This window comes from Pristis pectinata, chromosome 6, assembly GCF_009764475.1.
Source record: "Pristis pectinata isolate sPriPec2 chromosome 6, sPriPec2.1.pri, whole genome shotgun sequence".
Classification (NCBI taxonomy): domain Eukaryota; kingdom Metazoa; phylum Chordata; class Chondrichthyes; order Rhinopristiformes; family Pristidae; genus Pristis; species Pristis pectinata.
Window position 1 is genome coordinate 655,693 of NC_067410.1, and position 66,350 is coordinate 722,042.

General features: G+C 45.8%; 1 protein-coding gene across 1 annotated transcript; it reads right to left on the bottom strand.

Moving 5' to 3' along the window:
- Nucleotides 1–4,689: 4,689 nt before the first annotated feature.
- On the bottom strand, nt 4,690–60,514 carry LOC127571752 (transcriptional regulator QRICH1-like). Its single transcript, XM_052018425.1, is given in 12 exon segments — nt 4,690–8,913; nt 11,690–11,780; nt 17,772–17,923; nt 20,843–20,951; nt 25,380–25,494; nt 29,722–29,876; nt 32,047–32,218; nt 34,076–35,050; nt 38,873–38,904; nt 38,907–38,970; nt 38,972–39,184; nt 60,337–60,514. Coding segments are annotated over 11 exon segments (2,247 nt in total). The 5' UTR covers nt 39,164–39,184; nt 60,337–60,514; the 3' UTR covers nt 4,690–8,723.
- Nucleotides 60,515–66,350: the final 5,836 nt, after the last annotated feature.

Sequence of the window (66,350 nt, forward strand, 5' to 3'; positions counted from 1 at the left end):
TAAGCTGATGGAGAAGATCCTGAGAGGCAGGATTTATGAACATTTGGAGAGGTATAATATGATTAGGAATAGTCAGCATGGCTTTGTCAAGGGCAGGTCCTGCCTTACGAGCCTGATTGAATTTTTTGAGGATGTGTGAGCACATCAATGAAGGGAGAGCAGTAGATGTAGTGTATATGGATTTCAGCAAGGCGTTTGATAAGGTACCACATGCGAGGCTTATGGAGAAGGTGAGGAGACATGGGATCCAAGGGGACATTGCAGTGTGGATCCAGAACTGGCTGGCCCACAGAAGGCAAAGAGTGGTTGTTGAAGGGTTGTATTCTGAGTGGAGGTCGGTGACCAATGGTGTACCTCAGGGATCTGTACTGGGACCCTTACTCTTTGTGATTTTTATAAACTACCTGGATGAGGAAGTGGAGGGGTGGGTTAGTAAGTTTGTGGATGACACGAAGGTTGGGGGGGTTGTGAATAGTTTGGAGGGCTGTCAGAGGTTACAGAGGGACATAGATAGGATACAAAACTGGGCTGAGAAGTGGCAGATGCAGTTCAACCCAGATAAGTGTGAAGTGGTTCATTTTGGTAGGTCAAATATGTTGGCAGAATATAGTCTTAATGGTAGGACTCTTGGCAGTGTGGAGGATCAGAGGGATCTTGGGGTCCGAGTCCATAGGACACTTAAAGCGGCTGTGCAGGTTGACTCTGTGGTTAAGAAGGCGTATGGTGTATTGTCCTTCATCAATCAGGGAATTGAATTTAGGAGCCGAGAGGTATTGTTGCAGCTATATAGGTCCCTGGTCAGACCCCACTTGGAGTACTGTGTTCAGTTCTGGTCGCCTCACTACAGGAAAGATGTGGAAGCCATAGAGAGGGTGCAGAGGAGATTTACAAGGATGCTGCCTGGAATGCGGAGCATGCCTTATGAAAGCAGGTTGAGGGAACTCGGCCTTTTCTCCTTGGAGAGACGGAGGATGAGGGGGGACCTGATAGAGGTGTATAAGATGATGAGAGGTATTGATTGTGTGGATAGTCGGAGGCTTTTCCCCAGGGCTGAATTGGTGGCCACAAGAGGACATAGGTTTAAGGTGCTGGGGAGTAGGTATAGAGGAGATGTCAGGGGTAAGTTTTTTACTCAGAGAGTGGTGAGTGGGTGGAATGCGCTGCCGGCAACGGTGGTGGAGGCTGATACGATAGGGTCTTTCAAGAGACTGTTAGATAGGTACATAGAGCTGAGTAAAATAGAGGGCTATGGGTAAGCCTAGTAATTTCTAGGGTAGGGACATGTTCGGCACAGCTTTGTGGGCCGAAGGGCCTGAATTGTGCTGTAGTTTTTCTGTGTTTCTACGATTCAGGAACAGCTTCTTCCCCTCCACCATCAGATTTCTGAACGATCCAAGAACACTATCTCATTGTTCCTTTTTTTTGCACTATTTATTTTGTAATTTATAGAATTTTATGTCTTGCACTGTACTGCTGCCACAAAACAACAGATTTCACCTCATACAAGACAGTGATAATAAACCTGATTCAGATGCTACAGGTGTGATAGAGGTGGGGAGTTGAGTTTTTGATTAGGGAGGACGTCATGGAGGACATTCCTGGGGGATCGTCCAGTGAGGTTACAGGAATGGAACTGAGAAATAAGAAGGGGCTGATCACTTTGATGGGATTGTATTATAGACCCCCCCCCCCCCTCCCCAATGGTCTGTGGGAATTAGAGGAAGTAGGGAGATGGCAGGAAGGTGTTGGAATAATAGGGTTACAAGGTAGATTGGGAGGGGCTGTTTGCAGGCAAAGGGACATCTGGCAGGCAGGGGGCTTTTACATGCAAGGTAGGGAGAGCTCAGGGACAGTGTGTTCGAGTGAGGGGCTGGGCTGGCAGGGTTTGAGATCAGGCAAATCCCTTGCATATCAGAGACGTATTGTGATTTTTATGAATGACCTGGATGATGGGGTGGAAGGCTGGGTTAGCAAGTTTGCAGACGACACTAAGATCGGTGGTGTTGTGGATAGTGTGGAGGGCTGTCGAAGCTTGCAGAGGGATATTGATAGGATGCAGAGCTGGGCTGACAAGTGGCAGATGGAGTTCAATCCGGAGAAGTGTGAGGTGGTACACTTTGGAAGGACAAACTCCAAGGCAGAGTACAAAGTTAATGGCAGGATTCTGGGCAGTGTAGAGGAGCAGAGGGATCTGGGGGTTCATATCCACAGATCACTGAATGTTGCCTCACAGGTGGATAGGGTAGTTAAGAAAGGGATTGAATTTAAGAGCCACGAGGTAATGATGCAACTCTACAAAACTCTAGTTAGGCCACACTTAGAGTACTGTGTCCAGTTCTGGTCGCCTCATTATAGGAAGGATGTAGAAGCGTTGGAAAGGGAGCAGAGGAGATTTACCAGGATGATGCCTGGATTAGAGAGTATGGATTATGAGGAGAGACTAAGGGAGCTGGGTCTTTACTCATTGGAGAGAAGGAGGATGAGGGGAGACATGATAGAGGTATACAAAATATTAAGAGGAATAGATAAGAGTGGACAGCCAGCGCCTCTTTCCCAGGGCACCAATGCTCAGTACAAGAGGGCGTGGCTTTAAAGTAATGGGTGGGATGTTCAAGGGAGATGTCAGAGGGAAGTTTTTCACCCAGAGAGTGGTTGGTGCATGGAATGCGCTGCCTGGGGTGGTGGTGGAGGCAGATACGTTGGTCAAGTTCAAGAGATTGTTAGATAAGCATATGGAGGAATTTATAATAGAGGGATATGTGGGAGGAAGGGGTTAGATAGTCTCAGGCGAGGTTTAAAGGTCGGCACAACATTGTGGGCCGAAGGGCCTGTATTGTGCTGTACTGTTCTATGTAGGGGTACACAAGAGAGAAATCGGGGGGGGGGGGGGGGCGGGGGGTCGAGGATACGAGTTGGGTCTGACAGGTAAGATAGAATCCCAAGAGATTCTACAAGGACAGCAAGAGCAAAGGGGTAACTAGGGAAAGTCCAGGTCCCCTTAAAGACTGATGTGGTCATCTATGTGTGGGGCCACAGGAGTTGTATGAGGTCTTAATATTTCTCATCTGTATTTACCGTGGAGAAGGTTGTGGAAGGGAAATGAATATGTTCCAATACATCACTATCGACATTACAAGAAGAGGTGCTGGGGGTCTTAAAGCACATTAATGTGGACAAATCCCCAGGGTCTAACCAAATGTACCCAGGACACTGTGGGAAGCTGGGGAAGAAATTGCAGGGGCCCTGGCAGAGATATTTGTATCATCTTTAGCCACAGGTGAGGTACGGATGACTGGAGGATGGATAATGTTGCGCCTCTATTTAAGGGCTGCAAGGACAAACCAAAGAACTACAGACTGGTGAGCCTAATATCAGTGGTGGGAAAGTTACTGGAGGGGATTCTGAGGGATAGGATCTACCTGCATTTGGAAAGGCAGGGACTGATTAGGGACAGTCAGCACAGCTTTGTGCATGGGAAATTGTCTCTCACAAATTTGATAGAGTATTTTTTTTGAAGAGGTGACGAAGAGGATTGTCGAGAGCAGGGTGGTAGATGTCGTCTACATGGACCTTAGTTTTTAATAAAGACATTAGCCTCTAACAGGGTCCCGCATGGGAGGCTGGTCTGGAAGCTCAGATCATGGGATCCAGGGTGAGCTGGCCAATTGGATCCCAAGTCTGCTTGGTGGAAGGGAGTCCAAGGGAGGTGGTGGAGGGTGTTCCTCACAGACTGGATGCCTGTGGCCAGTGGTGTGCCGCAGGGACTGGCGCTGGGTCCACTGTTGTTTGTCATCTATATTAACGATTAAGATGAGAATGTAATTGGGGTTGTTGGCAAGTTTGCAGATGACACAAAATTGTTGGAATAGTGGATAGTGAAGAGTGTTATCCAAGATTAAAACATGCTCTAGCTCAACTGGGTAAAAAAAATCCATCAAGCTTGCTGAATAGCAGTCCTTGTGGTGGGAGGGGTGGAGGTGAAGAGTTGGGGAGGCGCAGTTCACTATTGGCTTCAGCGTCAGCCCTGCCACCCTCAGTGCCACCCACACCCCCTTCTCCGTCAGCTGGCTGAGAGTTCCTTCAGTGCCAAACTCCTCCCAGGTTCAGTAACAAATCACTTCCAAATGAATGATTTATAAAGGCGAGGGAGTTTCCCAATTGATGCAGTGCACGGGTAATCTGTGGCCAGAAAGACACAAACCTCCATGAATGTACTGAAGAAACACCAACGCTGTCCCTCCATGGCCGCTGCCCGACCAGCTGAGCACTTCCAACAGCTCCCACTTATCTCAGGGTTACAGCAGCCTGGGCAGTTCCCCTTTGTAAACCAGCCACTGCAGGGGGGCAGGGAAAGGTAACATCAATGTCAAGCAGCAAGGTCACAACGACTGGCTTGAGGTGAAGAAAATGTTCAACATTTAAAGCTGATAAATTCTTGAGCTGCTGTAAAAGTTGGGGTGAGCTTCACCCTACCCACGTGGGACAAACATACTTACTCCCCAGATCTACAAAGCTCAGCGCAGGGCGAGGTCTGACTGAGCAGAATGTTGGATATTTATTCCGGTGACTGATGGAACAGAACAAGGAGGAAGTCCATTTCTCAATCATCATTTTGGGGAGAAACCCCAAAGTACATAAGTTCCTACAAATAGATTGTTTTTTAAAAAAACAATTTAATCTTATGTAACTTTTATTTAAAATATTTGAAACTGTATCACGAGTAAAATAAGCAAAAGAACATCGTACAAGTTTGAACTTTTCCCTTTTCATTTGGTTAAAAAATTAACTGTCGAACCCCAGCCCTTATTGCCACTCTCCCAGAATCGGCCAGTCCAGGATGCGAGATGGTGGGATGATTCCGGGGGAAGGGCACTGGAAGCGGAGCACTCAGGGAAGTCGTATATCATTCTGGGAAGATGCCAGGGTGCTCCATGTCCTGCTCATTTTGTTCTCTACTTGTCCCAATGCTGGGCAGGCAGGCTGACCTTTGGGAGACTGAAGAGATTCCTGCTGGGATAGAGACTTCCTGCTACACAATGGACCAGCAGGTAGGACAGGAGAGAGACCAGCCCTGTGGGATCAATCACAGCCTGGCCCCAGAGCTTGGAAGAAGCCCTGTGTGTAGCAGTGGCACACTTGTTGGCAGTCTCTGACCAGCCAAACATAATCCCACTGGCTAGGGTCAACAGGAATAACAAGTAGTCTACAGATAATTTACTTTATTGGCTTTAGGATTAAGTGAAAACTATGGTGATTGGGGCAGGTTTCAGAAACACACAACTGTGACCCAAGAGGCCAGTTGTAGAGAGGATGAAGTGGCTGATAACAGCAGCCTTCCTTGGGCAGTGTGTGACCCAGGGCAGACCAGGGTGTGGGGTTAAAGCACAAGTGCTACTTCCTATTCCTTGGCGTGAAAATATGTGGAAATTTGTTTAAAAATTGCTTCAGCGGTGTTCAAGGAGGGAGAGAAGTCAGATGGTAGCCGTGGAAGGCTCCAGCCAGACCACGTCAGAGCACTGCTGTCAGCTCCGACACTGGGTTTCAGGAAGGCCACACTGGGATCGGAATGAGAGTGTCACAATTCCCAGTACCCTGGGGTTTCAAGGGTGGCACAGGCTCCTACAGCCACACTCCAGGTTGAGGCAGGTAGGGGCAATAGTTGCAGAAACCATTTCCTTAAAATCAGGAGCTGCCTGTTCAGGAGGCACCTCCTCACATGGGGGAGGGAAATGTGAACTCTTTCCCCAAACACTGTTGAAGCCTTGGACAATGAGAACACTGAATGAAGGGTGTGTTGGTGGGGAGTAGGGAGCCACCACTGGGAAACGTGTCTAACGTACTGGCATCTCAGGGACCAGAAACAAGCACCTCCTGCTGTGCTCGTGGCAGGTGAACAGGAAGGTGATGTTCCTCTGGTCAGGAATGTTCAGAGTTGTACAGGACAGATCCAAGTAAAGGAATGTGGAAGGTTTTGCAGCCGTGTTAACAGCAGCATTTGCTAAAGTGAACATTTATAATTTATAGGGGTCTTGAATATATAAATCCCACAATCAAACTAAAATTGTCTTCGGAATGTTTGAATAAAACATGGGAAGTTCTAAATATTTAACACAACTGGTAGCTGTTGGTGGTTTTGAGGCAGTGTTCCCGGGAGAGAGGCTGAAGTCATGGATCAAAGACTGCAGATGAGCAGCAGCACAGTCAGTGCCGAAATCCTTGAGAAAACTGGCTCATTCTCACCGATTTTCAATTAGTAAAAGAACCAGTTAGTAAAAGAACAACTTTTAGAAGCTTAACATTGCCTGGATCCTGATTCTTTTAAGCAGGATTTTAACAACTACAGCCCCTACCCCACTGAGCAACAGAAGAGTGAAAGGGAGGGACGAGTCTGTGCGTGGGCTGCTCTCCAGCAGTGAGCAACAGGAATGTTAGTGTCAGCTCCTCCCGTGCATGTGGAAATGTACAGTGAACACTTGCACACTTTTCACTGCAACTTCATACAAGTTCCAAGGCCCAATGAACAAACTGCTCAGTGATATCAGCAGCTACCATCAGTCACAGGGACTGTGGATCGGAGACTGTCAGTGCCTGGTGTCCAAGTCCACCTTCACAACTAGCAGCAAGACTAAATACTAACTCAATCTCTGTATATAGTCACACAGCAGACTCACTGACTAGCCTTTCCACATACAGCTGAAGGAAATGTCCTGCATAGCAAAACACTTGTCCAGAAGTCAGATCTGAGCAGCCGGTTTCCTGCACATTGCTCAGGGAGTGTGTTAGCACAAGACCAGTGCCCTTATTATCAAACAACCTCAATTTGAAAATAGATTCAGGTTTGTCACCTTCCAGAACTAAAATGCAGAAGTCATAATTTTAAAAAAATCACAGCCCTGGGACCAGTTATTTGATTTAAAGGCAAAACTCAACATCACAAAAGTGAATGGGTTGTTCCGGGACACCAGGAATTACAGAGTTACAGGGCTGTTGTTCACAGCTCAGTAAACAGAACTCTCATCTCCTTACAGAGGCCCACTGACGGTGTAACATGGAGCCCCACTACACACACCACACTGGAGATACCGGAGGCCCACTGACGGTGTAACGTGGAGCCCCCACTACAGACACCACTCACTGGAGATCAGCCCCCCCACCGCCCAGTTGACATCCAATGGCACTGATTGCCAGACTGACTGTGAACCAGAAGGGATACTCAGCCTCCCACAGCCCACTTGATCTGCCCACATTCCCAAACCCAGCCACAGCTGGCGATGCCAAGCAGGTATCACTGCAGGTGGTAAAGGCAAACATTTAAATGAAAAAACTGCTCCCTTGAATGAAAGATAAACTAGAATCTCAGCATGCAGTCATACCAAGACCAAAATGCAACTAATAAACAGATTTCAGCCCTGTACCGAAGTATCCGGCCCCAAAGTGTATTTTTCTGAAGAAACTCAAGCACTGATCAGAGGGTTCTGCCTTCCAAACACTTACTGCCTACAGCTAGTTCAGCCAAGCCTGTTAATTCACACTGCGGTAGAACATTATGGAAGTGGCAATCCACAGCTCATCCTGGTGGGTACGGACCGTGACTCGACTTTGCACGCCTGGTTAGCACTAGGCAACGCTGCACACGTCGGACCACCTGACACTCCAAATATTGCAATATAATTACAAATATCTTCTTTCTAGCAAAAAAGTATAAAATCAGAAGTCCTCCAAAATAAAGTTACTGTATCTTTACATCGTGACTGTTGTGTATCACAATACAGTACCGTCTAATATATTGTCAAACTACTGTCATAATATTATAGCAACATGGGATATCGAGAGCGCCACAGCCTAACCATGACACTCGTGGAGAGATGTGGCCACGTGCGGCTGGAGTTGGTGATCAGAAATAAATTGAAATGATTGAACCTGGAGGGTGATTTTAACGATCAACAAACACAGCCCACCAGAGCAGGGGCTGCTGTTCACAGGGAGTGAGCCAGTACAAGATGGACGTCCCTCTGTCTAACGTGCACTTCATTTGACTACAATGAAAACTCCTCGCATTATTCTAGGCTGAGAATTGTTTGCTGAGTTGCACAGACTATCAGAACAGAATACAGAAAAACAAAGGTCTCTTTATAATGGTATACGAGTATATTACAATAATTTCTCTGCATCTTGCCTGGAGTTAAGGCCTCACACAAGGCCAGATGTGTGAAAAGTCTTCAGTTCTAGACAGTCTAAAAAAACATCATTTTTTAAGTATTGAAAAACTTTTAATTATATAAACCTTCATCAGCGTTCTATTCTCTCGTCCAGGTTCAATTCTCTTCAGTGGAGGCCAGGTTTAAGCCAGCAATTGGCAGAAAGATTACTAATACATCCGTCTCACACCAATCACATGATGAGTTCACCCTGAGGGTTTCAGCAGTCCTCATGCTGGAGTCTATGACAAGAGTTTCCAAAGGTCAGCAGGCCCTCCTGCTGCACAAAATGCTGCCACGCGTCAAAAAATAAAGTAGAAATCAAATCTGCCACTTGAGAAAGGCGATTGCCAGACTCCTGTATCTGGTGGGGAAACCCGATTATACTAAATTATCCAGAGATATACAGCTGATGATTCCTGAAGCCTCCTGGGACTGTTGGAGCTGCAATGAAACGCAGCCAAAAGGCCGTGGTGTCCCTTGTAGTGCCCAAAGTGCATTCGCTCCCGTCTTTCCAGCCAGGGTTTAGTGCAGGTTGGTAGCAGCTATGGCAAAAGCTTCCTGGATCTCTCGCACGGTCAGAATCCGAGTCAACATCTGCTCCATGTGCTCCTTGCTAATGGGCTGGGTGGAGTACCAGATTGGACTGTTGGGTGCCACGACTGGCTCGGGCGTCAGGTAAAAGGTGTCGTTCCTGCCCTTCACACTCTGGGGACTGAACAAGATGATAGCACAGGTTATTGGGAAAATTCAACATCTTCTCCTCATGGAGATTTCCAACAACGTTCAGCTTTAGTAGCTGTTCAATAATTGCACTCAATGTGACTGTCACACCAAGTGGTTCCCTTCCAATGGCATGAGTCACCTCAGTTTGCTGAGAGCAGACTCGCTACAACTGACAGCAGACAGGCGCCAGGTCCCCGGGAGTTTGACCGTGACCCTGGGTCACCACCAATAATACCAAGGGCTGTCCTTGGCAAATTATCACTTTGGTGCAAGCGAGAGATGGAGAGAAAGGAGGAGCCGATCTCCAAACCACAACATACACAAGGGTTTCAGCTGCACCACCTTCATCAACAAGTCTGCAGCATCACCGTAGGTCAACACCTCATGTCACATCCACCTCATCTGTGGAGAAATCAGTGATTAGTCCCTTCCAACACACAGACTGCTGGAGGAACAGTCGACATTGCAGGACTGCCAACTCCCAATCCAGATGAAGGGTCTCAAACAAAACATCAACTGTCCATTCCCCTCCACAGATGCTGCCTGACCCACTGAGTTCCTCCAGCAGCTTGTGTGTTGCTTCAGATTCCAGTACCTGTAGTCTCGTGTCTCCATTAATCCCTTTCAAGTGGGGCTGAACAAGGTGATTCTGAGGTGACAGCAGTTTTAATAAGTACTGATACAACAGTTCATCACAAGGTCGAGATGTAGCTTGTGGAAAGATCTCAGTCAACCAGTCACGAGCAAAGAAAGTGAGGTAATGAATTAGGGATGGGATAAGAATATAATGATAGGATGCACAGAAGGGTATCTCCGGTGATCTTTTAGCCCTACTTATTCACTTTCCGGATTTGGGTGTTGTTGACAAGGCCACCAACTGCCCTTGAGAAGGTGCAGGTGAGCTGCCTTCTTGAACAGCTACAGTCCTTCTGGTGAAAGTGTTCTCCTCTTTTCTGCTTCCTCTGCGACTGGTCCATTCATATCTCTCAACCCACCTCTACCTGGCCCCTGGCACTTTCCCCTGCAATGGCAGGAGGTGTAACACCTGTACCTATACCTCCTCCCTCACCACCATCCAGGGACATACACAGCCCTCCCGTGAGGCAGAGATTCACGTGCGCCTCCTCCAAGCTTGTCTATGGCATTCGGTGCTCCCAATGTGGCCTCGTCTACATCAGCGAGACCAAGCGCAGATAGACAACCATTCTGCTGAGCACCTGCACTGGCCATCCTGAGCTCCAGCTGCAAGTCATTTCAACTGCCCTCCCCACTCCCACACTGACCTGTCTGTCCACAGTGGTGCCAAACACTAACTAGAAGAACAGTACCGTCTGGGTAGTCTATACCCCACTGGTACAAAGACTGAATTTTCCAATTTCAGACAAACTGCACCCCTCTTGATCCCTTCCCACTCCTAACAGTCCACCCAGGGCCTCTCTCCCCTTGCACCTGGACATCACCCCTCCCTTACCCAGCTCCACCTCGTCTCACCTCTCCCATCACTTCTATATAGTGGCCTATCTTCCCCTCCACACTCAGTCCTGATGCAGGTGTCGGCCTGGAACGTCAACCATCCCTCTGCCTCCACAGATGCTGCCTGACCCACTGAGTTCTTCCAGCACTTTGTTTTTTTTGCTCCTGGCAGAAGTGGACTGGGTGCAGCTACTTGTGGGTATGTCTACATTGAACAAGTGGGAGTCATTCAGAAATGAAATGAAATGACGAGAGATCAAGGTTAACACTTTCCCACAAGGACAGCCAGTCATGGAATCCAGGATGTCAAGGGATATTGAGGGAAACAACAATCCATTAAAAGCAGCCTTATTCATCACTAAAGCAGACCGAGGGACTGGGGCAGGAAGGAACATTTCTCGATGTATCGGGTTCAGTACCGGTGAAGTCATCATAAAACGGAGAAGGCTGCAGGTTGCACCAACTACTCTGGACCACTTCAGGTCTCCATATTATTTTTTTAAAAAGTACACAGAAATCACGAGAGGAAGTGCAGAAAATGACAATTACATAAGATTGAACAAGTTGTGCCTTTTACTCTTTGGAACTCCTCCTCACCTCGAACTGCTCACCAGGGACCAACCTGAGTGCCTCCAGCAATTTGGTCTTTGCTCCTGATTCCAGCATCCAATGATGCCAATTTCCAGAACTTTTTTTTAGTTAAAAATAACTGACCACACAAATTGCCATTTACAGCTTCCTATCACCCACATGTACACAAAGTTTTGGGAAGGAACCCCTGTAAGTTTTCGACCATGACCCTAAGTCCCGTGCCCAATTTTTCCCCAGTTAGCACAATGGCAGCAGGGGCAGAGAGCCATTCAGGCCACAGAACAAATGAGAAACATCGTTAAGTTTTAGTTTGCTTTGGAATTAGCACAGAAGAACTGATGTTTCTGCACTGAGGACAAAGTATTTGTTTGAATGAGTAGGTAACATGAAATAAATCAGCCTGTTCATTCCTTACCTGAACCGGTTGGAATCTGCCCCAGAAAATCAAGGTGGTCACACAGGAGCAAACAATTCACTCCAATAAATACAAGTGCAAAGGATCTCTGTTCAGCCCCTGGATCTCAGATACCCAGACATATAGAGGATCACTCTGATTCACAAGGGCTACCAGATTGGTTGGTTTTGTTGAATAAGGACTATATCAGTGGTAAACCCAGAAACATAACAGGAGAATTAGTAAGTTTGAGGACGGAAGTATTGACTTGCAACAACTCATCCCTCATTTACAAAGATGTTCTCACCATTTAAAGAGGTAGAAGTCATAGAGTTTGATGGGACAGCGCAGTGGGTTCTCGGGGTTCTCCGACTGCTCTGCATACATGTCATCTGTAACTGAAATGGAGAGAGATCTCAGGCTACAAATCATCATTCCACCATCACACGAGCTCAGTTCATGACAACTGGGGACAGGCGGGACTGCTGCACAAGCCTGCTCCGCCGTTCTCAAAAACCATTGCTGATCCAGTTCCAACTCCTCACCAAATAATCTTTCCCACCGGCAGGTCTAGTGTTGAGTTCGAGGAGGTTTAAAGAGACGGCAAGCTCTAGTGCAAGCGGCCAGTTTGAGAAGGGCTGTTTCTGAAGTGTTGACCTTGGCGTCTAAGTGCTGAGGGTTTGAAGGAGGCGGCTGAGTGGTGACAAGGCAAGTCAAGGTAAGGAGAAAGGTGGAAGCAAAGGCAACTGCAGATGCTGGAATCTGGAGCAAAAACTAAATTGCTGGACAAACTCAGTGGGTCAAGCAACACCTGTGGAGGCAGAGGGATGGTCAACGTTTTGAATCGAGACCCTGGTTCAGGGCCTCGACCAGCAACCTCGACCTTTGCCTCCACAGATGCTGCCCATCCACTGAATTCACCAGCAGTTTATTTTTAGATCAAGGTAAGGCCTTTCCTTTTCTTTTAAGCTCAGTATTTACTGGAGAGCTGTGGAAGCTAAACCACTGAATACATTCAAAGCCCACATGACCAGACCTTTGATCTACGGGGGAATTAAGGGTTACGGGGAAACGGAGGCAGTATTCTACAAACCTTCCCACTGGCAGCAGAGACACTGAGGAACAGATCAGGGCAGAATTTGGAGAGGTGCAAAAATAACAGGGCTGTTGTCATGGGTGATTTCAACTTCCCTGATATTGATTGGCACCTCCTTAGTGTGAAGGGGATAGATGGGGCGGAGTTTGTTTGGTGTGTACAGGAAGGATTCCTGACACAGTATGTGGACAGGCTGACTAGAGGAGAGGCCATTCTGGACCTGGTACTAGGCAATGAGCCTCATCAGGTTTCAGATCTCTCGGTGGGAGAGCATTTTGGAGACAGTGACCATAACTCCTTGACCCTTATCATAGTCTTGGAGAGGGATAGGAGTAGATGACATGGGAAAGTATTGAATTGGGAGAGGGAGAATTATGATGCTATTCGGCAGGAACTTGGGAGTGTAAATTGGGAACAGATGTTCTTGGGAAAGTCCACAGCAGAAATGTGGAGGTTTTTTTTAAGGGAGTACTTGCATGGGGTTCTGGAGAGGTTTGTCCCATTGAGGCAGGGTAAGGATGGTAGAATGAAGGAACCGTGGTTGACAAGAGACGTAGAATATCTTGCCAATAGGAAGAAAGAAGCTTACCTGAGGTTTAGAAAGCATGGATCAGACAGGGCTCTGAAGAGTTACAAGGTAGCCAAGAGGAAGCTTAAGAATGGACTTAGGAGAGCTAGAAGGGAACATGAGAAGGCCTTGGCGAGTAGGATCAAGGAAAACCCCAAGGCGTTCTACACCTATGTGAAGAGTAAGAGGGTGACTTGCATGAGGGTAGGACCGATCAGGGATAAACGAGGAAACCTATGCCTGGAGTTGGAAGGGGTAGGGGAGGTCTTTAATGAACACTTTGCTTCAGTATTCACCAGTGAGAGAGATCCTGACGTTTGTGGGGATGATGTATGACAGGCTGACACAATAGCGCATGTCGATGTGAGGAAAAAGGATGTGCTGAAACTTTTGAAAATCTTTAGGATAGATATATCAGCGGGGCCAGATGGGATATATCCAAGGTTATTATGGGAAGCGAGGGAAGAGATTGTTGCGCCTTTGGTGATGATCTTTGTGTCCTCACTGGCCACAGGAGTGGTGCCAGATAATTGGAGGGTGGCAAATGTTGTTCCTTTGTTTAAGAAATGGACTTAGGAGAGCTGGAAGGGGACATGAGAAGGCCTTGGAAAATAGGATCATGGAAAACCCCAAGGCATTCTACATGTATGTGAAGAGTAAGAGGATGACTCGGGGATCAGGGATAAAAGAGGAAACCTGCCAATAACGCTGGGAATCACAGACCAGTGAGTCTTACTTCAGTGGTGGGCAAATTACTGGAGAAGATTCTTAGAGACAGGATTTATGGGCATTTGGAGAAGCATAAGCTGATTAGGGACAGTCAGCATGGCTTTGTGAGGGGCAGGTCAAGCCTCACGAGCCTGATTGAATTCTTTGAGGATGTGACAAAAGCACATTGATGAAGGTAGAGCAGTGGATGTGGTGTACATGGATTTTAGTAAGGCGTTTGATAAGGTTCCTCATGGAAGGCTCATTCAGAAAGCCAGGAAGCATGGGATCCAGGGAAAGTTGGCTGTGTGGATTCAGAATTGGCTCGCCCATAGAAGACAGAGGGTGGTTGTAGATGGAGCGTATTCTGACTAGAAGTCGGTGACCAGTGGTGTTCTGTAGGGATCTGTTCTGGGAACCCTGCTCTTTGTGATTTTTAACTTGGATGAGGATGTGGAAGGGTGTGTTAGTAAGTTTGCAGATGACATGAAGGTTGGTGGTGTTGTGGATAGTGTAGAAGGTTGCTGTAGGTTACAACAGGACATTGATAGGATGCAGAGCTGGGCTGAGAAGTGGCAGATGGAGTTCAACCCAGAAAAGTGTGAAGTGATACACTTTGGAAGATCGAATTTGAAGGCAGAATACAAGGTTAATGGCAGGACTCTCACCAGTGTGAACAGAAGGATCTTCGGGTCCACTTCCATAGATCCCTCAAGGTTGCCGCGCAGGTTGATAGGGTTGTTAAGAAGGTGTATGGTGCAATGGCCTTCATTAGTTGGGGTATTGATTTCAAGAGCCGCGAGGTAATGTTGCAGCTCTATAATGAGGCGACCAGAACCGAACACTATACTCCAAGTGTGGTCTGTGGTTAGACCATACTTGGAGTATTGTGTTCAGTTCTGGTCACCTCATTATAGGAAGGATGTGGAAGCTTTAGAGAGGGTGCAGAGGAGATTTACCAGGATACTGCCTGAATTGGAGAGCATGTCTTATGAGGATAGGTTGAGTGAGCTAGGGCTTTTCTCTTTTTGGAGAGAAGAGGAAGATGAGAGGTAACTTGACAGAGGTGTACAAGATGATAAGAGGCATAGATTAAGTGGATATTCAGAGACTTTGTCCCAGGGAAACAATAGCTAACACGAGGAGCATAATTTTAAGGTGATTGGAGGAAGGTACAAGGGGGATGTCAGAGGTAAGTTTTTTTTTTACACAGAGTGGTGGGTGCGTGGAACGCACTGCCGGCAGAGTTTGTGGGGACAGATACATTTGCGACATTTAAGAGACTCTTGGATAGACACATGAATGATAGAAAAATGGAGGGGTATGTGGAAGAGTGTGGTTAGATAGATACTAGAAGCAGGATAAAATGTTGGCACAACATTGTGGGCAGAAGGGCCTGTACTGTGCTGTAGTATTCTACAAAGTGGAACCAAGGCCATGATCCTCTTGTACAGTGGAGAGAGTTGATGGGTGTATGGGAACTCACGCTCCTAGTTATTCACTCCACACCTTCTCCCACTTACATCCCCTCTGGGGACCATTTTCTCACAGTTTACTTTCCCGCTCAGTATTGTTGCAAAATTGGATGCATTACACTCAGTTCCTTCATCTAACATAGGTGGCACATGGTAAGGATTCAGTCCCAATTCCCACCAGTAACCCCCGCCAACCTGAGAATGACTCGTTATTTCTGTCCTTTAACCAATTTTCTTCCAGTGCTAGTACCCCCAGCCCAGTGAGCCCTACTTTGAGAGCAGTGAGGTCCATATTAAAATGGGGGGGGGGGGGGGGGGAGGGGGGTGGTGGGAGGAAAAGAGGCACAGAGGTGGAGGTAGAGAATTCTGCAGCGTGAACACAAGGAGCAGTGACAGACCGATTGGTCCCTTGAGCTGCTTTGCCATTCAAGCAGATGACAGTGACAGCAGATGACATGAAATTAGGAGGCGTTATTGATAGTGAAGGTTATCGTAGATTACAGGTGGATCTTGATCAGTTAGGGAAGTGGGCCGAGGAGTGGCAAATGGATTTCAATACAGGTAAGTGTGAGGTGATGCATTTTGGAACGTCAAACCAGCGTAGGACTTGTACTGTGAATGGTAGGGCACTAGGGAGTGTGATGGAACAGAGAGACAGAGTATAACTGCATAGTTCATTGAAAGCGGCGTCACAGTTAGACAGGGTGGTGAAAAAAGCATTTAGCATGCTGGGCTTTCATCAGTCAGGGCATTGCGTATAGGAGTTGGGACATTATGTTGCTGTTATACAATATATTGATAAGTACTATGTACAGTTTTGGTCACCCTGTTATGGGAAAGACGTGGTTAAACTGGAAAGAGTGCAGAGAAGATTTACAAGGATGTTGCCGGGACTAGAGGGCCTGAGTTACAGGGAGAGGTTGGCCAGGCGAGGTCTTTATTCCTTGGAACATAGAAGAATGAGGGGTGACCTTATAGAAGTGTTTAAAATTATGAGGGGCACAGATAAGGTGGACGGTAACAGTCTTTTCCCCAGGGTAGGGGAGTCCAAAACTAGAGGCATAGATTTAGGGTGAGAGGGGAAAGATTTAAAAGGGACCCAAGGGGCAACTTTTTCATGCAGAGGGTGGTGAGTGTATGGAACTAGCTGCCAGAGGAAGTGGGTGAGGCAGGTACAGCAGGATCATTTTAAGAAGCACTTGGATAGGTACATGGAGGGGCGGGGCTTGGAAGGATATGGGCCGAATGCAGGGAATTGGGACTAGCTGGGTGGGCACCGTGGTCGGCATGGACTGGTTGGGCCTAAGGGCCTGTATCTGTGCTGTGTTGCTCTATGACTGACTCCAGATTAAAGGGTAAAATGGTAGATCAGCAGTGGCAGATATTTGAGGAGCTACTTCATTAATCTCAGCAGGCACAGTTATGAAATGCATGTAGCCAAAACTGGGTGAGGGCAGGTACCCGAGAAAGTTGGAAGGGACGAAACAACAGAAGGGTTTGCATTCTGCAAACACAGGGTAAAAGAGCACAGAAAGGGGCACCTACTAAGGGGTCATTTGGCCCATCACACCTGCACTGGGTCTTTGAAAGAGCAATCTACAGGACCTCTCCCGGTTATGAATGGCGACTTATGGATACCCTGTACATATGGATGAGTGTTTGGGAGACTGGTGGGGTGGATTGCCGGCTGCTGCAGGCGTCTGCTGCTGGGTGGCAACGGGGCATTTCCACAATCCCCACTGGGTTATAGTGTTTCTTCTCTGAGTGTGTGGATCTCTGGAATTCTCAGCTCCCGAGGGTGGTGGAGACCAGATTATTACATTTTTTTAAAAATGTTTTTCTTGTGAATGCTGCTTATCTTCTGCTATGTGCCTGTGATGCTGCTGCAAGTGAAGTTTTTTATTGCACTGGTGCACACATGGACTTGTGCAGATGTCAATAAACTCGACTTTGACTAGATATTTTTAAGGGTGAAGGGGAAGTTAAGCCAGGGCAGGACATACACAGGGGACCAATCACTGAAGCTCTGGAGAAAGTGCCTCCAGCTCTGAAGGGAGACATTTCCACAAGACCTACCCATCCTATTTCACCCAGAGAGTGGTTGGTGCGTGGAGTGCACTGCCCGGGGTGGTGGTGGTGGTGGAGGCAGATACATTGGGCAGGTTCAAGAGTTTGTTGGATAGGCATATGGAGGAATGTGAGATAGAGGGATATGCGGGAGGAAAGGGTTAGATAGTGTGAGGGTGGTTTGACGGACGGCACAACATGGTGGGCCGAAGGGCCTGTTTTGTGCTGTATGGTTGCATGGTTTTGATTCTATTAAGAAAGATCACTAGAATATAACTGGAGTAGACCTGAACTTAAAAAAGGTTAATACTGCCGGACTAGGTATGGTTCAACTGCCCATGTAGTGTTTAGCTTTTGCAGAGATTTAGGAACTAATTTTAGAAATCTAGCATCCAGCCTAGTTTTGTCAACAAAAATTCCAAGGAAGACCCCCTCCTCAATGAGTTACTAATGGTTTGAGACAGTAAGTGCTGACCTTTTTGCCCGGTTTGATGCAGACCCAATGCTTTCAGGTAACGAATACTTGTGCTTTTGTCCTTGGGATTCACCGGGTTCTTCTTTGTCTGACGAACTACTTTTGAGAACGCCAGTTTCATATGTTGCTCCACACTTTTCAACAGGAAGTACCTGAGTGAAGAGAACATGATCCAAGAGTTGTCAAAGAGATAAAATATTGACTCTACAAGACCTCCTGACCTGCACACCAAGGTTCTGAACGGATCCCCCACTGGGGAAAGCAAAATGCCTTATCTCTGTCTTAAATGGATGACCCCTTATTTTTAAACAGTGACCTCTCCATCTAGATCTTTCCACAAGAGGGAAAGATCAGGACACCTCAGGGATCTATACTTCAATCTCCTCTCATTCTTCTAAACCCCAACAGGTATAAGCCCAACCTCCCTAACCTTTACCAGACACCTACCCATTCCAGTAAACCTTCTCTGAACTGCTTCCAATGCACTTAGAGTACAAGAACAGGCCCTTCAAACCAACATGTTATGGAAGCTGGAGAATTCAGGGAAGAGAACAGCGATGTCCTGAGACATATTGTTATTACAAAAGAGGTGTGGTTGGTGGTCTTAAGGTGCACAAATGTGGAAGTTAGGCAAGAAATTGAAGGGGCCCTGACAGAGGTATTTACATCTTTAGACACAGGTGAGAATGCAGGGCTTTGACCTGCAGTGTCGACGATTCCTTTCCCACCCACAAATGCTGCGCAACCTGCCGAGTTCCTCCAGCAGATCGTTTGTAGCTCCATATGCCAGCAACTGCATTCTCCTGTGTCTGCATCACTGGCTCTCCTAATTACTTACTATACCTGCATAGTCCTTTGCGAATCAGGCACCAGGCCCCTCTGCACCTTAAAGTTCTGCAATCTCTCACCATTTAGATAAGCTTCTTTATTTTTGCTGCCACAGTGGACTATGTCACATTTTCAACAGTGTACATGATTTGCCAGATCTTTGCCCACTCACTTAACCTCTCTATTTCCTTTTGTAGCCTCCTTGTGCCCACTTCACAACTTACTTTCCTACTGATCTTTGTGACATCAGCGACTTTAGCCACAGCACCTTCAGTTCCTTCATCGACGTCATTTATATAAATTGTAAAAAAAAACGAGGCCCCACCACTGATCTGTGGCATGCCCCGCCTCACCTTCCGACAGAAAGACATTCATGCCTGATTGAAAACACGACGCTGGAGGAACTCAGCAGGCCAGGAAGCATCCGTGGAGAAAAGCAGGCGGTCAACGTTTCGGGTCAGGACCCTTCTTCAGGACTGAAGATAGGAAAAGGGGAAGCCCAATATATAGGAGGGAAAAGCAGAGCAGTGATAGGTGGACAAAAGGGGGGAGGCGGGGTGGGCACAAGGTGGTGACAGGTAAATGCAGGTAAGAGAGTGATAGGGAGGAGGGGAGAGCAGATCCACTGGGGGATGGGTCAAAGGTAAGAAAAAGAGAGAGAGAAAAAAGAGGCTAGGAAAGGGAAGGAGAGAAGCAGCGTGGTGTGGTGTGGTGGTTACCTAAAGTGGGAGGATTCAATGTTCATGCCGTTAGGCTGCAAGGTTCCAAGATGGAAAGCGCTGTTTCTCCAGTTTATGCTTGGCCTCCTCTACATTGGTGAGACCAAACGCAGACTAGGTGACCATTTCGCAGAACACCCGAGCTCCGTCTGCAACCATGATCTGCGTCTCCCCGTCACCAGTCACTTCAACTCCCCCTCCCACACTGTCACTGGTATGACAGTCCTCGATCGTGTCCTCCCCCGCACCTGCCTATCACCATCTCTTACCTGTACCCTGTGCCCACCCCGCCGCCCCTCTTCTGTCCACCTATCACTGCTCTGCTTTTCCCTCCTATATATTGGGCTTCCCCCTTTTCCTATCTTCAGTCCTGAAGAAGGGTCCTGACCTGAAACGTTGACCGCCTGCTTTTCTCCACAGATGCTGTCTGGCCTGCCGAGTTCCTCCAGCATGATTTTCATCTAAATTCCAGCATATGCAGTCCTTTGTTTCTCAAGACATTTGTGCCTACTCTTCAGTTCCTGTTAACCAGACAATCTTCTATCCCCACCAACATGGTACCAACTAGGCCGTGAATTTTCTTTTCCACAATAATCTTTGGCACAGCACCTTATCAAGTCACTTATGGAAATGCAAGTACAGTCCATCCACCAGTTCCTCTTTATCCAAAGCATGTCACTTCTTTAAAGAACGCCAATAAATTGGCTGGACATGGTTTCCCTTTCACAAAGCCACGGTGACTTTGCTGATTACCCTGAAGCCTGCAAGTGTCCTGCAATAACTTCTTGAATAATAATTTCTGAAATTTTTCCTATGACCGATGTTGAGCAGCAAATGGGCCCGAATATTCATGTGTTATGTTTTCTAAATTTAAAGTCCAATTCTGATGACAAAATGTTTATATTCATTTTTGCTTTCGTTCTCCCTCTCTTTTTGAATAAAGGAGTTACATTTGCTATTTTCTAATCTAATCGAGTCTTCCCCCTATCTAGAGAATGCTGTTGGAACAGGATTATGTTGACAAAGGTGAGAATTATTTTAGTTCACCACCCAAACCAACATCAAGGAGAAAAAAAACTGAAGAGATAGTGAGATGTATAAAAATTGCATTTTAAAAGAAATTAAGGGATCATTTGTGAGATTTCCAATAACTTCAGACGGCTAAAGATTGCATATCCATGCTCCTTCCAAATACCATTGTTTGAAAATTCTTCCAAAGGAAATAGAAAAAGCCAACAACAAATTTCAGACAGATAATCAGTGTAAACACAGGAACTAAGCTAAAGTTCACGAAGTAAGCTAGGGGACATCCCTTAGAAGTCCATCCCTGTGGAACCAGCTACATCTTTCCCAAATGCACACAGACTTACTGTGCTAGAAGCAATTATTTGCACAAGGATACCATTCATAACTCACAAGTTCTTTATGTATAAGGCCATGACAATGGTTTCAAAGTTGTAGATACAAAAGTAAGCAAATGCACAATAGAGGAATTTTGGGCTTAATAACTTTGGTGGCACTCACTTGGTGTTGAAGAACATGAGAGTTGTCAGGAGAGTGGAAGGTGAGTGAGCCCCGAGCTGCTTGCATTCCCACAGCATCTCCTCTGTGATGTGACTGGGGATTATGTAACCTATTAAACAATATATTGCTTTACTTACTTTTACATGACTTGATAGTAACCATTTAGTAAGCACTACTGTGCATCTAATTGAAGCTTCCAGCTAAGTTATCAACACCAATGTCAGCTTCGGTATCTGAGGTAAGATTTTCTGAGAAAATTCAGCCAGTTATCAGCAAGAAACTCAATTAACCTACACACCTCAGGAAAGCATCAGAATAAAATTAACGGTGTTCAATGGAAACAAAGCTTCTCGTGTAAGCTCTGCAGCTCTTTTGCCATCCAGCTCCAACATCTATCCAGTTTTCTAACACTTCAGAAAATACAAGCAACAGAAGGTACAATGCACATCAAACAAATACTAGTTTTTTTTAAATAAGGAAGGAATTCATAACAAGGTAGGTGAATTGATGGCACAAACAGAAGTGAATGGTACAATTCAATGGTCATTGCAGGGATGTGGTTGCAAAGTGGCCTAGGTCAAGAATGTTCCAGGATGCTTAACTTTAGAAGAGAGGCAAAATGGAAGACAGGGTGGGCTAATTGAGGATCTGGCAGTTAAGGGGTATTAACGGAAGAGTAAAGAAATATGACACAATTTCATACAAAGACTGGAGATGATTTGGTTTAATCTGAAACCAAACTGTGGAGATGTGAATTGGCTATAGCAGACAGAGCTAACACTAAAAGCTATGATGGTGAGCCAGCAATGGCTAATGTTCAAAGAATTAATACCAAGTAATATATACAAATAATCTAAGGCAAACAAAATCATGAAACGACTAGCAAGAGAAGTTAAAGATGGTATTAGATCAAGGAGGATTAAAATGCTGCCAATAAAGCAGTAAGCTTAAGTTTTGGGAAAATATCAGAATTCAGGAAAGGAGAACTAAAGCCTTAATCAGGAAAGTGAAAGCAGAATGTGAGGGTAGGATAGTGAGAAACAAGAAAGCAACCAAGTTCCATGGACATGAGTAAAAAGGGAAAGTAATGAGCATCCCTTTCAGACTGAGAAAGAAGACAGAATAATAAGGAAAGGGTACAGTAGTTAAGATAAATATTTTGTACGTCTTCATGGAGGTCACAAAGGAAACCCTGGAAATGATGGCAATATTAAGAGGACTGAGAGCCGATAAATCTCCAGGACCCAACACATGGATCCTAGAAGGTGAATACACGGGTTATCATCTTCCAAAATCCATAGTTTCCTGAATCGTTCCCACTGTCTGGAAATTAGCAAATATCATACCACTATTTAAGGAAAAAAAAGAGATTGACAAAACAGGGAACAATGAATCAGTTCGCCTGTCATCAGGAACAGGGAAAGTACTGGTATCTATTAAGGAAGTGCAAGGCAGTTAGAAAGTAGCAACAGAATTGGACAGTGTCAACATATATGTATACAAGGGAAACCATCTTGACAAATCAGTTGGAATTTTAAAGCTGTGACCAGCAGAATAAATGCGGCCAAGGCAGTGTTTGTGGCGTATTGATAAGGGACCACAGAAGGAAAGATTGAATAAAATTAGAGTGCAAGGCATTAGGGCAATACAAGGGTGTGAACTGAAGGTTAGTTCACAAACATACACGTTTTTTCAGAATAAATTCCCAGACGAGGAGGCTGTCCCCAGGGGGATTGATGCCACAGCCGTTCATAATCTCTATCAATGATTTGATGAGGGGAAGAGATGCAATACATTCATGTTTGCTGATACAAGGCTAGGTAAGTGAGGAGGATGCAGAGATGCTTTAGTGCAACATAGGGTAAGTGAACAGGCAAGGTTACGGGGGGGATCAGATATAATGTGGAAAAATGTGGGGTCAATCATTTTGATCAAAAAAGAGAAAGGCAGGAATTTTTTTTTTTAAAAAGATGTTGGTGCTCAGAGGGACCTGGGTATCCTTGTGCATGAACAACTGGAAGTTAATGTGCAGGTACAGCAAACAATTAGGAAGGCAAAAGGTATGTTAGCCTTTATTGCAAGAGAATTTGAGTACAGACTTGCTCCAATCCTATAGGGCCCTGGTGAGACCTCACCTGCAATGTCTTCTCTCCCTGAGAAAGCATGTGATAGAACAAGTGTAATGAAGGTTCACCAGATTGATTCCTGGAACAGTGAGTTCAGCATTCGAGGTATGTTTAAGTGGACTAAGCCTCTCCCTCACTAGAATTTAGAAGGATAAACCATGTTCTTATTGAAGTGTACAAAATTCTTATGGGGCTTAAATGTAGATGCAGAATGGATGTTCACCTTACTTAGATTATTTATATCTAAACTTGCCCTTAAGGCAACAATAACATTAAATTTCCAAGATATAAATTGTGATTTTGAGATCACGTGACCAAAAGTGGATTGAACAGAGCTCTAAATAGTGAAAAGGGCTAGACATTACACAGGTCCAAAAAGGCTAAGAGATTGTTATTTGAAGACTAGAAAACAGGGATTGAAGTTGTGCTACAGCTAGGTAAGACCCAAGTTAGACCACAGCTGGAATACCAAGAACAATTCTGGGCACCACACCTTTACACTGGCCCTGAAGGGTGTGCAATGCAGATTTACTAGAATGATAAGGGAGCAGCACAGTGACATAGCAGTTAGTACCACTGCCTTACAGTTCCAGAGACAACATGACCTTGGATGTTGTCTGTGTAGAGTTTGGAGTTCAACCCGGAAAAGTGTGAAGTGATGCACTTCGGGAGATCGGATTTGAAGGCAGAATATAACGTTAATGGTAGGACTCTTAGCAGCATGGAGGAACAGAGGGATCTTGGGGTCCACGTCCATAGATCCCTCAAGGCTGCCTTGCAGTTCAATAGGGTTATTAAGAAGGCACATGGCGTATTGGCCTTCATTAGTCGAGGTATTGAGTTCAAGAGCCGCGAGGTAATTTACCAGATTTACCAGGATGCTGCCTGGATTGATGTCTTACGAGGATAGGTTGAGTGAGCTAGGGCTATTCTCTTCGGAGAAAAAAAGGATAAGAGGTGACTTGATAGAGGTGTATAAGATGATAAGAGGCACAGAACAAGTGGACAGTCAGAGACTTTTTCCCAGAGTGAAAATGGCTAACACGAGGGGGCATAATTTTAAGGTGATTGGAGGAAGGTATAAGGGGGATGTCAGGGGTAAGTTGTTGTTTGTTTGTTAATTTTTTTTTGTTTACACAAAGTGGTGGGTGCATGGAACGCACTGCCGACAGTGGTTGTGGGGGCAGATACATTAGGGACATTTAAGAGACTCTTAGATAGCCACATGAATGATACAGAAATGGAGGGCTATGTGGGAGGGAAGGATTAGATAGATCTTAGAGCAGGATAAAATGTCAGCACAACATTGTGGGCCGAAGGGCCTGTACTGTGCTGTAGTGTTCTATGTTCTTCATGAACGTCTCTCCCCCTTGGGTGCCCTGGTTTCCTCTCAAATCCTAAAGGTGTGTAGATGGGTTGATTGGCAATTGTAAATTATCCTTTAGTGTAGGTTAATTACAAAAAGGGGAGTTGATGGACATGTGTGAGAAAGAATAAGTTGCAGGGAGAGGGAGGGAGGGAATGGGACTAATAGGATTGCTCCTGAGAGTGGGCATGGACCTGATGGGCCAAATGGCTTCCTGTGTCATTATAAGCATTCGACACGAGATAATTTCTCATGGAGACAATCTTCAGGAAAGATTCTAACAGGGGGCAGGGTTTCATGGAATTAGGTCACGGATCATTACCGATCTCCATGAATTATACAAAACTCAAGGGGCAAAGTGGCTTTCTCCTGTTCCTATCTAGGTGATAGCTCACAACCCAACCACATCCAGAGGCATAAAGCTTTTGGACAGTGTACCCCTGTGTTAGGGCAGTTCAGGTAATGGAAATTCGCCCTTATGGAATTCACAAATCACTACCAAAAATTTGTTGTATGGAATAAAAATTCACTTTTATGGAATTTGTGTGAAAAAAAATCCAAAACATATACAGAGAACAAAACTAGTTTACTGAGGAGAACGATTGCAGGATGCTGATTCACAGTAGGAGGCCACTTAAGGGATTTGCTTTGGCAACTGACAAGATTGACTCTTGTACAACAATACTTTATCAAACAATGTAACAGCCAATTCTAGTTAATTAAAACAACAACACTTTCTCTCTGCCTACAGTACAGTCAGAATTCCCTTGTATAGTCCGTGCATCCAGAGGCATTACTGTTGAAAGAAAAACTTCCCATAAGAACGCATCGTCACTTGTAACATGGGATTCAACGGGAGAAAAGGTTCGCGTTACAGAAAATTGCGAGAGGGTTTTCTAGGAATGCAACGCCTCCACAGCGCAGGGGTACATTGTATTCTTACTCCACAGCGCAGGGGTACACTGTATTCTTACTTCAACAGAGATCCTGTTTCTAAAAAAAAATGCAGCAGTAAACATGTCCATCTTTTAAAACATTCACTTACCCAGAGAGCTGACCTGAGGTTGCCAATCCTTTAATACTTCCTGCAGTTTTTCAGTGAACTTTGTATAGTAGATATCTGAAAATATATCATCTACTCTGCCATTTTCAAATAGATACTGCAAAAAAAAGTTGAAAATAAGAGAAATTTCCAGTTTAACTTTGATCTAGCATTGAATCTAAAATCAAATTACTGCAGATACTGAAATATGAAATAAAAACAGAAAACATTCAGCAAATTAGGGAGAGAAACTTAAGTTTTTAGGTCAATGACCTTTCATCAGAATCTGTCTCTGTCCACAGATGTTGACTGGTCTGTTTTTATCTCATATTTCACCGTGGGATTTTATTTTAGCTTTTAGGTAAAATCCTGTTATATTTCAGGTTCTGGAGGAGAGTAAATTAACAGCCCATGCCACTATGTAGCGTTTTTACACTAACCTTTCTGATTCTATTGTATTAGTCCCTTTCAAAAGTCTGTTATAAGTAGTTCCATGAAGACTATTGATGGGAAGTTATGACACTTTAGTATAAACCAATGGAGTTGCTGCCTGCAAGGAATGAAGAACAAGGACAATTGCGGAATGTTGCAGCATCAAAGGAGTCCATTTGGCCCATTGTGCTTGTGGTGGGAAGCCACATTAACACACGAGGGAAAGGGAATAGAAGAATATACTGAAGGGAAGATATGAATTAAATACTACAGGAAGAGCCTAAGTACAGCTGTATATGCTGGCTGGGCCGAAGGGCTTCATTCTGTGCTGCATGTTCTATGGAATGCCATCTAATTAATTTGTAAGCTGAAGCCCTGGCTGTTTAAAAACCATCTCAGCTGGCCAGACATCAGATAAAACAGAAAAATAGCACCTGCAGCTGGAGTAACACAGACATACTGCACAATCAGAAACTTTGAAGAGTCTTAGGCCTGTCAGAAAAGGCAAAGTAAAAGGCATCAGAGTAAAATCACCTTACTGGTATCAAAAGTGGTATGGTGTGTACAGTTTTGAAGAGCGCATTAGTGAACCCATTTCCTTTGCCTTCACAGGCATTGACTGACCTGCCAAACATATCTAACAATTTGCAGTTTTGTTTTTACAAAGGGAAAAGTGATTATGTGTAATAATATGAATGACAGAAAAATGGAGGGCTACGTGGGAGGGAAGGGTTAGATAGTACAGCAGGATAAAATGTCAGCACACATCGTGGGCCGAAGGGCCTGTACTGTGCTGTTATGTTCTACGTTCCAATACCGGAAACACTCAGCAGGTCAGGCAGATTCTGTGGAGAGAGTGCACGGGAGTGTTAGCATTTCAGGTTGAAGACCCTTCACGAGAACAGGAAAAGTGAGAAAACGAGTTGCAGAGGACAGGAGGGGAGAACAGAGGAAATATCTGTGATACGATGCAGACCACTGTTGCTCAGGTACATAGAACGGTACAGCAAAGAACAGGCCCTTCAGCCCATGATATTAAGTCTAACTAATTAAACCAATGGCTCCTAATTAATCTAATCCCTCTTCCCCATATCCCTCCCTCCTCTGCATATACGTGTGCCTATCTAAGAGTCTCAAATGTTCCTATGGTATCTGCCTCTACCACCACCCTAGAAGTGCATTCCACATAGCCACTTGCCCCGCACATCTCCTTTGTACTTCGCCCCTCTCACCTTAAATACATGCCCTCTAGTACTGGACATTTCAATCCTGGGAAAAAGATACCAACCTCCTATCTATAAACTTCTAACATTCTGCCACTCCAGAGAAAACAGCCCCAGCTTGTCCAACCTCCCCTCGTAGCACATGTCCTCCAAACCAGGCAGCATCCTGCACCTCTCCAAAGCCTCCACATCCTTCCTCTAATGGGGCGACCAGAATTGAATGCAATACTCTAAATGTGGCCCAACCAGAGTTTTATAAAGCTGTAACATAACTTCCTGGCTCTTGAACTCAATACCTCGACTGAGGAAGGCAAGCATGCCATATGCCTTCTTTACCACCCAATCAACCTGTGCGGCCACTTTTAGGGAGCCATGTACCTGGACCCCAAGATCCCTCTGTTCATCAATGCTGCTAAAGATCCTGCCATTAACTGTAAACTCTCTCTTCATGTTTGATCTCCCAAAGTGCAGCACCTGACACTTGCCTGGATTAAACACCATCTGCCCCTTCTCTGTCCATATCTGCAACTGATCTACATCCTGCTGTATCCGTTGGCAATCTTCTATGCAATCCACAACACCACCAACTTGTGTCGTCTGCAGACTTACCCACCCACCCTACCACATTGTCATATAAATAAATGATTTGGATGAAAAACAACAAAGGTCCCAGTACAGATACCTGCGGAACACCACCAGTCACAGCCCTCCATCCAGAATACGACCCATCCACCATACCCTGTCTTCTATGAGCAAGCCGATTTTCCATCTCAAACTATAACATGTTTAAACTTCGAAAAATTTAGGAGTGGTACTGTTGATCCTTCACTTAAATTTGAGGAAGTTTGGAGCGCATTTATTCGATATTTCCATACGATATGAACAGACCTTTTTCGAATCCCCTTCAATAACCTTTGAATATAGAGGAGCGGAGCTGACAACAAAAGAATGCGTCTTTTTTTTCTAAATAGAAGAAATATCAGTCCAGTTTTTTTCTTCTTCGAAGTTTTTGGTTTGCTTTTGTTTAATATTATATTTTGTTTGATTTGGGGGGGTTTCTCTTTATACAACTAAATTTCTTTTCAATTTTTTTCCCCATCATGTACACTTAGCAAGAGTGCGGGAGGTCTAGATTATATATTTTATCCCTTGTGAGTATAAATATTAACTGTCATTATTGTTACCCCGATCTCTCTGCATCATATGTATAATCATTAATGTTATGGACATCAATTTGAGTTAATTTGAAATTCAATAAAAAGATTGGATGGAAAATTGTTCTCTCTTTTTCAATCAGCCAAGTCACGATGAATCTCCTGCATCCTAATTTTCTGGATGAGCCTTCCACACGTGCCCTTGTCAAATGCCTTACTAATCCATGTAGACAACTCCACTGTTCTACCTACCTTCAATCAGCTTCATCAACTTCTCCAAAAATTCAATCAGATTAGTCAGACATGACCTGTCCCACACAAAGCCATGTGGACTATCCCTAATTAGACCATGTGTCTCCAAATGCTCATAAATCCTATCCCCGAGAATCCTCTCCATTGGTTTCCCTACCACTGATGTGAAACTCACTGGTCAAGAATTTCCAGGATTATCCCGATTTCCCTTCTTGAACAAAGGAACAACATTAGCTACCCACTGGTCCTCCAGCATCACACCTGCGGCTGGTGAAGATAGGCCCCAGCAATCTCATCCCTCACCTCTCTCAATAACCTGGGGTATATCCCATCAGGCCCTGGGGACTTATCCACCAAGAGACCCAACACCATCTCCTTCCTAGTCTCAAAATGCCCCAGCCTCTTAGCATGCTCCATCTGATCTCACTATCCTCGATGCAAAGGATACCGACACACAGTACTCATTTAGGATCTCGCCTACAGCTTCTGCCACTAAGTATGTTCCCTTCTTTATCCTTGAGCGGTCCTACCCTCTCCCTAGTTATCCTCTTGTTCTTGATGTACGTATAGAATACCTTGGGATTCTCTTTAATCCTACTTGCCAAGGACTTTTCATGACCCCTTCTAGCTTTCCTGAGTTCCATTCTGGCTCCTTTATATGCCTCAAGCGCCCTGTTCGAATCCAGCTTCCTAAGTCTTGCATATGCTTCCTCCTTTTTCTTGACTAAATTCACTACGTCTCTCTTTATCCAAGGTTCCCGTATCTTACCATCCTTGTCCCTCCCTCTTACTGGAACAAACCACTCCTGAACTCTGTGCAGCTGGTCTTTAAACAACCTCTACATGTCCGATGTGGATTTGCCTGAAAACAGCTCTTCCGAATTGACTCTCCCTAGCTCCTGTCTGATGCCCTCATCATTTGCCCTCCCCTAATTTAGTACATTCCTGCAAGGTCCACTCTTATCCTTATTCATAGCTATCTTAAAGCTTAAGGAGTTGTGATCACTGCTTCCCAAGTGTCCACCCACTGAAAGGTCAGTGTCTCTTCAACTTAAGACATCCTTGTTTTCTCAGTTTTCCAGTTCTGAAGGAAGGACTGTTTCTCTCGGCACACCTGCCGAGCGTTTCTGGCATCTTCTATTGTTTCAGATTCTCAGCATCTGCAGTATTTGTTTTACTTCAGTTGGTTTTGTGAAAACAGACAGCACACAGTGACGGGTCTGACTTGTTTGAAAACTTGACACTACTAGTTGGCCCATTTACTCAATCCCCAGCTGGCTGTACCTTTTGAATGCAGAGACAGATATAGTACAGCATGTCTGGATCGTAGGCTTCACCCTCCTGGTTGCGGGCTTCTTTTAGCATTAGGCACAGTCCGTAGTTCAGTTCTGCCACTGCTGATGATAGAAGGTTTTCCTGGAAACGCAGTGGCTGGCGACCTTGTTGGGAAAGAAGACATCATGATCACCAGTGCACCATGTAACTTTACCTTCTCCAAACTCATTGTACAAGTCTGTCAAAACTAACGTCCTAGGGATTGATCATCACAAGCAGAATGTGCTGGAAATGTTTAAACAAACTGTATAAAGAACATTACATTACTCCTCCCTTTGGAAATGAAAGATTTAAAGGGGACCTGAGGGGCAAGCTACTCCAACCAGAGGGTGGTGGGCGTGTGGAACGAGCTGCCAGAGGAAGTGGCAGATGCAGGTACAATTACAATGTTTAAAAGACAGTTGGACAGGTCCATGGATAGGAAAGGTTTAGAGGGATATGGGCCAAACGTGGGCAAATGGGACTAGCTCAGGTAGGTATGTGGTTGGCATGGATGAGTTGTGCCGAAGGGCCTGTTTCTGTGCTGTATGACTCTAAAATCACCAAACATTGGCGATGCCTTAAATAAAAGTAGAAGATATTGTGAACACAAATGTGTCACCACCTTAAATGGAAATTGAACAATAATGATTTGGCAGAAAATTTGCTTAATCTACAAGCAGCGTTTGTCTCGGGGCCTGTACTCAATGGACTTCAGAAGGATGAGGGGGGATCTCATTGAAACCTACCGGATACTGAAAGACCTGGATAGAGTGGACATGGAGAGGATGTTTCCATCAGTAGGAGAGTCTAGGATCTGAGGGCACAGCCTCAGAATAAAGAGACATCCCTTTAAAACTGAGATGAGGAGGTATTTCTTCAGCCAGAGGGCAGTGAATCTGTGGAATTCGTTGCCACAGAGGCCCGTGGAGGCCAAGTCATTGGGTGTATTTAAGACAAGAGATTGATCGGTTCTTGATTGGTCAGGGGGTTAGAGGTTACAGGAAGAAGGCAGGAGAATGGGGTCGAGAAAAAATATCAGCCATGATTGAACAGACTCGATGGGCCAAATGGCACCTTTACTTGAAATATTTTCTATTTAGTTTCTTTTAATCTTAATTGATTCTAATCATAATAACATAACAGTTGAAGAGACAATGGTATGCTTGAAAGCTACCACTGCATAGGTGGGGTTTGCATGCACGATACAGGAACCGAGCTGGAATTGTTAATTGGTATTGTGGCTCAGAACTGTGACTTGCATGCTCCCAAGCAAAATCCAATACTTCAGCTTCATGAAGCAGGTGAAATAGTGGGCAAGGGGTTCAATGGAAGCACCTGTCATGTTTTCACTACATTGAAAAAAGGTCAGATTAACCCAGGATTGGATGTAAGCCACAGCAAGTCTATTTGCTCACTGTACAGTCCATACTAATTTTGTTGAAAAGTTAACTTGTATTTTTTTATTCTTCCATTTGACTTTTCCCTCTTTTGAGGAAATGTCTTCAATACTTAACTCTGAATAACTACGCTGCCTACAGTTTTAGAAATACATGAGTGAATCAAATACCCATTACTACACCAAGCTCAATAACGTTGGCCCATGGACAAAGCCAACATACTATCAATCAGAGACATACAAAATTATGAGGGGCATGGATGAGGTAGACTTTACAAAACTAACCCCCAGAGCAGAGGTGCCTGAAGAAGAACTTTATCACCCAGACGTGTCTGGAATCTGGAACGCTTTCCCTGAGGGGGTGGTGCAGGCAGAGACTTTCACAACATTTAAGAAGAATCTAGACAAGGACTTGAATTGCCAAGACAGAGAAAGGTACAGACAAGCATTAGTAAATCGGATTAGTACAGATGGGTGGTGTGGATGTGATGAGCCAAAGGGCCTGCTGTATTATTCTATGACTCAATCTCAGAGCTAGGAAGAAAATTAACACTTTATTATTTCGTGCACAACTCAATCCCCAAATCTGATGACGTACTCTTGGCCACAGTGCTTTTCCATGGAAACAAGGATACCAGATTTCTGAACTGTGTTCTCATGCATCTCTACGCAACCACACAACTGATGGAGGTAGGCACGATCTTCATAGAGATCTATGACTGCACAGCTACCTTGAATGCACTGTGCAATTGCATCCCAGGTCAAATGATGCAAATGTTTCCCTTCCCCAAATTCTAGAATTCCAAAATGGAAGATAATCAAATTTCACGTTGCTGCATTTATCTATGGATCAACATTTTAAAAAAATAGATTATTTCAGCTGTAACAGTACTTACGACCGATGGGAGCTGGCCTGTTCTCAGAGTCCTTGTCAAATTCGGCATTCTTGGTCTCTGCCCAACTTTTCCAAACACCAAGGCCTTCCTCTGGTTTCAGAGTGTTTGGCAAAAGCATTTCTGAAGCTGCTGGAGGCTGAGGTTCCACTTCAGCCACCTGCACTGCTTGGCCCTAGTGCCCAACAAAACACAGGACATTTTTCAGGACAATTACAATGCTTTTGGCTCAGTGAACCACCACTGACAAAACACAAGGCCAAAACAGAGGCGAGCAATCAAACACATGTGCTGCATTTCATGTCGATTTATTCTAGAAACCTTAGAACAAATCAGGTCTTGTGGCCACATATCTTGGGTTCAGCTTGGTTTATATCTCCTTACAATTTGGCTTTTTAAAGAACACTTCTATTTCAAGTTTTCTATGAATAAAATCTTGATGTAAACTTGGTTTGCAGAGGTATGACATTTAGTAGTTAACAGGCAGCTTATTAACAGTTTATGCATTGAATTAGTTTCACGAAAGTCCTGCACTCTTCAGATTGGCAGACCTGATTAAACTGCACAGACAAAAAATTGAAAATATGGCACGATACCAAAATACATCAAGTAAGCGAGAAATGTTAATAATTCCATGCAAGGCCCATTTTTTTTTAATATAAATAAGCCATTGGATTTGCAGAAGGTCTCAAGTACTGACAAGGTTGAGCCAGAAATTGGTGCCTTTTTCTAAAACTCCCCTATAATCAATTTGTCTACTTATTTCCCTGAAGTTCTGGAATTTGATGCCAGTTTCAGCTCTAATTGCCCCCAATGATTGACTTGCAAGGCCAGTGCTGAGAGAGATGAGAAAGGTTGGTAAAGCATATAGTAGGTTAGACTACAAAAGCAAGGTTATGTTGAACTTAAACACTGATTAGGTCACAACTGGTGTACTGTGTCCAATTCTGATCACATTACTTTAGGAAGAACGTGAAGGTCCTAGAGGGGGCACTAAAAGGATGAAGTGGAATGGTTGCACAGTGAGGGATTTCAGCCACAAGACTGCAGTAGAGAAGCTGGGGTTGTCGTTGAGAGATTGATAGGTGTACACAAGGTCCTAACTGGTTGTAAGGGTGTGTAGAGGGAAGCTGTTCCCATTAGTGCATGGTTTAAAGGACAGGAAACACTTAAAGTTTTGGGCAAGATACAAGGGGGATTACGAGGAAACATTTTAAAAAAATTTCCAACTAAGAAAGATCTGAAATTCAATGTCTGAGGTTGGTGGAAACATAATCAGTGCCTTCAAAGGCAACAGAACAGATAATTGAGAGAAAAAAATTGATAGCACTGCAGGAAAGAGCAGTGGAAATGGGACCAATAGGTTGTTCTACGAGGAGCCAACAGAGACTTGGTGGGCCAAAGGGCTTCCAACTGTGTTTAACAGCTCTGTGGTTCAATAATTAACAACATCAGAAGATCTTGAACCACAGACTGGAGTAAATCCAGAGGTTTGGAAATACTTAGAGGGTGGTAAAGGTCAGTGATAAAAACAAGAAATGTCTGAAGGTGCAACCTGACCAGCTGAGTTCCCAGTATTTTCTGTTTCTTATTATTGCCTCCTTAAACGTCTTCCCTTTCCTCCCTTTAAGATACTCCCCAGAACCTCTTTTAATCATCTAGTATCTCCCAATATCTGTGATACAGGGTCTCGACTCAATACATTGACTTGCACCTTTTGCCTCCACAGACGCAGTTTGACCCACTGAGTTCTTCCAGAACGGTTTTACTTTGTTCCAGATTCCAGCATCTGCAGTCTTGTCTTCTCTTCTCTAATATCAGGAGCATTACTAAATGAAATCTGACATCATGATAGGTATGGGGTGCTTTGCTGTGTTAAGGTGCATTATCAATTCACGTAGCTGCTACTGACTGAAGAGCCAAGTGCAGAGACTAGGGTGGAATCAGTGAGTGACGGCAGGATGCTGGCAGATAACTACGACCACAGTTCTAGGTTTCCTAGAGCTCACACTCCAGTCACTTTCTCCCTTACCTGTAGTTGCTGCGGCTGCGGCTGCTGCTGTGGCTGCTGCTGTTGCTGCTGAGGATCCCACAGCTGCACAGACTGTGCTTGTGCTTGGTACGAGCCTCCCACCGCCTGCACTGCCACTGGAATATGGATGTTCCCATTCATGAATTGTGCTGGAAAGATGGTATTGGCCAGCGTGTGAACTACTTCCTCATGAGAGTTCTTCATTACAGAGGTCACCAACTTATCTTTATCGTCCTCCAGCTTCACAGCTGCTACAGTGGTGGGCGAGCCGCTGACGTGCACCACATTGTAGGCCTCCTGAGGGATGGCGACGTGTGTGGCTGTTTGTTGCTGCATATCAGTACGAGGTTGTGTGGAATACACAGGGATGGCCCATGTCTCCCCACTAGGGCTTGTGATTGTACCAGCTGCAGTTGTATAGAGGTGGGCACTGTCCACTGTCAAAAGATCAGGCCTCAGAGACACATATCCTTGCTGCTGCCCCTGTGGAATAGCCAGCACCGTGGCTACAGGCTGCCCAGTAATAGTGTATGAAACAGTGATTGGCATGTCTACCTTGCGCTTCTTGACTGGCTGGAGTACATTTGAAGAACTGGATCGCCGGTCCCCTTCACGAGGAGACCCCTGTGGCTGAGTTGGAGAGAGGGTGCCCACTGTCTGAATTTGTATCTGCTGAGCCTGGCCAGAGACAAGCTGGGCTTGGATCTGCTGGTGCTGAATGTGTTCATCGGAGAGCTCCGATGTCTGGATTTGCTGGGAAGGCTGAATGTGCTGCACAGAGATCTGAGCAGCCTGGAGCTGCTGAGCGGTGTTGGGGCTGTGCATGGTCTGAATCTGCTGAGAAGATTGCTGCTGCTGGGCTGCGACTGGCTGTGACTGCACCTGCACCTGAATCTGATCAGGTGATGGATGAAGCTGGGGAGACAGCTGCTGTGTCGACACATGCTGCGGAGACTGCTGCACCTGAACCTGCACCTGCCGAAACCACAAGAGCAGGGGCACTTTGAAAAACAGCACGGACATTCTTTTCATTTCCCAACCATATCCACATCTGTTTAAAAACAGGCTGGGGCGAGAGTGGAGGAGTAATGATACAAGTTAGTGCACAGTAAACATTTAAAAACCAGTTCTACAATGACTTGGTAATGTCGAAAGCTTTTGTTTAACAATGATCTCTTTTGGGTAGTTTCCACCCACTTTCAAAAAATAAAATTGATTTGTGTGGTTAAACAGCATTGCCTGAAAGATTACAGAGAGAGATTCAATATAATCCTAACCAGTCCAATGCGCACACCAAGCTGAACCAAAGGGCTTCATCCATTGTGCTTGATGCCAAATGCTGAATTGTCCAGCGAGAGAGAAAGCCAGGTGCACAATGAAAGCTCCTCAGCCAATGTTTCACTCTGCCAATTTTCTAAAGCTGCCAACTCACAGTGGGGTCCTCCATCACCTTATCCGAGTCAGGCTGAACTAAATATTGGTAGGCTCCTCTATGGAACCACTTCACAGTCATGACAGCTGGAGTACTGCTACTAAACTCTTCCTACTCTTCTGTAGCCCCGTAATCTCCTGGGAGGAAAATGAAAAAGCCAGGACAAGAAAAAAAAGTCTCTACAGAAACAGAGCCATATCACTGGCCCTATTCAAACAGAGAAATGATCTATCAACAGGCAGGTAACTACAGGTTACTCTCAGCCATCCGGTAAACATGGGAAATGGTGGCTGCATGAGAATTATTCAAAAATTACTGTACGTCACACACTAGTATTCTATGCAAAAAAACCTATAAATTGCCAGAATATACTTCATCTCCTTACCCTTTTAAATGATGTTTTACACTGCAATTCTATATTTTAAGGCTAAACAGTATTAATGTAACATACAGGAAAAATAAATCAAATGAATGGTTGCACTCACCATCACATGGGGCAGATCTTCACAGAGGAGGTTGCTGCTGATCAGGCTGCAACTGCACTGCCCACGTGTAGTTCATAAACTAAAAATGTCTTTTCACACTTTGTGTGCATAACACTTGAAATAAAATTCACTATTGAGCTTATTTTCATAAAAACCAAAACATCTTATGTAGGTTATGCAGAGACATTTTACACATAGCCCAGGCTAGGCTATAACTTAAACTAAATCACTGAATTCAACTCCGAAATGTCAAAAGGCAGTGCAACTTATTGGCTGTGTTCTAGGTATCTGAATGGCAGTTCAGCAGGTTCAACCAAACTTTTTGCAAGTTGAAGTTGAAGGCTGAGGAAATTTGGGCTGTGGCCTTCCTGAAGAGATAGTTGTATCACTTCCTTGCTTCCCCTACTTCTCTCATGCAAAGTTCAAATTGGTGTTTTTGAAAAAAAATTATGAAATTGCTTAATATTCTTACAATATTTTGCAGCTGCATAATTCTGGATGCATAAATACTCAATAAACAAGGGGTTACTGTATCCACTTCATTCCCAAATTAATGTCACAAGGCTGCTGTAAACCTGTCTCACCAGTTGAACATGACTACTTTCACTGGCAAGAATAGAGACAAACTTAATCCAGCATGTCTAATTGCAGATGGGAGTCACAGGATAACCACTCCACCAATCCCCCATTCCTCCAACTACCAGCTGAAGGTACACTCAAGCAAAATCGTAACATCATTTTCACTAAACATTAAACAGACTACACGGGAACTTCCTTAGATGTTGCCAGGGCTGACAATCATTGTTATGAGAAATGACTGGGGTTGCTTGGAATAAGAGAGCTGGAAAGGAGATTTCATCATGGAATGTAAAGTTATGAAAGGCCCGGACAAAAGAAACAGGATCGACGTTCTTGTTCGAGAGGCTGATGACCAGTAGCACAGATGTAAATCAGTTGGCCAAAGGATTAGATGGAAATGGAGAATGTTTATTTCACTCAGTGAATAGTGGGGGACCAAAACTCAGCCAGTCTGAAAGGGCAGTGGAAGCAGAAACCACCTGGATGAGCAATTGAACTGCCGTGATTGCAGGGCTATGGACCCAGAAATGGAAGAGGGATTAGCCAAACTTCCCTTTCCAACTGGCATGGACATAATGGGTTTAATGGCTGCCTTTTGTGCCGTGAATTTCTAAGATTTGAATATGTATCAACTAACGAGTAGGGACTAGGACATTATAGTCTTTGCAACTGTTACAACCTTACTAAAAGTACAGCAGCACAACATATTACTTTAGCTATTGTTCTGAGAAAATCATCTCCTTATTGCTTTTCATTGATATTTAAAAATTCTTTAGAATAATGACTTCTCAATAATAAACAGAATCTCACAAATATTCCCCTTTCTTGTTGAATGTAGAACTGTAAACGATTACTTGCAGCCCTTTCTGTAAGTGATGGACCAGACCCAGCAGTTAATTACTTTAACAGCCGTTGTACATTTTACAATAAAATGGAAGTTGGCCGCTGGGATTAGAAGAATTCTAAAATGGAAAGCTGCCACCACTTGTGATGATTCCTTCCCTCCCAATCCTAAGAAAGAAAAACTTTCACTCACATCTGACACCAACATGTGAAACGATCAAGTCTGAACTATTGAAGCACTGCTGTCAAAAGATTATTGGAGCACATTATTCCTGGGTGGAAGGTTGCTGAGGGAGCACAGTAAAATGAAGAGGCAGAGAGTCATGGAGCTATACCGCACGGAAACAGGCCCTTTGGCCCAAGTCATCCTTGTTAATCAAGTTGCCTACCTGAGTCAGTCTCATTTGCTGCGTTTGGCCCACATCCCTCTATCCATGTACCTGTCTGAATCCCGTAAATGTAATTGGACCCACCTCTTCCTCTGGTAGCTTGTTCCATATACCCACCACTTTCCAAATATACAATTGTTGAGATGTAACAAGTGGGGCTCAAGAAGGATGTAAATATTGGTGTTTCAGGTCGAGACCCTGCATCAGGACTGAGAGTGGAGAGGGGAGACAGCCAGTATATAGAGAGAAGGGGGAGTGGTGAGACAGGAGCCCAAAATGATGGAGGTGAAGGTCAAGCTGGGGAGGGGAGGGGAGGCGAGGAGTTGGTGGATGATAGATGGAAGCAGAGAAAAAAGTCTACAACCCAATGGCATTAACAGAGTTTTCCAATTTTAGATCACCCTTCCCTCTCTCTCTCCTTCCAATATTCCTCAGATTCTCCCATTTCACCCCTGCACCTCTAGCCCCCATCACCTATCTTCACCCCCTCCTCCTCCTGGTTCCATCCCACCACCACGCACACAGTTCACCAAGACGTTTCCTGCCCCTCCCCTAACTGGTTCCAGTTCCATCCGCCATACGCCCTCTCCCTAATGGTTTCCCATTCTCACCTCCTTTACGTATCAGCACTGGGAGCCTGTGTTCCTGCTTATCTCCCTCTAGCAGCCGTCTCCAACCTTCAGCCTCCCCCTCCTCACTCCGTCTGCCTTTTCCCTGTCTCCATCCATCATCCACCATCTCTCAACTTCACCACCACCACGCCACCCCCCCCCCCCACCCCCACCTGGCTCAACCTGACCATTATCCTTCACCCCTCCTTAGTCCACCAATGTCGCACCTTGGGCTCCTGCCTCACCACTCCCTTCTCCTCTTTACACTGGCCACCTGAGTGCTGATGCTGGTTTTGACCCAGAACATTAGAATACTAACCCTAAGTAAGATCACAGATGGCATTCCTTTGAGTGTGACTTCACAACCTTCAACTCTGAAATGTCAAACTTAACTTGGAAATAAAGTTCTGCATATGCTGCTTATGGATGCAGTTTAAAGATATACAATGAAGCCATACCTGGATCTGCTGTGCCTGCTGCTGGATCTGGTGCTCTGCTGTTGTACAGTTGACGTCACAGGACATGCAAGCTCAAGCAAGGACCCAGCCACCTCGGTTGCTGTCTGTGTAGATACAGTTGCCGCCCTGCTGATACACAGTCATAGTGGTCTGCTGGAATTCCTGCAAAGCTTCAGGTCCTTTTGCAGCCAATGACTCCAAGAACTCCTTCATTCTGTGTTGGGGGATAGTGCGTGCTTTCAACCGAATGTACTCCTCAAATGACATAGCGTTATCCAATGAGTTATTCATGGTTACAGTTTACCTGTATTCCTAAACAAAGGTTTAACAAAAATTTTTTAAAAATAAATGTGCTATTATCTATCAATTCCACTTATCTAACCCACCCCCCTTCAACAAGGTCAATATGCTTCCAGGACACTAGACAGGACTGCAAGCAAGATGGCACAAAATTGGCCCAGGGCATCAGTCTCATGGCTTTTCTTTCAACGACATTTCACATTAAAATCCTAACAGCTGAACTCAGAATCAGACTTATTATCACTGACATATGACATGAAATTTGCTGTCGTGGCACCAGTACAGTGCAAAGACATAAAAATCTATAAATTACGAAAATAAATAAATAGTGCAAGAAAGGAATAATGAGGTAGTGTTCATGGATCGTTCAGAAATCTGATGACGGAGGGAAGGAAGCTGTTCCTGAATTGTTGAGTTAAATTAAAAATAGTTGAATTAAATCAAAAATTGAGTTGAATGAAAATCAAAAACATTGAAAGTGAATAGAACCTGAGCTTGCATTGGTTTGTAACCATCAGATTTTTTTCTGATCCTCATCTTTCAATTTCTGCAAGACACCAACTGCCCAACTCATGCAGTTCCCACAGGAATTATACCTTGTTATCCCCCTCTCCATCGCGATCACAGTGTCAGGGATGGTACAGCACAGAAACAGGCCCTTCGGCCCAGTACAGCCGTGCCAACCTTCTTGCCAGTGGACACTAATCCCATTTGCCCACAAGGGCTGAGCTCTAAGCCTTGCCTATGAAGTACCTGTCTAAATATCTCTTAAATGTAGTGATTGTATCTGATCCCACCACCTCCTCTGGCAGCGCATTCCAGATATCAACCCCCCTCTGGGGAAAAAACTTACCCCTCAGATCCCCTTTAAAGCTCCCTCCTCTCAATTTAAGCCAGTGTCCTCTTATTTTTGATACCGCTATCATGGAGAAAAGAATTCTGACTATCTATTCCTTTTATTATTTTTTATATACCTCTATCAGGTCACCCCTCTGCCTCCTTTGCTCCAGGGAAAACAAACCCTAGTGTGACCAGAACTGCACAATACTCGAGTGCAACCTAACCAGTGTTCCGTGAAGTTCCAATGTCGCAGCTTTTATCTTCTGTGCCCTGCCCTATGAAGGCAAACATGCTAATACCTTCTTCACCACGCTATCTACCTGCATAAAGGTCCCCTTTAAATCTTCTTCCTCTCACTTTAAACCTGTGTCCTCTAGTTTTAGACTCCCCTACCCTGGGAAAAAGACTGTGACCGTCCACCTATCTATGCCCCTCATGGTTTTAAATACTCTACAAGATCGGCTGAAGAGCCCATTCTTGTGCCATACTATTCCAAGGTCACCCCTCAGTCCCCTTCGCTCCAGGAGAAATAGTCCCTGCCTATCCTATCGCTCTTTATAACTTAAGCCCCCTCAGTCCAGGCGACGATGCTGTGAATTTTTTCTGCACCTTCCCTAGCTCAATCACATCCTTCCCGCAGCACGATGATCAGAATTGCACACAATACTCCAAGCACGGCCTGACCAATGATTTGTACAGCTGTTACATGATGTCCCAACTACACTTACAAGGGCTGGCACAGATTCCATGGGCCAAATGGCCTTGTTTGTGCAACCACCATTGTGTGATTCTAACCTCCTAGAAACAAACCAGTTCCTTGCTCTTTCAAATAAAAAGAGCTTTTTTAGTGATTTATGTGCTCTAGATTTCTGTTCCTGCACCCATATCAACAGTTTCCAAGAATCGTGCTGTTTCTTTGTTAACTTCAGAGAAGTAGACAGCAATTCTCATATTTGATTTTTACTTAAAAGCTTTTAATAAAAAACTCTTACCTGTCATAAACAAAACAAAGCAAATTTTCCAAAAGACGAATAGTGAACACTTGAATGTTACTGAGAATGCAAAAATGTACAAGAGTGCCCTGCAGTACAAATTAACGAAAGCATTTCACAGATCAGTGCTTCCACCAGAATTGCCAACCTACACAGGATAGGGTGCACTGACCAGGTTATCCAATTGTTTAAATGGACCAAGACCGAAAGGGAAACAGGTTTACTTTTTCTTGCTTCATTTTAGATTTTATGCTCCACAGTGAATATTTGTCTACCACAATCCTGCCAGGATTGAATCAAGTTTTTAAAAAGTGATACTGGTCAGGGACACTGTTACGGCTGTGGAAAGGATGGATGTTGTAGAAGGATCATCTCTAGAGTCCATATGGGTGGAAGTAAGGAACAAGAAAGGAGCAGTTATTCTACCAGGAGTATTCTATAGGCCCCCGCGGTAGCTGTAGAGATATAGAGGAGCAGATTGGCAGGCAGTGTTTGGAGAGAAGCAAAAATAACAGGGTTGTTATAATGGGAGACTTCAACTTCCCAAATATAAACTGGAACCTGCTTAGTGCCAAAGATTTAGATGGGACGGAATTTGTTAAGTGTGTCCAGGAGGGATTCCTGACGCAGTATGTCAACAGGCCGACTAGAGGGAATGCCATGCTAGATCTAGTTTTAGGAAATGAACTGGGACAGGTGAAGGATCTATTGGTGGGTGAGCATTTGGGGGACAGTGACCATTGCTCCATAACCTTTAAAATTGTCATGGACAGGAACAGGTGCAGAGAGGAAAAGAAGATATTTAATTGGGGAAGGGCGAACTATGAGGCTATAAGGAGAGAACTTGGGAGTGTAAAGTGGGATGTCCTTTTTGAAGGAAATGTACCATGGAGACATGGTCGATGTTCAGGGATCTTATGCAGGATGTAAGGATAAATATGTCCCGGTGAGGCAGAGAAGGAATGGCAGGGTGAAGGAACCGTGGGCACCGAGAGAGGTGGAACGACTAGTTAGGGCAGAAGAAGGTAGCGTACGTGAGGTATAAGCAGCAAGGTTCAGACAGGGCCCGTGAGGAATATAGAGTAGCGAGGAAGGAACTTAAGAAAGGCTGAGGAGAGCTAGAAGGGGACATGAAAGGCTTTGGCTAGTAGGGTTAAGGAGAATCCCAAGGCCTTTTTCACGTACGTGAAGGGTAGGAGGATGGCTAGGGTAAAGGTAGGTCTGATTAAAGACCAAGGTGGGAGAATGTGCCTGGAGGCGGCGGAAGTGGGAGAAATTCTCAATGAATACTTCTCTTCAGTATTCACCAAGGAGAGGGGTCTTGATGAAGCGGGAAGGGAGTGCTGGTAAGGGTGATGTTCTCGAGGTTGTAGATATCAAGAGAGAGGATGTGTTGAAGTTGTTAAATAATATCAAGACAGATAAATCCCCGGGGCTTGACGGGATTTTCCCCAGGCTGCTTCGAGAGGTGAGGGGGGAGATTGTTGAACCACTGGTAAGGATCTTTGAGTCCTCGTTGTCCACTGGGATGGTGCCGGAGGATTGGAGGGTGGCGAATGTTGTCCCCTTGTTCAAAAAAGGTAGTAGGGATAGTCCAGGGAATTACAGACCGGTGAGCCTTATGTCTGTGGTGGGTAAGCTGTTAGAAGGATTCTAAGGGATAGGATCTATGAACACCTGGAGAATCATGGACTGATTAGGGACAGCCAGCATGGCTTTGTGAAGGGAAGATCTTGCCTCACAAGCCTGATAGAGTTCTTTGAGGAGGTGACCAGGAAGATTGATGAGGGTAGTGCGGTGGATGTGGTCTATATGGATTTTAGTAAGGCGTTTGATAAGGTTCCTCATGGTAGGCTTGTTCAGAAGGTCAGAGGCCAAGGGATCCAGGGAAGCTTGGCTGTGTGGATTAGGAATTGGCTTGCCTGTAGAAAGCAGAGGGTTGTGGTGGAGGGAGTTGCCCTCGGATTGGAGGGCAGTAACTAGTGGTGTCCTGCAGGGATCGGTTCTGGGACCTCTACTTCTTGTGATATTATAGATGACTTAGATGAGGGGGTGGAAGGCCTGGGTTAGTAAGTTTGCGGATGACACTAAGATCGGCGGTGTTGTGGATAGTGTGGAGGGCTGTCGGAACTACAGAGGGATATTGATGGGATGCAGAGCTGGGCTGACAAGTGGTAGATGGAGTTCAATCCGGAGAAGTGTGAGGTGGTACACTTTGGAAGGACAAACTCCAGGGCAGAGTACAAGGTAAATGGCAAGGTACTTGGCAGTGTAGAGGAGCAGAGGGATCTGGGGGTTCATATTCACAGTTCACTGAAAGTTGCCTCACAGGTGGATAGAGCAGTTGAGAAGGCCTATGGGATGTTAGCTTTCATAAATCATGGGATCGAGTTTAAGAGCCGCGAAGTGATGATGCAGCTTTACAAAACTCTAGTTAGACCACACTTAAGAGTACTGTGTTCAGTTTTGGTTGCCACATTAAGGAAGGATGTGGAGGTGTTGGAGAGGGTGCAGAGGAGATTTACCAGGATGCTGCCTGGATTAGAGCGTATGGAATATGAGCACAGGCTTAAGGTGCTAGGGCTTTATTCACTGGAAAGGAGGAGGATGAGAGGAGACACGATAGAGGTATATAAAATATTGAGAGGAATAGAGTAGACAGTCAGCGCCTCCTTCCCAGGGCACAAATGTTCAAGATGAGAGGGCGTGGTTTTAAGGTTACGGGTGGGACATTCAGGGGAGATGTCAGAGGGAGGTTTTTCATCCAGAGAGTGGTTGGTGCATGGAATGCACTGCCTGGGGTGGTGGTGGAGGCAGATACGTTGGACAGGTTCAAGAGCTTGTTGGATAGGCACATGGAGGAATGTGAGATAGAGGGATATGCGGGAGGAAAGGGTTAGATAGTGTGAGGGTGGTCTGATGGACGGCACCACATGGTGGGCTGAGGGGCCTGTTTTGTGCTGTATGGTTCTATGGTTTCTAAGTTGAAGATTCACCTAATGTCAAGCTAGGGAGGATGTTTTCATTACCACATGAAGGAATTTCAGAAAATAAAATTGGAAGACAGCAATGAAGCCACAAAGAAAGAGTGGAAAGTATGGAGCATGTTCAGCCAAATTAATACTGAGAACCTGAAAACCACACCATAAACATAGAACAGTATGGCACAGGAACAGCTCTTTGGTCCTGTCCAGACCACGATGCTAATTTAAACTAATCCCATCTGCCTGTCCATGTGTCTGTCTAAATGTCTCTTAAATGTTGCTTTCGTATCTGCTTTGACCACCTCCCCTGGCAGCACGTTCCAGGAAACCCTACTACTCTGTGTGTAAAAAAAAAAGTACCCCACACATCTCCTTTAAACTTACCTCCTCTCACCTGTAAATCTATGCGCTCTAGCACTGACATTTCCACCCTGGCGAAAAAGACTCTGCCCTATCTATGCCTCTCATAAGTATAAAAGTAGGCCAGTACAGCAGTAAGCTGTCAAGATCCACCTCCATTCTCCAACCCCCACTGCTTCAGAAGCCTAGTCGCTGGGTCAGAGGAGGACATTCTAGTCCGGCAGAGCCCAATCTGACATTTCTACTGGGTGGTAATACCCAACATGGCTACCAAGTTAAAACACTCTGATTGCACATCTGCCTCTGAGCCTTAGCAACTCGCCTTAATAAATAGATCACAGGTGCAGGTGACAGAGAGCAGCATACCCTGCCCTACCATCCAAAGCAAAGGCTTGGAAATAGCTGGGATTATGAACAACAGGTACACTCCTGAAAACTGACACAGATAATCTTATTGGTTCCTTCTGAAAGGACAAGCACTGACCACTTGTCAATCAGCGGCAATTAATACTGACTCTACATCATAAAATGTCAACATCTACATTTAAGTGTAAAATGTATGCACCCGCTCTGTTTGGTATGGATAATATGAGTGTGGCTTTTCTTCCTTGAAGGTGCAAGCTCTCAGGACATGGGCAAAACCAGCATTACTGCCCGGTGATGGTGAACCTCCATCGTGAAATATTACAACCCAAGTGGAAAAGGTCCTTCCAGTGCTGTTAGGAATTTCAGTACTTAGTTCTACTGAGAGTGATGGAAGAGCAATACATTTCCAAATCAGAATGGTGTGGAACTGTAGGTGATGGTGCTTTTGTGCACCCAAACCACCCTCCTGCAGATTTGGGAGTGGCTGTCAGAGTAGCCTTGACTATGTGCAGTAGTGTTCTTTGTTAATGCAGCCACAGCATACCAACAAAGGAGAAAGTGAATGCTCCAGATGTAGCTGGGTGCCAATCAAATGGTTTGCTTTGATCTGGATGCTGTTGAGCTTGAGTATTGCTGGAGCATCAAGTCAGAAGTATTCCATCACACTCCTGACATGCCTCATCAACAGCAGGAAGGGTTTGGGGTGTCAGTCGTCACAGGAGATCCAGTCCCCGAGATGATCTTGCCATAGTAGTTATGGAGATAGTTCAATTGATTCTATGATCGATGGCAATGGCAGCTCCTGTCTGCCACCCCACCCAGGATGGTGAGGACCACCAGCTAGCCAACGATAACACAAATGTATGCTTGGAGTAGTCACTGCCTGATAGATGCATGACATGAACATTACTTGACACTTCTAAGCCCACACCTGAATGTGGTCTAGGCCTCGTTGCATGCAATGACTGGTCTTTACAATCATCTCCCCACATGGGAATGCTTTCCTTTCGATACCTACTGACTTCAGTTTTACCAAGTCACCCTGATTTACACTCAGCTAGATGCTGACTTCACAAGTCACTCAGTTTGGAATTCAGCTGAGCCAAAGTCTCCCCACAGTATTGGTTGTGCATACTGTAAATTGAGAAGGAACACCGGAAGAAACTCATCCATGAGGATATCAAAGCTAAGCACAGTCCCAGGCTGTACATGGAGACTTGCTACTTTATGGAGGTGAGGAGATGGACCAATGAGCAGCAAGAATCCAACATCTTACAGTTTACAATATTTTCCAAAAGCGAGTTAGTACTTCAACAGACTGAAATGCTGAGTTGTTTAAATTTGAGACTAGCTTTAATAACACAAATGTGTATTGCCTGCTAAAATGTCTGTGAACCATGTCCCACCTCCTCTGGACACCTTTCCATAGTAACTGTAAAGAGAATGTTTGCAATATGGTAGCCAACCCTGACCAGTTGCTTGTGGATTCTACAGCCCATTATAATGCACAACACGGGGAAGCTCGGATCAACCACCATAGACCCACCAAGACTTGCTACTCATCCTTAAGAGTGCCATGAGCTGGATCCCCACCAGGATTACAGTTCATCAAACGACCATCGAGCCCTTCTTCATAGCAGTTACAGCTAATGCACAAATCTAAGCAGAGTTCTCAACTTTCCCCTCACCTTCTTCTGTTCAGCTACCTCTCTCTATTCCCAGGTCACTAGTTCACAGTTCCAATTACTGAAGTAAATGAAGCAAATGAAGCAAACATATCTAATTTCCCATTACTAAGTGCCTGAAAACAAACCACCTTTAGCCACGACTGGCTCTGTTGTACAGCAGAGTAGGTCAAAGTCTAGGCGAGTGATAGTGATAGGGGACTCTTTAGTCAGTGGGGCCACAGATGGTTGTTTCCGTGGCTGTGAGTGAGACTCCAGGATGGTGCATTGCTTCCATGGTAAAGGATGTCTCGGGAGCTGGAACAGGACATTCTGAAAGGGAAGGATGAGCAGCCAGAGGTTGTGGTCATATTGGTACTAACGACACAGGCAGGAAGAGAAATAAAGTCCTGCAAAGAGAATTTAGGGAGTTAGGCAGAAAGTAAAAAACAGAACCTCAAGCGTTGTAATCTCAGGATTACTCCCTGTGCCACATGCTAGCAAGGCAAGAAATAGGAAGATAATGCAGTTAAATAGGAAGATAATACAGCATGGCTAAGGAGCTGGTATAGGAGGGAGGGCTTCAGGTACAGGGATCATTGGGCTCTCTTCCAGGGCAGGTGGGACCTGTACAAGAAGCACAGGTTGCAACTAAACTGAAGGGGCACCAATATCCTCACTAGTGCTACTCAGGAGGGTTTAAACTAGTGTGGCAGGAGGTGGGTACCTCATCAGTCGGTCAGCAAGTGGAGGGATTGAGGGGAAGGTAGAGGTTCCAGGATTCTGATGTTTCAGACACGATAGAGTAGGATGTAAAAGAGGTGGGGTTGCTGCTCTACTGATCAGGGAGAATGTCACAGCTGCACGCAGAGAGGACAACACGGAGGGCTCATCCACTGAGGCAACATAGGGAGAGCCAGTGGAAGGCAGAGGAACAGGTATGTCAGCAGATTATGGAAAGAATCAAAAACAAAAGGGTAGTTGTAGTGGGAGACTTTAACTTCCCCAATATTGACTAGGATTTCCTTAGTACCAGAGGGTTGGATGGGCAGAATTTGTTAGGTGTATCCAGGAGGGTTTCTTGATACAGTATGCAGATAATCCAATCAAGGAAGGGGCCATACTAGACCTTGTATTGGGTAATGAGCCTGGTCAGGTGATTGGAGTTTTAGTGGGAGAGCATTTTGGGAACAGTAATCATAAATCCATAAGTTTTCAGATAGTTATGGATAAGACTGGACCTTGGGGGAAGTGCTAAATTGGGGAAGGCTATTTACAACAGTATTAGGCAGGAGCTGGGGACAGTAGATTGGAAGCAGCTGTCATTGGGGAAGTCCATATCTGTCATGAATTCTGGTCAGAATTCAGGACCAACATATTTGAGTCAGAGTCATATGGTATTGTGCAGGGGTGTCACGTCTTACCCACTTGATTTTTTTTTTGAGGTGATGATGTTGATTGGCGAGGGTAGGGCAGTGGATGCTGTATACACAGACTTCAGTAAGGCTTTCCACAAGGTGTCTCATGGTAGACCGATCCAGAAGGTTAAGCCACATAGGATCTATGGTGACTTGGTAGATTGGATTAAACATTCAATAGACAAACTTAATTGTTTTCTCTGGAGGCTATGACCTGATAGTATATAAAATTATGAGGGAGGAAATGTTTAAAGGAGAATTATGAATCAAGTTTTTTTTAAAAAAGAACACAGTGGTGAGTACCCTGTACATTCTGCCAGGGGAAGTGGTGGAAGCAGATACGAACATGACTTAAGAAGCATTTACACAGATATGGAGTGGTACAGACCACATGCAGGCAGATGGGATGAGCTTTGATTGGCATCATGGTCGGCACAGACCCATGGGCTGGAGTGCCCGTTCTTGTGCTGTACTGTTCCATGTTATTTTGGGGGGGGGGGGGGGGGGGGTGTTATTAAACTATAACAGGAATTCCAACACATTAGGTACAGCAGCTCAACGTATTACACAGCTTAAAAACTATTCCTTCTGAGTGCATGATGTGTGGCCCAGTCCTGATGGACTTCATACTGTGGCCATAAAAGTGGAATCTAGTGAGATTGCTCATGCATTGGCTTTAATGTTTCCAAAATTTCCTAGATTCAGGGAAGTATTTGGAAAGTAGCAAACGTAACTTCTTTATTCAAAAAGGGGAGACAAAGCATGCAACTACGGGCTAGTCAACATCTGTCAAAGGGAAACTATTAGAAGCTATAATTAAAGACATTATAGCAGGGGGAAGTCAACATGGTTCAGTGAAAGAGAAATCACAATTGACCAATTAACTGGGAGATCTTCAAAGACTTAATGTGCAATGGATAAAGGGGAACCGGTGGCATACTATACTTAGATTTCCAGAAGGCATTTCTTAAAGCCTCGCATAGAAGCTTACTGTCAAAAATAAAAGCTCATGGTCTAGGGTAACATATTGGTGTGGGTAGAAGACTGGTTGGCTAACAGGAAACAGCAAGATGTAAGGAGTGGTGCAAATCATAGAATCCTACAGCAAAGACCCACCTCATCCACCTCGATCACGATGCCTAATTACACTAATTCCATTTGCCCGCATTAGGCCCATATCCCTCCACACCTTCCCTATCCATGTATATGTCCACATGACTTTTAAAACTTGTAATTGAATCTGTCTCCACCACGTCCTCTGGCACCTTGTGCCAGATAACCACCGCCCTTGTGTGGAAAAACTTACCTCTCAGATCTCCTTTGAATTTGTCCCCTCTCAGCTTAAACCTGTGCTGTCTAGTTCTAGACTCTCCTGCACTGGGAAAAAGACTGACTACTTATCCTATCTATGCCCCTTTAAACATAGAACAATTACAGCACAATTCAGGCCCCTCGGCCCAAAGCTGTGCCGAGCATGTCCCTACCCTAGAAATTACTAGGCTTACTCATAGCCCTCTATTTTACTCAGCTCCATGTACCTACCTGTAAGTCTCTTGAAAGACCCTATCGTATCAGCCTCCACCACTGTTTCCGGCAGCCCATTCCACACACTCACCACTCTCTGAGTAAAAAACTTACCCCTGACATCTCTATACCTACTCCCCAGCATCTTAAACCTATGTCCTCTTGTGGCCACCAATTCAGCCCTGGGGAAAAGCCTCTGACTATCTACCCGATCAATACCTCTCATCATCTTATACACCTCAATCAGATCCCCCCTCATCCTCCATCTCTCCAAGGAGAAAAGGCCGAGTTCCCTCAACCTGCTTTCATAAGGCATGCTCCGCATTCCAGGCAGCATCCTTGTAAATCTCCTCTGCACCCTCTCTATGGCTTCCACATCTTTCCTGTAGTGAGGTGACCAGAACTGAGCACAGTACTCCAAGTGGGGTCTGACCAGGGACTTATATAGCTGCAACAATACCTCTCGGCTCCTAAATTCAATTCCCCGATTGATGAAGGACAATACACCATACGCCTTCTTAACCACAGAGTCAACCTGTGCAGCCGCTTTGAGCGTCCTACGGGCTCGGACCCCAAGATCCCCCTGATCCTCCACACTGCCAAGAGTCCTACCATTAAGACTATATTCCGCCAACATATTTGACCTACCAAATGAACCACTTCACACTTATCTGGGTTGAACTGCATCTGCCACTTCTCAGCCCAACTCTGCATCCTATCTATGTCCCTCTGTAACCTCTGACAGCCCTCCAAACTATCCACAACACCCCCAACCTTCATGTCATCTGCATCAAACCTCCATAAAGTCACCCCTCAGCTGTGAAAATAAACCCAGCCTATCCAATCTCTCCTAACTTCAGCCCTCCATTTCAGTCAATATTCTATCATACTACATCCTTTGGTGTGACGACAAAAACTGCACATAATGCACCGTGCTGTCTAACCAATGTTTTGTACAGCTGCAGCACAACATCCCAACTCCTATACTCAATGCCTTAGCCTAAGGAGGCAAGGAAAACAAATTCCTTCTTTACTACCCTATCCACTATGGTCCTGCACCCCAAGGTCCCTGTTATTTTACTTTATATGTTCCAGCAGAATGATTTCCTAAAGTGCATTACTGCACACTTGTCTGGATTAAACTCCACATGCCACCACCTCTCCAATTGATCTATTACCCTCTATATCCTTTCACAACCTTCTTCACTATTTACTCCACTAATTTTTAGGTTGTCAGCAAACTCACCAATCAGACCACCTGCATTCTCATCCAAGTCATTTATCTATATTACAAGCCACACAGGTCCCAGCACCGAACCCTGTGGTACACCACGTGACAAACTTCTGCTCAGAACTTGCAGTCCTGTGTGCTACAGTGCAAGGGGCTCAACTATTTTTTTTAAACAAGATGGAACCTGAAACTTTGAGACAGCAGTACTAACTGCTATACCACTGTGCCACATGTAGTAAATATGAAATTGTCCAAGTTGGCAGGACAGGTAAAATCAGCATTTTATCTAACTGGCGAGAGGTTACACAGCTCTGGATGCAGAGGGATCTGGGTGTACTAGTCCAGGATTTGCAAAAGGCTGTATACAGGTACAGCAAGTAATTAGGAAAGCTAACACTTATCTTCTATTGCAAGGGGCATGGAATACAAAAGTAGGTTATGTCTCAGTTATATAGGGCACTGGTGAGACCACATTTGGAGCACTGCATATGGTATCAATCTCTGTAGTTAAGGAAAGATGTTAATGCATTGGAAGCAACTCAGAAAGTTTGCTAGACTAATAACTGAAATGGGTATATTGTCTTACAAGGATAGGCTGGACAGGTCAGGACTGCATTTGCTGGAGTTTACAAAATTAAGAGAGAACTTGATTGAAATACAAGGTCCTGAGTTGTAGTGACAGGATGGTAAAATTTAGGACTAATGCTGACTGTTAAAAATGATGAAGTCACGCCTATAGGAAAGACAAACTGAATTTTGTTTGAAGAAGGTTGCGCATCTTTAACACTGTCTTTCTCAAAAGCTCAAAGGAAGAAAGTCTTTGAATACTTTTAAGGGCGAGGAAGATGGATTCTTGATGACCATTGGGCAAAAACTCATGAGGGCTTGATAGGAATGTAAAGTTGAGGTTATGAGCCACAATCTTGTTAAATGTCACAGCAGGTTGAGGTACCTTGAGTCCTACTCTTGCTGTTTGTTAATATCTCAGCCACCGTTCACATTGCCTTTGACACCAGTCCCAAAACCCCTGTTATACTGAGCTCACAACAGAAATGATACTCCATTGGGCAAGATCCTCCTGCGGTGCCCAAACATTTTAGGGGCTGAAAAAAATCAGTAGATACTTATTCAATAATGGAGATGGGTGACTGAGGCTGCACCTCTACCCATACAGGGGTGACTGAGGCTGCACCTCTACCCATACAGGGGTGACTGAGGCTGCACCTCTACCCATACAGGGGAATGGGTCTCTGCATACTCACTTTCTCTGGACATTGACAGGAAAAGCAAAGTCTGTACTTATCATCTGTGTCTAGTTGTTCTTTCTGAAACACTGAGACCCTTGTGGTTTTTTATAGAACATAGAAAAACTACAGCACAATTCAGGCCCTTCGGCATACAAAGCTGTGCTGAACATGTCCCTACCCTGGTAATTACTAGGCTTACCCATAGCCCTCTATTTTACTCAGCTCCATGTACCTATCTAACAGTCTTTTGAAAGACCCTATCGTATCCGCTTCCACCACCGTTTCCGGCAGCGCATTCCACACACTCACCACTCTCTGAGTAAAAAACTTACCCCTGACATCTCCTCTGTACCTACTCCCCAGCACCTTAAACCTTTGTCCTCTTGTGGCCACCATTTCAGCCCTGGGGAAAAGCCTCTGACTAACTACCCTAACAATACCTCTCATCATCTTATACACCTCTATCAGGTCCCCCCTCATCCTCCGTCTCTCCAAGGAGAAAAGGCCGAGTTCCCTCAACCTGCTTTCATAAGGCATGCTCCGCATCCCAGGCAGCACCCTTGTAAATCTCTGCACCCTCTCTATGGCTTCCACATCCTTCCTGTAGTGAGGCGACCAGAACTGAGCACAGTACTCCAAGTGGGGTCTGACCAGTGACCTATATAGCTGCAACAATACCTCACGGCTCCTAAATTCAATTCCCCGATTGATGCAATACACCATACGCCTTCTTAGCCACAGAGTCAACCTGCGCAGCCGTTTTAAGCGTCCTATGGACTTGGACCCCAAGATCCCTCTGATCCTCCACACTGCCAAGAGTCCTACCATTAAGACTATATTCCGCCATCATATTTGACCTACTAAAATGAACCACTTCACACTTATCTGGGTTGAACTGCATCTGTTACTTCTCAGCCCAACTCTGCATCCTATCTATATCCCTCTGTAACCTCTGGCAGCACTCCAAACTATCCACAACACCCCCAACCTTCGTGTCATCCACAAACTTACTAACCCACCCCTCCACTTCCTCATCCAGGTGGTTTATAAAAATCACAAAGAGTAAGGGCCCCAGTACAGATCCCTGAGGTACACCATTGGTCACCGACCTCCACTCAGAATATGACCCTTCAACAACCACTCTTTGCCTTCTGTGGGCCAGCCAGTTCTGGATCCACACTGCAATGACCCCTTGGATCCCATGTCTCCTCACCTTCTCCATAAGCCTCGCACGGGGTACCTTATCAAATGCTTTGCTGAAATCAATATACACTACATCTACTGCTCTCCCTTCATCGATGTGTTTAGTCACATCCACAAAAAATTCAATCAGGCTCATAAGGCAGGATCTGCCCTTGACAAAGCCATGCTATTCCTAATCATATATACCTCTCCAAATGCTCATAAATCCTGCCTCTCAGGACCTTCTCCATCAGCTTACCAACCACTGAGGTAAGACTCACCAGTCTATAATTTCCTGCGCTATCCCTACTCCAAAACCAGCCAAGTCAAGGTGGGAAATGCCAGACAGGGTACGATGGCAGCTTTAACTGTAACAAACAGCTCAACCTGGCATTTTATTCCAAGATTATTCATTTATAAATGCAAAGCTGAGACTCAATCTCACTAGATCAGTCACACCACAATACTAGCATGTCCTTCTCAAATATGAGGTGACATTTGTTAAGAAGTCAAAATACACGAATGGCTGATCAGGTCAAAATGGAAAGGATATCAGTGGAAGCTGTGTCTCACTAAAACAAGATTCTGAGGGCCTTACTTAATAGAACAGACACTGAGAGGTTCATCCTGGTGGGGGGAAAATACAGAACTGGGTGCAGTGTCTTAGGACTGTGAACCTTTATAATACTTTACTCCAGACAGCAGCAAATGCCGAGCTATGGAGTACAGTGACGGCTGGAAAATGATTTTTGGTCAAGTAGAAAATCAAGGATTAGAGTCATATAGCACCGTAACAGGCCCTTCAGCCCACTCATCCGTGCTGACCAAGATGTCTATCCAAGCCAGTCCTATATCCCCCTAAACCTTTCCTATCCACGCACCTGACTAAATGCCTTGTAAACCTTGTAATTGTACTCACCTCTGCTGTTTCTTCTGGCAGCTCATTCCGTATACCCACCACCGTGTGTGTGAAAAAGTTTCTCCTCAGGTCCGTTTTAAATCTTTCCCCCTCACCTTAAATCTATGTCCTCTAGTTTTAGACTCCCCTACCCTGGGAAAAAGACCTTGACCAGTCACCTTGTCTATGCCCCTAATGACATTATATGTCTCTACAACATCACCCCTCAGCCTCCTACACTCCAGGGAAGAAGCACCTATTCAGCCTCTCCTTATAATTCAAGCCCTCCAGTCACAGCAACAGCCTCCTGAAGCTTTTCTGCACCCTCTCCAGTTTAATGACATCTTTCCTATAGCTGGATGACCAGGACTGTGCTCAACACTTCAAGCATAGTCTCAGCAATGACTTGCAGCTGTAACATGACATCCCAACTCCTATATTCAGTGCCCTGACCATTGAAAGCAAGCGTGCCAAACACCTTTTTCACTATGGCCCCACTCTCTATCTTCCTGTACCCCCAAGTCTCTCTGGTCTACAACACTCCCCAGGGCCCTGCCATTTACTGTGCAAGTCCTGCCCTTGTATAACTGACCAAAATGCAACGCCTCACACTTGTCAAGAGTTAAATTCCATCTGCCATTCCTTGGTCCACTTCCCCAAATCAGCCTGATCCTGTTGTAATCTTAGATAACCTTCCTTATTGTCCACACCACTGCCAATTTTGGTGTCATTTGCAAACTTACTAATCACATCAACAACATTGTATAACATCTATTTTGAAGATTTGGATGACAATGGTGGACCCAGCACTGATCCCTGCAGCACACCACTGGTCACAGGCCTCCAAAACGAATAACAACCCTCCACTGCTACTTTGACTCCTTCCACCAAGCAGACTTTATATCCAATTGGCCATCTCATTGGTGATTCCATGAGATCTCACCTTCCAGACTGGCTTACCATGTGGGACCTTGTCAAAGATCTTGCTAAAGTCCATGAAAACAACGTCTACCGCCCTGCCATCATCAACCTTTTTTTGTTCCCTCCTCAAAAAATTCAATCAAACTTGTGAGACACTATTCCCCATTCACAAAGCCATGCTGACTATCCCTTATCAAGTTCCTGCCTTTTGAAATGCAGGTAGACTAAGATTTATTAGTCACATGTACATCAAAACACAGTGAAATGCATCTATTGCGTAGAGTGTTCTGGGGCAGCCCGCAAGTGTCGCCACGCTTCCGGCACCAACATAGCATGCCCGCAACTTCCTAACCCGTATGTCTTTGGAATGTGGGAGGAAACCGGAGCACCCAGAGGCACAGGGAGCATGTACAGACTCCTTGAACCCGGGTTGCTGGTACTGTAATAGAGTTATGCTAACCGCTACACTACCGTGCCCATCTCTAGGAATCATCCCCAGTAACTTTCCCACCACTGATGTTAGGCTCACCAGCCTCTAATTCCCTGGTTTGCCTTCGCAGCCCTTATTAAATAACGGCATGACATTAGCCGTCCTCCAGTCTTCTGATACCTCACCCGCGGCTAAAGATGATACAAATATCTCTGCCAGGGCCCCTGCAATTTCTTCCCCAGCTTCCCATTGTCCTAGGATTCACCTGGTCAGGCACCAGGGATCTATCCACCTAATATGCTTTAAGACAGCTAGCACCTCCTCTTTTGTAATGTGGATATGGTCCAATACATCACTATTCATTTTCCTTAATTCCTTAGTTTCCATGACCTTCTCCACGGTAAATACAGATGAGAAATATTCATTTAACACATCACCCATCTCCTGTGGCACCACACACAGACAACCATATTGATCTAAGGGGACCTATTCTTTCCCTAGTTATAGAACCATACAACCATACAGCACAAAACAGGCCCTTCGGCCTGTTATCCGTTTGTTCTTTATATACTTGTAGTATCTGTTAGGATTCTTCTTTATGTTATTTGCCAAGGTTACCTCATTGCCCTTGTGTCCTCCTGCATCTCTTATACTCAAGTGATTCACTTGATCTCTGCTGCCTGTACCTGACAGATGCCTCCTTTTTCTGACCAGAGCCTCAACCTCATCAACCAGGGTTCCCTCATCCTGCCAGCCTTGTCCTTCACCAACAGGAACATGCTGTCTCTGAACTCTCTCTACTTTTCAAAAGCCTCCCACTTGCCAGATTTCCCTTTACCTGCAAACAGCCTCTCCCAATCAACCTTTGCAAGTTCCTATCTAATGCTTTCAAAATTTGCCTTGCCCCAATTTAGTATTTTAATTTGAGGACCAGTCCTATCTTTTTCCATAACTATGTTAAAACTAATAGAATTATGGTCACTGGTTCCAAAGCGCTCCCCCATTGACACTTCAGTCACTTGCTCAGCCGTTTCCCAATAGGTGGTCAAGTGTTGCTCCCTCTCTAGTAGGGCCATCCATATGTTTGAGAAAACTTTCCTGGACACAGTTAACAAATTCTGCTCCATCCAAGCCTTTTGCACTATGACAGCCCCAGTCAATACGAGGGAAGTTTAAATCACCTGCTATTACAATCCTATTATTCAAACAATATAATCCTATCAAGTCAATCATCCCCTTCTTTTTTTCTAAATTCCACCTGTGTAGCCTCACTGGATGATCCCCCAAGAATATCCTCCAAGTATCCCTGTGATGTCCTCCCTAATCAAAACACAACTCCCCCCACCCCCCCTTCCATCATGCCTGTAGCATCTGTACCCTGGAACACCGAGCTGCCAGTCCCATCTCTCCCTCAACCATGTTTCTGTTATGGCAATAATATCCCAGTCCCATGCATCAATCAAGCCTTACCTGTCAGGATCCTTACATTAAAATCAATGAATTTAGTCTATCAGACCTTCCTCACTCCGTTTTGCCCCTGCCTGTCCAGTCTACTGAGCTTGCTCACGTTAACAGTCAAATTTGCCTCAACTTGCCCATCTACCACATTACTGCTTTGGGTCCCACCACCCTGCCAGACTAGTTTAAGCCCTCACGAGAAGCATTAGCAAATCTCCGGGTCAGGAAATTATGCCCCCTCCAGTTCAGTTATATAAAACTTTGGAGTGTTAGCTATAAGGAGAGATTGGACAAACTTGGATTGTTTTATCTGGAGCGTCAGAGGCCAAGGGGAGACATGATAGAAAAGTTTCATATATATGGCAGATTTCATATATATGGCAGATTATAACATGTTTTTGAGATTTACTCATTGACAACTGTTTTTTTATCTTTTGAACAGTTGTCTAATAAACACAATCTGCCTAGATCACATACCTGCCATATATATGTGGCAGAATAAAAACCCAAGGTTAAGTAAGAAAAATCTTACTTAAGAAAAACTAAGAAATATTTACAAAGATTAAAAAAGGGTGGTGGTACGGCTTTGCCTAATTTTAGATTTTACTATTGGGCAATTACCATAGAACAATACAGGCCCTTCGGCCCACCATGTTGTGCCACCCTTCAAACCACACCCAAGACTATCTAACCCCTTCCTCCCACATATCTCTCTATCTTAAATTCCTCCATATGCTTATCTAACAATCTCTTGAACTTGACCAACATATCAGCCTCCACCACCACCCCAGGCAGCGCATTCCATGCACCAACCACTGTCTGGGTGAACAACCTCCCTCTGACATCTCCCTTGAACTTCCCACCCATTACCTTAAAGCCATGTCCTCTTGTTTTGAGCATTGGTGCCCTGGGAAAGAGGCGCTGACTGTCCACTCTATTCATCTTAATATCTTGTATACCTCTATCATGTCTCCCTCATCCTCCTCCTCAATTTTCTGGGCATAAAATTTAGATGCTACTCATTGTCCCTGTTGGGTACACCTTGAGTGTGAATCAGCGCAAGGATTTTCATTAGTTTCTATTTTAGGAGCTTCATTCCCTTTTGCACTAAATTGAGTAAACAAATGACTAATCCAATCATTAAACATACAATACGGATATGGTTTCAATTTCGTAAATTTTTTGGATTGAATAAATTTAATTTATCAAGTCCTATCCAATCTAATTTTTTCTTTCAACCATCTAGAATCGACTCAGCTTTTTCTTTTTGGAAAATGAAGAGTATAACATGTTTGAGATTTATTCGTTGATAACTTTTTTTAAAATCTTTTGAACAGTTGTCTAAAACACGATCTGCCTAGATCACATTTTTTTTTCCATATATACAGATTAGAAATTTTTTTAGAAGTTACTCTACCTTCTTTTCCGACACGATATAAAATTGAAATTACAGAGAAAATTTTAGGTCTTAATCCTTATCAGAAGGGCCTGATAATTTATGGCAATAATTTATGATCTGATTATGAAAATACATTCAGAGGAACTTGATAAAATTAAGAATGAATAGGAAAGAGAACTCCAGATACTTTTACCTACAGAGACATGGAAGAAAATTTTTCAATTAGTTAATACATCTTCTATGTGTACCAGACACTCTTTGATATGGTTTAAGGTGGTTCACAGGACCCACATGTCCAAGGACAAGTTAGCCTGTTTTTATCCTCATAAATCCTATATGCGACAGATGTAATTTGAAGGTGGCTTCCCTGACACGTTTTGGTCCTGTCCCCTTTTGGAAAAATATTGGAAAGATATTTTTAACATTATTTCATCTGTATTGAATATTGATTTACAACCTCACCCTATTACTGCAATTTTTGCGTTACCAATGATGGAATCTGGCCATTTATCTGCTTCTGCTCGTCGTATGATCGCCTTTGTCACATTAATGGCCAAGCGATCCATTTTGTTCAAATAGAAGGATCCAATATCTCCCACCACTTTTCAGTGGTTTTCGCAAACTCTAGCATGTTTAAACTTAGAAAAAAATTAGGAGTGGTACTGTTGATCCTTCACTTAAATTTGAGGAAGTTTGGAGTCCATTTATTCAATATTCCCATATGATATAAGCTGACCTTTTTCAGATCCCTCTCAATAACCCTTGAATGCAGAGGAGCGGAGTTGACAACATAGAAATGTTTTTTTTTTCTTTTTAATTGAAGAATTATCAGTCCAGTTGTTTTTCTTTGAAGTTTTTGTTTTTTTTGGTTTATTATCAATAATTTTTTTTGATTTGGGGGCTCTTCTTTCATATAATTAAATTTCATTTCTTTTCAATCTGTCCTTTTGTATTTGTTCACTTAATAAGAGACAGAAGACCTAGATTACTTTTTTTTACTCCTTGTGACTATATATATTAACTGTTATGACTGCTATCCTGATCTCTCTGCACCATGTATAATTACTAATATTACATATATTATTAACTTTCAAATTAATACAAAATAAAAGATTAAAAGAAAGAGGGGGGGGGTCAGGGAAGGGGAGAGGGAGACGGGGAGGGGGAGGGGGGAGATGGGGAAGGGGGGGAGGGGGGAGATGGGGAAGGGGGGGGAGGGGGGAGATGGGGAAGGGGGGGGAGGGGGGAGATGGGGAAGGGGGGGAGGGGGGAGATGGGGAAGGGGGGGAGGGGGGAGATGGGGAAGGGGGGGAGGGGGGAGATGGGGAAGGGGGGGAGGGGGGGAGGGGGGAGGGGGGGAGGGGGGGAGGGGAGAGAGGGGGGAGGGGGGAGGGGGGAGGGGGGAGAGGGGAGAGAGGGGGGAAGGGGGGAGGGGGGGGAGAGGGGGAGAGGGGGAGAGGGGGGGAGAGGGGAGGGGGGAGAGGGGAGGGGGGAGAGGAGGGGAGAGGGGAGGGGGGAGAGGAGGGGAGAGGGGAGGGGGGAGAGGAGGGGAGAGGGGAGGGGGGAGAGGAGGGGAGAGGGGAGGGGGGAGGGGAGGGGGGAGGGGAGGGGGGAGGGGAGGGGGGAGGGGAGGGGAGAGGGGAGGGGAGAGGGGTAGGGGGGAGGGGAGGGGGGAGGGGAGGGGAGAGGGGAGGGGGAGAGGGGAGGGGGGGAGAGGGGAGGGGGGAGAGGGGAGGAGGGGGGGGGAGAGGGAGGGGAACGGGGGATGATCCAAGATGAGGGTCTGAGGGGAACCCCGCCCGGCTCCGCCCCTCGGCGCCCCCGTCCCTCACTGAAGGTCGGGGCCGGGGGGCGGGAGCGGGGCCGCAGCCACTCACCCAGGCCGCGGCCTAGCGCCGGGCGCCGCTCCTCGGGCCGCTGCCGCTTCACCGCCGCTCGGCGTCAGCGCGTCGTCCGGCGGGAGCGCGCACGCAACGGCGCCGTGTCGCAGCGGGGTGCGAGCGCGCTGACACGCAGCGTCCCCGGGCGGACGTGCGCGCCCGCGAGCGGCCGAGGAGACGCGCGGCCTCCTGCCCGCGGCCCCGCTCCCGCTGCCGCGCCGCCCTCCCCGCGGCCCCGCGGCCGGGACAGCCCGAGGCTCGGGACAGCCCGAGGCTCGGGCCCCGCGCTCGGCCGCGCCGCATCCCGCCCTCCCCGCGCCACCCGCTCCGCCCCGCCGGCCCGCGCCCGCCGCTCGGGGCTGGGCCTTACCTCGGCCTGCGGCTGTGGTGCCCGGTGCTGCCGCTCCGCCGCCGCCGCCGCCCGGCCGCTTATTGTGTTTCCGTCCGTCTACAGCCCCCGGACCGCCATCTTACAGCCCGCCCGCCGCAGCCAATCCGCGCCGCCCAAACGCCTCGGCCAATCAGCATCGGCTGGCCGCTGCAGCCAATCCACGTCGTTCAAACCTCCCAGCCAATCAGCAGCAGCCCCCTGCCCCACCCCACCCAATCCCTGCCGCCCGCCCCTGTAGATCTCGCGATACTCTGCTGCCGACCTGGCGCTTCTTAAACGGGCCGCGCCAGCTCCGGCCGCTCGGCCCGTCCCCGGCTGTACCAGCGAGGGGGAACCATTCGGCCCGTCCCCGGCTGTACCAAGCGAGGGGGAACCATTCGGCCCGTCCCCGGCTGTACCAGCGAGGGGGAACCATTCGGCCCGTCCCCGGCTGTACCAGCGAGGGGGAACCATTCGGCCCGTCCCCGGCTGTACCAGCGAGGGGGAACCATTCGGCCCGTCCCCGGCTGTACCTGCGAGGGGGAACCATTCGGCCCGTCCCCGGCTGTACTGGCACTGAGCCACTCAGCCCGTCCCCCACTGGTCCTAGCACCACCTGACTCCATCCACCCCCTTCCTTAACCCCATTAACCTCCGTTTCATGCTGCACGCCCACAGCCTCAGCCAGAGCCACACATCTTCACAGCTATTAATGCAAAGCCCTTTTCTAACCACCAGTGACAGGATGGCTCAGTCCCTCTGGTCCTGCCCCCCACATTTGTGATTCTTGTTAAACCCACAGAAATACTTTTAACTGTCAAAACCTTGAGCCAAAAGCAAACTGCTGGAGGAGCTCAGCAGGTCGAGCAGCAGCTGTAGAGGCAGAAAGACGGTCACAGTTTTTGGGTTGAGACCCTTCATCAAGACTGCATGAAGGGTCTGGACGGGAAACGTCGCCCATCCCTCTGCCTCCACGGATGCTACTCGACCCGTTGAGCTCCTCCAGCAGTTTTCTTCTGCTCCAGATCCCAGCATCTGCTGTCTCCTGTGAAATTGTTCTCATCGTTTAACAATGTTTACCCTGGCATCATTCTATATAACTGCACCATGCCTCCTCTCAGAGTCACAGAGTCAGAGCACAGAAACAGGCTTCTCAGCCCAACTCATCCATGCCGACTAAGATGCTTATCTGAGCTAATCTCATTTGGCCCGTATCCCTCTAACCCTTTCCTAACCATGTACCTGTCTAAATGTCTTTTAAATGTTGTAATTGTGCCAGTCTCTAAAACTTCCTCTGGCAGCTCCTTCACACACCCACCACCCCTCTGGTCCCCTTTAAATCCTTTCCCCTCTCACCTGTGCCCTCTATAGTTTTAGAATCCATTACCCTGGGGAAAAGCCTGTGACCGTCCACCTTATCTTCACCCCTCATGACTTTATAAACCTCTATAAGGTCACCCCTCAGCCTCCTTCGCTCCAGGGAAACAGTCCCAGCCTGTCCAGTCTCTCCTTGTAACTCAAGCCCTCCAGTCCCAGCAACATCCTCGTAAATCTTTACTGCACCATCTCCAGCTTCATCACATCCTTCCTCCAGTTGGGCGACCAGAACAATACTGCAGCTGTGGTCTCACCAACATCTTGTACAACTGTAACATAACGTCCCAACTCTTGTACTCAAAGCCCAAACCGATGAAGGCCAGCGTGCTGTATGACTTCTTCACCATCTACCTGTGTCACCACTTTCAGGGAACAATGTACCCGTACCTCTAGGTCTCTCTGTTCTACAACACTCCCCAGGACCCTCCCATTCACTGTGCAAGTCCTATCCTGGTTTAACTTACCAAAATGCAACACTTCACACTTGTCCAAGTTAAATTCCATCTGCCGTTCCTTGGCTGATGTGGTGGATGTATTTTTCCCGGAGGAATAATAAACAACCAATACTCACCAACTAGTGGGATAGAAGCAGAAGCAGGTGACCGAGCTCCTTGTACCTGCTTCACCGTTCACCAAGATCGCAGTGAGCCATTACCTCACAGACACCTTCCTGCACCAACTCCGCGCCCCTCAATTCTTTTCCTATCTAAAAATCCCTGTCCAGAATATAAATTTTCTTGGGGGGGTGAGCAGAATTCTAAAGACTCACCACTCTCTAGGTGAGAAAGAATGCTCCTTATCCAAATCGCTGACTCCATATCTTGAGGCTGTGGTCCTTGGTTTAGATACACAAGCCCAGAGAAACTCATCCCTACTCCCATCTTGTACAGCCCAATAGAAAATCTCTGTTCCAATGAGATCTCCACTCATTTTTCTAAACCTGAGAATGACCTCGTGCAATGGACTTGCCATTCCAGGAATTAATCTGGTAAAAAGACTGCTAGAGGAACTCAGCAGGTCGAGCAGCATCTGTGGGGGGGAATTGTCCACGTTTTGGGTGGACCCCTGTTTCGGGACTGAGAGGGGAGATGGCTGGTACAGAGGAGAGGGGGAGGTGTAAGAGGGGTGAGGAACAATAGGCAGGTGGGGGAGGAAGAGGGATGGATATAGAAGGTAGATGGGTGCTAGGTGGAAGCAGAAAGGGGAGGAGAGAGAGGACCTGGACCCAAGTGGGGGGAGAGGGTGAAGGTGCAGAGAGGCTGGGGGGTGATGAGTGGGGACACAGAGGATACTGGTGCTGGGATCTGATGCAAGGAAGGTGACATGGGAACCATTAGGGGAGAGGGGTGGGGCAGGTGACACAGTGGGTGAAGTGTGTGGGTGGTAGGTGGATGGAATCAGGAGTGGGATGCAAACGGGTAATAGAGGTCTGGGAGGGGGTGATGGGAAGACTCCCATTTACGTGCCATTTCAACTTCCCTCCCCATACCCACACCCACCGTCTGTCCGTAGCCTTCTCAGCTGCCGGGGTGAGGCCTAACGCAAGCTAGAGGAAGAGCACCTCATATTCCCCCTGGGATGTCATGAACATTAAATGCTCCAGTTTCAGGTAACCCTCACCCCAGTATTCCCATCTCTCTCCTGCCCATCCCAGTTTAAGTTGGCATCATGGCTGGCACAAACATTGTGGACCAAATGGCCTGTTCCTGTGCTGTACTGTTCTATGTTCTAGATCCTAGAGTAGGGCATTGAGTGTAGGAGTTGGGTCAATATGTTGCAGTTATACGTTAGTGAGGCTGCACCTAGAGTATTGTGTATGATTTTGCTCACCTTGTGAGAGGAAGGACATCATTAAGCTGGAAAGAGATTCGGATAAGGACATTGCCAGGACTCGAGGGCCTGAGTTTTAGGGAGAGTTTGGGTAGACTAGGACTTCATTCCTTGGAGTGTAGGAGACCGAGGGGTGACCGGATAGAGGTGTATAAACTCATGAGGGGCGTCGATCGGGTGAATGCACTCGGTCTTTTTCACCCAGGGTTGGGGAATCAAGAATGAGAGGGCACAGGTTTAAGGTGAGAGGGGAGAGATTTAAAGGGGACCTGAGGGGCAACTTCTTCACCCAGAGGGTGGTGGAATGAGCTGCCAGAGGAAGTGGTAGAGGTGGGTACATTAACAACATTTAAAAGACACTTGGACAGGTACACGGATGGGAAAGGTTTAGGGGGATATGGGCCAAACACTGGCAAATGGGACTGGCTTAGATGGGGATCTTGGTCGGCATGGACTAGTTGGGCCGAAGGGCCTGTTTCCGTGCTCTCTGACTGTTATGACTCTCCATCTCCAGTTCTCCCATTTTATCCCCTTTCCCCCCCCCCCCCGCCCCCCAATCACCCAGTTTTGTCCCCCTCCCCTATCTAATTGCATTTGCTGTTCACCTCTCCCACAGTGGCTCCCATTATCACCTTCCTCACATCAGATCCCAGCAAGGAGGCAATTAGAAGCTGGATAAAACCCTGAAAGTAATGAACGTTACGAGTATGGTCATGGATGTGGGAAAGCTTATGAAAAAAATGCAGATGCTGAAAATCTGAAATAAAACCAGAAAACGCTGGCAACACTCAGCAGGTCAGGCAGCGTCTGTGGGGAGAGAATCAGGGTTAATAGAAAACTTTGTCAGAACTGGGAAAGAGGAAACGTTTTTAGCAGCAGTGAAGGTTGGGAAGGGAATATCTGTGATATAGTGAGAGCGAATGGGTTAACATAGCAGTTAGGGTCAGATGTTGCTTCCTTGCTGCGTTATGTGTTGATGGAGCCACTGCTCTGGGACATGCCCAGCAGGGCAGACTATCTATTTTACCAATTAGAATCTCAGGAAATGCTGATTGATCTGGGCAGGCACAGTAGTGTAGCGGTTAGCGTAACACTATTACAGCGCCAGCGACCTGGGTTCAATTCCAGACACTGTCTGTAAGGAGTTTGTACGTTCTCCCCGTGTCTGTGTGGGTTTCCTCCGTGGGCTCCAGTTTCCTTCCAAAGACGTAGGGGTTCGGAAGTTGTGGGCACGCTATGTTGGGCGCTGGAAGCGTGGCGACACTTGCGGGCTGCCCCCAGAACACTACGCAAAAGATGCATTTCACTGTATGTTTCGATGTACATGTGACTAATAAAGAGATCAATCTTACTAACTGAACAAGAAACAGAGCAAAAACAACAACAGGCCGAAACATCCAGTTCCACTACAGACAGAATGAGAGAGTGAGCTACCTAAAGTCTGGGAGTGTGCCCAGGGAAGATGAGGTGCTGTTCTTCAAGCCTTGTAACAGTGCAGGAGTCCACGGGTGGGATGGTGAATTAAGGTGGCCACAGGAAGCTCAGGGTCACTTGTGGGGACTGAACATGGGTGCTTCACAGAATGATCACCCAATCTGTGTTTGTTTCTCCAGTGCAGACACCACACTGTGAACTGCTTCACCTGGATGGACCGTCTAGGTCCCTGGGTGGTAGGAAGGGGTGAGGTAAAAGGACAGGTGCTGCATTTCCTCTGGCTGTGTGGGAAAGTAATTACTGGAAGAGTGGACCAGGGAGTCACGAGGGGAGAAATTCCTCCAAAATGCTGAAAGGGGAGAAGGGAATGTGTCTGGTGGTGGAAGGCAAGGACCAGGGAACTCTGTTCTTGCTCTGTGCAGGTGAGGGAGTGAGAGCAGAGATATGGGAAATAGGTGAGATGTGGCCAGAGGCTCCATCCACTATGGACAGAGCAAACCATGGCTCAGGAAGGAAGACATTTCAGAAGCACAGTGTGAAATGTCTCATCAGAGAAACTGAAAGAATGGAATGAAGTCCTTGCACAAGGCAGGGCTGTAGTATCATCGCGATAACTATGGGAATCTGTGAGCTTGTAATGGATATATGTGGCTAGAAATTCCTGAGACAGAATCCAGAAAGGGAAGGTCTCTGTGAAGGAAGAGTGGAAATTGGCAGCAAAAGTAATGGGATTTGAATTAGAACATAGAACAGACAGCAGAGGAACTGACCCTTTGGTCCACAATGTCTGTGCTGATCATGATGCCAACCTTCACTAATCTGTTCTGCCTGCACATGGTCCAAATCCTCCATTATGTGCCTGTCTAAATGCCACGTGCACTTCTTCCAATCTAGAACATAGAACCATAGAGCAATACAGCAACGGAAACAAGCCCTTTGGCCCAACTCATCCATGCTAACCATGGTGCCCACCAAGCTAGTCCCATATCTGTCTAAACCCCTCCTATATATGTAATTATCCAAATGTCTTTTAATTGTTGTTATTGTACCTGTCTGAACCACTTCCTCTGGCAGCTTGTTCCATATATGGACCACCCACTGCGTGAAGAAGTTGCCCCTCAGGTCCCTTTTAAATCCTTTCCCTCTCACCTTAAACCTATGCCCCTAGTTTTTAGTTCCCCTTCCCTGGGAAAAAGACTGAGTGTGTTCACCCTATACCGCTACGATTTTATAAGAGTATAGGGTGACTTCTATCAGGTCACCCCTCAATCTGCTACATTCCAAAGAACAAAGTCCTATCCTGCCCAACCTCTCCCGAAAGGTCAGACCCTCAAGTCCTGGCAACAGCCTCATCAATCTTCTCTGCAGTCTTT